The following is a 72,089-nucleotide window of genomic DNA, read 5'->3' as shown; positions in this document are numbered from 1 at the left end:
AGTTAAAACCTATTCCAAACGCTCTCTATAGTAAGTAAATATGTACACACGTAAAATTAGTGCATTTAATTGTATATAATTTATAATAATTTTCCATTTAACATTCACTGGCTATTTAGACATATTTTTTGATATTTTATCGTCGCAACAAGTATGGTATAGTGAAGACAAAATACACACAGGTATAACAATATCTGAATGTAAAGGGCGCTCAGGGGGCTCACATTGCAACAAAGAGCAAGTTCAACCGCTATTTAAAGTTGGATAGGTTATTTAGTTACCTTTTGCCCCTCAGAGCGAAAAATAGAAGCCCCGCGAAGCAGAGCCGCGTCGACTTCCCACCAAGTCGTAATTGCTATAGGTATTTGTAAGATAAATATACAAAAATAATATAATCTGTAAATAAGCAAAGCTCATAAAGCTCATTTTATGGAATACTGCACCTAATATAAATTCACACGTATAAACAAAAAGGTAAATTTTTCAGTTATTTACAAATAATTAATATTTTATACAAAACTCTATTTGATTTGTTTTATAAACTGGAGCTATATAAACTAATTACAGACCTAGATATACCTCATGTAATTGTATGTGCAAAGTTTCATTACAGTCCAATACAGCAATTTTCATAATTATTTTTAGCTTTTGTGCATAATTTAGTACAAATATTTTATAAGTGCATTTTAGTTACTGTATGTCCTATGTTCGTGATTTTTTTTCTATCGAGCCAAAGTCAAAAACTCAGTATTCGAATTGATACAGTGGTCCTTCGAGAAAGGCTTCAAGATTGCTAATTAAACTTATAGCAGCCGTATTGTGATTCAAAAAACGCTGCGGCTTTTTAAAAACTTCGTTTTCTAGACCAAGTGCATCTTAAGATATCGTATTCGTTCAGTAATATTTAAATTTAGATTACAAAAATAACTTCAAATAACTGTATATAATTAATTGACACTGTAATGTTGCCTTAACTTAATTCAACCCATTTTTTTTCAGCAATAAGAAGCCAGATAGAAGTATCAGCGCAGATATCGATGCATACTATTACAGTACCCAAGGCACTCAGCAAGAAAAAATTCAACTCTACCACATATTCAAATATAGAAGACCTACCATTAACCTGTTTTGTATGGCTTACATGTACCTCGTTTGCGGCATGGGATACTACGGCGTTTCACAGTATATATCCAAGATGAGTGGTAAAATCCATGCTAATATAGCAATTTCTGCTGCCCTAGTGATGCCAGGTTCTTTTTTGAGCGTATACCTGCTCAACAAAATTGGTAGGAAACCTTTTCTTTTTTCGACTAATTTATTGGCTGGCGCATTTATGTTAATTACTGTTATAGTGCCTAGTAACTTCGATCCAACTTGGCTAAGAGTGCTCTTTGCATGCATTTCAAATTGTTTCTTTTTCATGTCCTTTATTGTGGTCTTCCTTTATGGGGTGGAACTATTCCCGACTCAGATACGCAATTCGGCGCTGGGTGTTTTGTCTCTATTGTCCAGGGCAGGTATGATGATTGCTCCGCAGATCAATATCCTGAATCCGATTGTAGCGGGTTATGTGTTTGCCGTCCTGGCTCTAATAGGCGGCCTCTTAACTATTTTCTTACCTGAGACAAAGAACCGGGAGCTGCCATCCACTTTGAAATAAGCTGGATCAAGAGGGTAGGTAGGTACCAAAGACTTTTTTTTTGTAAGTATATTGCGTCCATAATCTTGACGCATTTGCAGTTACATAGCAGATATTTAATTATTTTCTCAAGGGTGCGTGCGTAGTGAGGAATATGTTAAAAAACCGCGATTAGATGAGATTAACCATACTAATCGCGGTTTTTTTTCTTGTTGGCTTTCACAAGTTTGGCCAAGTTTGGCAATAATAAGAAATTCTACAAACTTTAATGCTGAATGTAATGCTATTCAAATGTTTATAAAGCAGACATAATTTTTCTTGGCAAAATTGAAGGAAATGAAACAGATAAATTTGTTATCGATACAGTCATAGATTAATAAATAAAAGCTTCTACTTGCTCTAAATTACCGAGAAGTGTCATGCAAATGCAAATCAATTACAAAAATGAGCACATAATTTCCTTAGTACATATATAGGTATTTGTTGATGCTGATGATGGTATCCTGTTATCCCTCATAAGGGCCATAGGTCAAATTGTACTGGTAGCCATGGTAACTCCAGGTTTAACCGGTTAATCCCGGGTTAGTGGATTGGTGTAAGTGGCCCTAAGTATTTCAAGATCAAGACGAAATTATTTAAATTAAGTACTTACTTTGTTAAAAATAAAACCATATATTGTTAAAAACTAACTGAATTTAATTTTTTATAGTAAATTATAAATCAAAACACACACACAAAACATGTCGCGCGAGTGACTAAAAATACGTGAGTGAAACCGCAAAATTAGCTAAGTTAGTACCTATGACTCACAATAGTTTAAATTCGATCAATTATAAATCATATTTTTTTCTATGTTGCATTGTTGCACATACAAACCTCTCCAAAACCACAGGGCGGACACGCTATACATAGAAAATCACTCGCGTTTCTGACGCGTCATGCGTCATAGTGTGAGTAAGTTGCTTAAAAATAGTACTGAGAGCACGCCAGAAGTCCGCCAGATTTCTGTCGCGGGGCGAGGTAATTAGAGTCGGGGCGGGGCGGTGCGTGGCCGTTCTGTATGATAATACTATTACTTATTCTGTGCCAAAACCACGACTAGATATTATGAAGTCGTGGCGTGTGGGGCTCGAAATGTACCTTCTAACTGTATATCAAGTAAATGGCGGCGAAAAGGTTAATTACATTAACTAAAATGTCTAATTGTGATTGTAATCCAAAATATGTCGTAAACGTGATTCATTATGGGTAAGGTTCTCATACCATTTAGCAGCACTTATTAATTGCCAGTCTTTATTGAAGCCAGCACGAGAAAAGCCTATTAGCGGGTTAAGTGGATCGTGAAATAATACTTTTGTAACCAGGGGAGCGGTTAGACATCTCTGGCAGTAATTTCGGGCCACTGCAGACCCAAATCGACTGAAAATTACTCTTGCCTTATGATTACATATACTTTTATTACTTTCCAAACAGGTAAAGCCAAGTATTCACTAAAAACATTTTTGTATATAAACCCGGTTTATAAACAATGTTTCGTAATGAGTACCACACATTTTCTAAGAAACTTTGTTTACCAACATTGTTTAGGAACAAAATTGTTTATATAGGTATTAAAATTATTTTAAAACGGGTCACTCACGTATTATTAAGTCGAATAGCTCGACACACACAGCACACACACACGCACACACACACAGCGCGCCCTCGACCAGTGAAGACGTGTCGTTGCTCCGTGAAGAGGATCCTCGTAAATTGGATCGAAACATGTCGAGCTATTCGACTTAATAATACAGTACCGGCCAATTATATTCTTGTATGAGCTTGTATAGACTATAGAGTACAAACAATATAGGTTAGTTTGTAGATTGCATATTTTGCTAGTCATTTTATACAAATATATGATAAAAATTGCAATGAAATACTTTTAATTACAATAGGATACTCAGCATATTACTAAAAAACCTCTAGTAAAAAAATGAAGTTAACAATACATTTAAAAAAAACCTCTATGAACAAAACCATTACATGAAACCAACTTTTCTCATCGCCCGTACAAAGGAATACTACTAGACTACCTAAAGCAGTGAGGTAGAAGTTACTCACAAATAAAAATAAAAAGTTTTACTGTAAAAACATATTATTGGCCGGTACTGTACGTGAGTGACCCGTTTTAAAATAATTTTAATATGTTTGAGTCTCACGGGAGTTTGTTTAATAGTTAAAATTGTTTATAGTGAATAATGAAAATGTGCTTAGGGCATATTTGCGTCAAGGTTTCCTACTTAAATAAATAGTACATTACGATATTAGAGCGAAAAGTAGGCAATTAGAAACGAGTGGCGATGTACGATACACTTAAAGTGTCATATATGTACTGTAATACCACACAATAAGTAATAAGAACTATTATATAATCTGTGGTAATAGTATTATCCCACCAAAACCATTTTTTCATGCAAAATGTTGCCAAGACGAAACCATAAGGCTCGCACGGTCAAAAAGTTATCAGATCTCTTGTAGAGCCAAGCTTCTAACTTCTAACTCTATAGGCCCTAACTTCACAAACTCGACATCTTAGTCAAATTATGTGGCTTGGCCGTTTCTCTACCGTCACATGGACGTAAGGTGAAATGTATTCACTATTTATTGTATTTTATTATACAATAGTTCTTATAGTAACGTAATTATGGCCAGAGTATGTGAAGTTAGGGCTTGTAGAGTTAGAAGCTTGGCTCTACAAGAGATCTGATAACTTTTTGACAGTGCGAGCCTTATGGTTTCGTCTTGGCAACATTTTACACGAAAATGTTTTTGCGGGATTTCACTTCTTTTTACACGACTGCCCAAAAAAAGGAGTGTATTGTTTTCAGCGTTCATGTTTGTATGTATGTGAGTTTCTTTATTCCACCATAACTTCTGAATGCCTTAACCGATTTAGATGTATGATATATCATTAGAATCCTTACGTCATTCCGGGTGACATAGGCTGTGTGACGTCATTATAAAAACAACATGGCGGACGTAATACACAATAACGCGCGACATTTGAAAAAAAAAATCTTGCAAACTTATCGAGTGGGGTATCAAAATGAAGAGCTTTGAGAGACGATTCGAAATATATATGCAACATATGCGTTTGATTCTTACTTTAGTACAATAAGGATTTTTAAAATATGTTAAGAAATTAAATCCTTATTTAGTGACGTCTTAAATTTAAAAGAATTCTACCGCTGATCATAAAAATATACGTACATAAAAAGATAATATGGTATAATGTAAATTTTGAAACTAAACACTAAGATTTTAAAATCGCGCTATTGAAATATTTAAAATCTAAAATTTGTGTGAACTTCGATTTAAACAATGATATTCGTATTGCTTATAAATTTGTACTTGTCTACTGATTTAACCCGGTTGTAAAGGAAAAAAAAAACAGATTTTGTATCCATTTCATATTAGCTTTAGTACTAACCGAATTTTCATGATTGTGAAAAGTGTTTAAGTCACAATGTTTATACTATGTGTATGTTGATTTAACATGTATTTTAGAAAGCTCGCGATATGAAGTCGACTGTGTAATAATCTAAGGACTTAATAAAAGAAGGCCCGAAGCGTCCGAGAGAGGTGCGCCTTTAATAATTTGATGTTCAGACACAGAACGATATTAAGTACAAATGTTTAAATTCAAAGGCCGAAGTTTGAATTCCCCGTAGCAACTTGCCCCTAGGGGGCAGATACTAGTATCTGAATTGCAAAGGCCGAAGACCAAGTGTAGTGCTCAAACACAACAATAGTAAAATTGTCTAAATGCGAAAGCCGAGCTCCACGTAGAGCCGAAAGCCTGGAGCGTCCGACAGGTACCGTCAAGTAGGGTAACTGAGGACAGATGGGGTAACTATTGTAGTTTTTTTTTATATATGATATAATCCGTTTTCATAATTTTATTTCATGAGTAACCATCGCGGTAACCGAAGACAATATGAATATGTTCTAATTGAATTAGATAAAAAAATCTACCCTGAGACTGTTAAAACATGACTCAAAGAATGTAAGAGTAAACTATAATTGGGACATATTTCCTTTCTCTAATGTTATAGCTCGGCGTCAGTGAAAGCTGGCGTGAATCCGCACAGGACAGGGCAAAAATAGCTTGCTCTTGTGTCGGAGGCCAAGACTCATTTTGGGTCATCGCGCCAACCAAGCAAGTAGTAAGTAAGTTAGTAATGTTATCCCACCTGTCCCCAGTTAACCCACTTGACTATGCGAGCTTCCTGTAATTTATCCTACGCACATAGCCGAACGCCCGAAGAGTCTGAGAAAGACGCGCCTTTCTTTTATTTAGTATTCAGACATAGAACATTATTATAGTACAAGTATCTAAATGCGAAGGCCGCAGGCCCGAAGCGTTCGTGTTCGAGAGTAGCGCACTTTTAGTATTCAAACACAGAACAATGTTACAAGTGTCTAAATGCGAGGGCCGTAGGCCGCGCTCCACCTAGGGCCGAAGGCCCGGAGTGTCCAAGAGGTACACGCTTCCTGCAATTTCCCCTAGTATCTTAATAACGAAGGCGCGCTTAAAGACCGAGCTGCGGGACTCGTGGAGCTCGGCCTTCGGCCTTTGCATAGTTATAAATCTTACGCATTTCGATACTTGTACAATGGTTTTGTGTTTCAGCACTAACCTCCTGCAGCTTGGCCTTAGGCTTTTCATAGAAGCGCGTCTCTCTTGGAAGTTTTGGGCCTTCGGCACTACGCTGAGCTTCTGGCTTGTGCAAATGTGCAAGTGTTAATTATACGTCATAATTTCATAGAAATTTCCCATTTAAAATAATACTTGCACAGTCTGGACAATCAAAATCGCTGCATACTTATCTTTGTCTAACTCTATCAACCTATTCTATATATATTTTGCCGAAGGCCATGCGTGGGCCGTACCAAAGTCGCGTCAAAGCGGTCAAAGATAATTTAATAAAAATCTTTTTTAAGTAAAAATTAAATTTATGAGACTATGAGTCTTTCCTGATCCTGAGCCTCTAACATTCAAAACTACTACTACTTCTTAAAAGCTGTACTTATGTAAAGATAAAGACGTGAAATGTCTCAAACCGTGAACATATTGCCCACAGAAAAGATGACCGTATATATTTCGATTCCGGAACGTTAAGCTAATTAAAAGGTCAAATTTTATATCCACATTTAAAAATTGCCTGGAAATTTTTATAAATCATAGTTTTAGTTCGTTTTGTCACTAAAATTAATAAAATAAAATAAATTAATTAAAAAATTAAAAACACGACTGCGTAATTTTAAGCGAACTGAAAAGCTAAAAATAATTTTGATGTTACTTACATAACTTTATAAATTTAAATTGGAATATAAATGTACACTTACGGTCATTTATAGTTAATACAAAGGTTTATGCACATTTATGACGTGACTGTCCCTGTGTATTTTATTTCGATTGCAGTCGGGGGACCTTGATGTAGTGCATTTTCCCATTCAAAAGGTCCCCCGAGTGCAATCGAAATAAAATACACAGGGACAGTCACGTCATAAATGTGCATAAACCTTTGTATTAACTATAAATGACCGTAAGTGTACATTTATATTCCAATTTAAATTTATAAAGTTATGTAAGTAACATCAAAATTATTTTTAGCTTTTCAGTTCGCTTAAAATTACGCAGTCGTGTTTTTAATTTTTTAATTTATTTATTTTTTGTAAGTTGTTTATGACAATCATCCATCCCCTAATTTAAAGGGTTGGGGGTAATTTACTATTAAAAATCCTGAAATACGTATCTGGAGGCATCTTTTACATAATCTGCTTTGTACTGATTCCACATACGAACTTCAACCCCCTTTTTCCACCTAACGCTCTTTTCCACCCCCTTACGGGGTGATTTTCGAGTTGAAAACGATTCTATATCCTTTCCCATAACAAAAACTATCTACATACCAAATTTGAACTAAATCGGTTTCAGCAAAATTCCAATTAGGGGCAAATTTTTTAAAGTTTTTGAATATTTCTGTTGTTTGTGTACTACGACTATCTTATATACCAAATTTCAGCTGCCTTGGATTTCTCTTAGGAGTCTCGCAACGTGTCTTCTACTCCAAAAAAGTTTTAAGATATAATACGTAACCGAGTCGGTTATTTTAGACGTAAAGAGGCCCACAGACTATCAGTCCGCCGGACGATATCGGCCTGTCAGTTGTTCGGAACTGTCAAATTTTTGTTCTAACTGACAGGCCGATATCGTCTGGCGAACTGATAGTCAGTGGGGCCCTTAAGTGTTAATGTAATGTTTTTGATGGGATATATTATAAGCAAATAGGCTTAATGATTAGTGTCATAATGAAAAAAATAATCTTTTACCTATTGTTATTTTGCTTTTACTTCCGCTAAACCTGCATGTAATATCACCCGTTATGAGCAAATGTGATGAAAATTTTATTGAGTATTTATGCATTGTCATTGCAATTCTGTAATTTTAGCCTATAGCATTTTTCAAACTGGAAGGGTACGATGATAGATATAAATTCAATACAATTTGCGTCATTTGGCATTTTTAGGTTCCAGTACACTTCCAGATTGAAAAATACCATAGATGTTTCTTGCCTTTTGTTTTTTTAATAATCTCATAATTCCTATATATTTAGGCAAAACCAGCCCTGAAATTCAGCCATTACACCTTCAGTATTAACAACAAATACCTTCCCAATTTGCCCGCACATAACACCTTACAATGGAATTCTCTTAGGGACCCGGACCCATAAGCCTGTGGTACATTACGACTTATGCTGTAAATTACCGACCCGCGTAATAGATGGCGCCACGCCCCTAAGACAATGGCGTTAACGGTCATAAAACACGTGGGATTCCAAGTTTGAAAATGTTTTTGGAAGGTTTTAGTGAGATCTGGAACTCTCTTATGAGTTAGGATTTATCTATCTCAATATTGAGAGGTTAAAGGGAGAGAAAAATAGGAGTTCGAAAAACTCCAAAGTTGACGACTATGACCTGCCAATAAGGTAGGGGTGAGGTGCTGGTTATCCAAAAGTCACGGAAGATTTACCATTTCTTTTTTCCGCAGATTTTTATTGCGACAAATAAAAAAACATCCTAGATGGAACTGCTGGAAGGCGCGCTAAGTAACTTTCAAACCGGAGGACACTCCTAGCTCTTAGGAGTTTTACGGAACTTATCCACAAATTTGTCGTTTCCAAGCAAAAAGTCCCACTTTGTCGCTTGCCATAAGGACGCTCTGACAGGTTATTCGTTTTTAAGATACAAGCAAGTCTCGTCCTTATGGTAAGCAACAAAGAGGGACCTTTAGACTTCGACACAAATTATCATTGGAAAGTTATCAATCCTGTTGAAGAAAAAGTCCGTAATGAAAACTTTGGGTGTATCCATAGGAGATGTGAAACTTAGTGCCGCTGCCGACCCATTCTCATACTACAAAAGGTTCGTTCGTTTTACGGTATTTTTCCGAGTACTGGTAATTTCCAAAAAAAAATTGAAGTAGATTGTTTTTTTTAACCTTAAAATCGATGTTCACCATTAGGTGTTAAATTTCGAAAAATCTTTTCTTAGTCTAAAATACACTCATGAACAATTGTAGAGGAACACAAAAAAAGTTGAATTACTAATTTCGAAATTATTTATTTGAAATGATTTTATTTGAAATAATTATCTAGATAAGAAATTATCTAGATAACGCCCAACTCTGCTCTATAATCATGTCATTAAATTAATAACGGTGACATTACCACGAGGTTTACAATATTATAATCATCATTGTCAGCTTGTGGCATTTGTGGTAGAGTATGCGACAGAAAAGGGTAATTTCTGATTGTTGCTGATTTTAGTATTATTTACTTATGAACCAACGTTCCTCTATAAATATTTGGTAACCTTTTAATAAAACAATTATCTACTTGTTGTAAGTTTATTGTACAAAATACAATCACAATCCCATATATGATTAGAACCGACAGAAATTTTAAATACTTATTGTAAATAAATATGAACCTTTACTTAAGAAGGTATGTTTGTTTGTACTTAAACCTGAAAGATATATAAAGATATATATTATAATGCTTGTTCTTAAATGTTGCGAGATTGCTGAATAATTAACACGTTGGCTGTCATGAGTATCACCGATGGGTTCACGTAATCTTCTCTGTGTGACCATGAGCATCACCAGTGGGATCACGTAATCTTCTCTGTGTTGCCATGAGCATCACCGGTGAGATCAAAAGCTCATTACCTCTTTATTAACCTCAGTAATAGTCCGATGCGAGCATCAGCATCACCGGTGAGATCACTAAATTTGTATGGGGCGTGGGCGTGGACCTTTGGTGAATTATGGTGGGCAGCCAACGTGTTATGGCTGACATTATAACTCAAATGGGATGAAGGTCGAAATCTCTAGAATAGTCCTTTTGGTATGTATGTCGAATTAAAGGTCTTGTTTTCATGACCAATGGCTAATTAAATTTCTATACCTACTCGTTTTTCCAAAATGGGGTGGTTTCTCGAGGTCCCCAAACGTAAGGTGGTCTGGTCTGGGCATGAAAACATGACCTTTTATTAAAATAAGTACCAATTTTCAGGACTGTTATAGAGATTTCGACCTATTTCGATTGTGCTACTACTTTAATTAAAATTATTGTCGGCCCTATCAGTTCAAGGTAGCACTTGGCCCCAGAACCAGAGCCAATTCTTCCTCTCCTCTAGTACAGCCAATAGTTGTATAATAAGGACTGGACGTACGCGACCGGCGGCGCGGCAAACGGGGCGGCAGGCGTGACCACCGCCGCTGCCGTTGTTGTCCAAAACAGATTCACTCAAGTCTATTATACTATACATTTTGATCGTGCTGCGCGAACCACCGCTCGGGCCTCCCGGCGCCGTCGAGTCCGCGGCCTTATGGCTCCTCTACACGATGTGCCATCATACTGGCCCACTAAGATGTGCTATTTTACTGGCCCACTAAGATGGGTCAGTGTGTAGAGAGGGTAGTGGTGTCGGATGGCTTAAGAGGCCGTAGTCGATTTTGGAGCAAAAATGTAAAATTGATAGATTTAGTCGTTGAAATTATACACGTTTTGTTACGTAATATCTAAATAACAAGTATTGATTTCTATTAGCACGTCTTCTCATCTTGCCTTTTAATAATGAGGTCGCGAGCGTGCGTCACCGGTAATGCATGAAGAGAAGGGGCAGTTTTTAAAAATTCATCAAAAAATCATGGTGGTAAATTATACAAATTGATGTATAAGAATAGTTTCAGCAAATGTTGTAGATTGTTTTAAGTATCAAAATTACGTTGAAATTAATTCGATTTTTAGAGAAATTGTCACTTGTTTTGAAGTAATTTCTGGAGAAAATTGATTTCGTCTAACTTTCATTTACACTACTTCAAAGTCATAATAATAAAAATGTAGTCTGATAACCGTCAAGTACAGGATATGTGTAATACAAAATTACCATGGTTAGCAGTTCAAACATTACGAAATTTACAAATAAGAGCGACAAAATCAGTGCTTTACGCGCGTTTACCTAAACGTCCATCAGAAAAGCAAACATTACTAATTTAGTGAGTCTGTTTTCAAAAAATTGATCTGATAAAAGGTAAGATAAGAAGACGTGCTAATAGAAACCAGTACTTGTTATTTGAATTAGGTAACAAAAGGTGTAAAATTTCACGGACTAAATCTATCAATTTTACATTTTTGCGACTAAAATCGACACCGGCCTCTTAATGGCGCGGCGGGATGGGGATGGCATGGCCACGGTGTCGGTTTTTCGTCCGCACATCAAAGGTAGTGGGCCAGCGATGGTGCATACGCATCTACACGGAGCCCATTCCATAGTGCGTGCTCTCAACCATCGCATGGCCACCTCGTTGGTCCAGCGCTGGGCCATCGTGTAGAGGAGCCATAACCATCGCATCAACATCTCGCTGGTCCAGCGCTGGGCCATCATGTAGAGGAACCATTAGAGACGACAAAATATCATCTTTTTTTTTGGTTTGAACGCAAATCACAATTCTGTGTACAGTCAGAATCAAATGGATAGTGACGGCCAAAGTGGCCAAATACATCGTAACAAGGGTTGTTACCATAGAAATAATAAGGGTGTGTACCGATGTGATCACTATCTATTTGATGCTGACTATACAACTACAGTACAAAAATGAACGACAGTAAACAGAACAGTATTTCTTAAGCCGTATAAGCGGGTAAATGGACCTGCGAAGTACGTCAAGAACTTACAATCCTTTGTGTTTTGTTGTTTGTTTGTTGTACTGCCATTAAAAAATGTTGATATACTAATTCTAAATTAGGTTTGCAATAATCTAAATATTTAGTAGTTGGCAGTTCACCCTTTTACTTGCCAAAGTGCTTACACGTTCACGGACAGTCCGTCGAGAGACGTAAAAGGACACCCTCGTGATATGGCACCACGGCTGAAGCAGATGATTTTGACTTTGACAAAACCGCCATCCCGCCCACAGACGTCGAGTTTTCATAGGATTATAATGAAGTCGACATTTTAGGTACAGCACAAGGCTCTCCTGTGCCACATCACGCAGTTTCGAGAATGGCGCTGTGCCCGTGAACGTGTAAAGGGGTTATTGGATTCTGTCCGGTCCCCTTATAACTTTCTGCTATCCTGTTGCTTAAAGCGACAGGGAAATAACATACAGCTTTCTCTATCCTTTTAGCAGAAAGTTTCCAGCGATCAGATAGATCTAATAATAATAACCCCTTATATATTAGTTACTTAAACTATGTTTTCTTAACCATAGGACTAGTTTCAATGGACTAGAATTATAGAATGTTTCAGAAAATTTGACTTTGTAACATACAAACTTTGTTGTATATTTTCTATAAGAGTTGGCGTAATATTAAACAATTATTATATCTACTACTCTTAGAGGCCAAGTGAAAATCCAACTTTATCCATTATTGATACATGTTATTGATATCTGTGCATCTCGATTTTAAATTCCAATGCATAGTATAACAGAATAGAAGAATTCTTTTAAAGTTCCAATAGGCCTCCTAATTTATATAAAAAAAAAAACATTATTTTTCATACGTATGATACTATCCTAAATTGACACAGTTGTAAAAACTTCAGATATAGTTTCGTTTATATGTCCTGCATAAATTATTTGATTCTTATTTTCTTTCATACCTTGATGGCTCAACGACGCAAAATGAGACTTAGCGTCCGACATAAGACTACGCCACTGTTCTGGGTTCTGAGCTACTTTTCACCATGTCGCTCCAACGATAGCTCTGCGGCCCATGTAGGTATGCTCTTTTCACTTTTCGATCTTCTTCCATTCTTTTAATATGGCCAACAAGCCAATGAAGTCTGTAAACTTTAAATTAATCTCCCCTATGATATTAGGTTCGGCCACTAGGTCTTCGATTTCACGGTTCTTAGGCTGCGGTCTGCTTGTCCAGACGCCACCTGCGACCAACGACGTCTGACATACAACAGGCAGATACATAGGTACCTAATGTCATTACTTTATGTGGCTGCGTCGGTATTTTTGAAAAACATTAATTTAGCTTTTGTCACTTTTATCGTATAAAACTCGCAGGCATTAGGTATGTTGTTCTATTTGGTTTAATAAATACCTACGAGTACCATTATACGACACTGGAGTTTTACTGTGGCGTTCAGTTGTGGTTTACGCAGGATTGAATCCATTAGTCTACAGTGATGAGTCCACACTCGCGAACTACCTGTTCCGTCGACACTGGGTTCAGAAACACTGAAAAAAAAAAGAAATTACCTTTATACTAAATCGCTCACCTTTTTTAATATTTAAAATATTGATGCACCTACCTACAACCTATAGTTTGTTTTGCAAAAAGAACCTTTCTTAGGATGACTGGAAGAGGTAAAATCTTGATATAGGTCTACATCATAATAAAATTACGTATAATATAATAAAATTCGAGGTAGACGGGCTGATTATTATGCATTATGTTGACGAGTATATTTATTTGGGCCAGCTAGCCAGCTCTTTCAGCAACAGGCCAAGAGGTCGAACGCCGGGTCGATAACGCCTGGAAGAGCTACTGGTTCATGAAAGAGCTAATGAAGGGAAATCTTCCACTGTCACTTAAGCGAAAACTCGTTGACATGTGTATACTGCCCGTCCTAACCTACGGTGCCCAAACTTGGTCACTCACAGAGAGTCAGAAGTCCAAACTGAAGGTTTGCCAACGTGCTATATAGAGCGCAGCATTTTAGGTGTTAAAAGTTAAAAGGACCGATCGCGTCCGGAACACCACGCTGCGCTCTAAAACTCGTATTGCTGACTTTGGCGAAAACATCGCCAGGCTCAAATGGAACTGGGCCGGCCACGTCTATCGTATGCATCCGGATAGGTGGTAGCCACCAAGTGGATGCCGACGAAGAAGCGTGGGAGGGGTGGGGGGCGGGGGGCAGGCCTAGGCGGAGATGGCGGGACGACTTTGACGCCTTCCTTAACAACTGCCCTGAAGAAGCGCTTAATCGGGAGTTATGGAGAACCAGGGGCCTTTGCCCAGCAGTGGGACACTCAAGTAGGCTAAGAAAAAAAATAGGTACAACATGTTTCTTATTAAATAATATTGCAGCAGTAGTTAAACGTATTGAGTAAGAAAATTACTTCATTCAAACTGTTATGTTCAAAGCGGATTTTAGTTGCGTTTACTGCATAGGATTTCTAATGCATTGGCGATGATTCTTAGATAGTCTTTAATTCGGAAATTTGCTATAGATTTTCTATTAATTTTTGGTAACTGGGGAGATATAAGGAACATGCATTTTAACATGAACATGAACTTGTCCATTTGCGCCAAAGCAAATTCGAAATTTCAAGTATAGGCATTAAAATTTTGATTTTTTGATCAAATTCTCATAAAACTCATTTTCAATAATGTCCCTTGCCGCCGCAAATGCGTGACAACAGTCAGTGAACGACAAGTTGCCTTTTGGGTTAAAAGATTTATTAAAATGCCAAATACAGGCCACAGGATTTCTTAGCTGTCGGGGACTGTAGCAATTTTTGACTGTCGAGTTTACGCTCTATAGATACGGAAAACATGAAAACGTAAATAAACATCTATTTCCTCCATCTTGAAACCGCCCAATTACGCTCGCAATTTTTAAATTAAATATGCCGGCCAGGTACATCTGCCGCGACGAGACTGGATATTGATGGGGCCAATAAATAAGCCTTAAAAATAACTCACTCGTACTGCCTGAGAATAAATCTTGATCAGCAATAATGCTGGCCGCTGCTATCGCCGCCTCGTCCAGGACGATAACCTGAAAAATAAAAACTTTATTCTAATTTCCATTCAGTTTACATCCACTAGATGGTTCATATTACCAAGATTTGATTTATTTATTTCACAGACTACAGATACACCGCATTATGAAACCTTTACAAAGAGTACGAGGTCAGCACACGTAGGTGTACAATTTTACTTATATATTGCTGCGATTGGAACAACTCAACTCTACAGACCATTTTATACAGTAATTTATTACATCTATGTCTACCCTAAGGACTGTACCGTTTTTTTGTATAACATTTTTTATTTAAAATTACACAAACATGATTGAGTAGGAAAATGCCAGATTTAAGAAGAGAAGAAGAATAATAAGCGTTCATATCAGCTGTATTGCCTGCTTAATATTTACCAACGGCTGCTAATAATAATATTCCTGGTAATGTAGAATCTAGTGGGAGGCAGTCTATTTTTTCATCGAATAGCGTTTAAAAATGTACGATTGTCATAGCGCTATTTACAGAGGACGTCGGTTTACCTAATCGTTTAACTTTAAAAGGTTCGGAATCGAACGTATTTGGTAAATAAATAGAAGCAGATAAAATGGTTATTTGGTTTGCAAAGAGCAGTTACAAAGAACAGTAAATAAGTGCCCTATGCCGGATTGCCGGAATTATAATAGATTCAAATCAGTTTAAAATGCTTCTAAAATTTGCTATAATAAGTAGGTATATAATACCTAAACCCGATGTGTTATAAATTCAATATACGCGATATAATCCGTTTTCATAGTTTTATTATTTCATGAGTAACTATCGCGGTAACCGAAGACAATATTAGGTATATAATATATTATTTGTTAATTATTATCAATTTAAAAGCAAAGCATAGCGGCCACGTAGAACCTTAGTTTTTTTTCTACATAGCCACAAAGAAACAATGGTATTTAATAATTTCATATGGCGATGTTATTATCAATATTATCATCACTACATCACTACACAGTATAAAACAAAGTCGCCTCCTGCTGCCTGTCTGTCCCTACCCTATGTATGCTTAGATCTTTAAAAGTACGCAACGGATTTTGATGCGGTTGTTTTTAATAGATAGAGTGATTTAAGAGGAAGGTTTATATGTATAATACATCAGCATTGCACGCGTGCGAAGCCGGGGCGGGTCGCTAGTGGAATATAAATACCAGTTGGCTATCGAACATTAATAAATATATTTAAAAAAATTGCAGATAGCAGAGACGCCGTTTGGGGTTTTATAATAAGTACCTATACCAACCTTGGGGCATTCAATTATGTGCGCTTCATGGACTTCCTCGTCCACCCGCTGGTTTCTTAAAGGTAGGAGGTCAATGGCGTTGGCGGCGAGGGACCAGAGGTGCCCCGCGCCGTGGGGAGCTCGCGCTCCCTTCCTGAAGTGGGGGTTGATGGACAGGTTGTGGCGCACTGAGTTCTTCCAACGCTCGTCGTTCGTCTTGTAGTAGGGGAAGCGATCGCTGCGGAAAAGGGAGTCAATATTATTCCAATAAAAACAAAAAATGTGAAATGTTAGCCAACGTTGTTGACTCGCCAACAAAAGAATTGAGATCTTATATGGGTGCCAAGTTCTGTGCTGTATAGAAAACCCTGAGGAAGGATAAAGGATTTGTACATACAATAAATAAATAAACCGGTCAAGTACGAGTTCGTTTAACTCGCGCACCGAGGGTTCCGTACAAACTTTCAATTATCTTGTGTAACTATAAACACAAAAGACTTTTGACCAGAAGTATACTCAGCGTAATATTGTACAGCGCCATATATTGGCAAATTGGATACCTAATTGCGAGACTGTTATGTATGTTGGTTTTTCAGGAATAAATCGATAATAATCGATTTCAACTATTTCTATTTTATTCATTTATTATTTATTCGTATGGCATAATAATTATTGTTCAGACGTTTATAAAGATATTCTAAGGTTCTGTATCCATTGTATTACGTCACTGTCAAGGGTAAACAAGTCTGCAGGGTTTCCGTCGCATTTGCTAAGTGGACAGTACTGAATGATGTGCTTGATGTCCTGCACAGGAGCCCCGCAATCGCACTTTGGAGACTCTATCCATCCACATTTGTGCAGGAATGCTCGTGAGCGACTGCAGCCGGTTCTCAACCTATCCATACTAATATTATAAATGCGAATGTCTGTCTGTCTGTCTGTGTGTTACCTCTTCACGTTTAAACCGCTGAACCAATTTAGTTGAAATTTGGTATACAGATACTCGTAGTTTGAGTCCCGGGGAAGGACATAGGATACTTTTTATCCCAGAACTCACCCCTCAAGGGGGTGAAAATGGGGGTGGAAATTTGTATGGGGAATCAATAACCGCTGAACCGATTTAGATGAAACTTGGTATGGGGATAGTTTGAGCTGTGGGAAATGATATAGAATAACCTTTATCCCCGAAATCATCCCTTAAGGGTGTAAAAAATGGGGTGGAAATGTATAGTGTGAAAAAGGATGGATTAAAAAAAAGCAGATTTGTTTAAGAATTAAGGTACCCAAATTACTAATTCCACGCAGACGAAGTCGCGGGCAAAAGCTAGTTTTATTTATAAGAAGGTGTTTTAATTGTAATCTCATAGAAATTTCAAGTGTGTATGATAAAAATTAATAAATTATTAATAAACACTCGAAATGGTGGCAAAATTGCAAATTCAATTAGACGTGATTATATTTTTCCTGTAAGGGTTATGATAATGTAAATAATATGTAAAAAAAAAATTACAATAAAAAAACATTTTCTTTTGTAATGTACAATTTGAGCTCTTTCAAACAATACCCCACTTGACCTAGTAACTAAACTTTAAAAAGCCCATATAAAGAGGGGGAAACCCTCTTTATATGCGGCATTATAATATTTAAAAAGTAATAAATAACACTTTCAATATGTTGGGTTAGCGTTGTTTAATGACTATTCCCAAATCGATAGTTTTAGTAGTTCTCGAGATATTTAGCGATGTGAGACAGACAGACGGACGGACGGACAGAGTCGCACCATAAGGGTTCATTTTGTACCTTTTTGGTACTTACGGAACCGTAAAAAGATTGCCGATTGACCCGCTGCTTATTGTTGGCGCACTATCCCCATAAAAACAAACTGTCAAATGACTAAGTGTCTAATGCTAAAAACGCAATCTCCTTTCGCGTTTACCCAAAATGTTATTATATAACGTCCCATCGTTAACACGGTTAACTAACCCTTCGTTTGGAGATCTTATTACAACGAGATACGGACTACCAACAGTCAGTGAAATGTGTCGACGTCAGTACCTTACGTATCACGGACCCTTTACGCGTCGGTGGCACATACACCTGCGCGAGCTTACTAATCGCCCCAATTTACCATCGTTTGTCCCCTCTCACCGATCACGCGGACCAGCTGGTCTTACTAACTAAACTGGAATGTTTAACACACGCAATTAATGTAAGCAAAAGTCTGGCCGGTGACAAAAAACTTTTGCAGCATTCAAGGTAGTCTGTTCGGAAAGTGAAGCGTCGTGGGATTTGAGGGCGTTCCGGTGCTATTTTGTGGTTTTTGCTATGCTGACAACTTTGTTAGGTGTGACTTATATTGACCGGGATATAGACCGTGATTACCTTTTGTATTATTTGTGAGCTCCCGAACACTGCCTCACTACAAATTACTTTCTGTTTCGCGGGCAATATTATATACAGGCAGAGGGAGTAGCGATGGGCAGTCCGGTGGCTCCAGTGGTGGCTAACATTTGGATGGAACACTTTGAGCACCTAGCCCTTTCTGCGCCCCCAGTTCCCGTTAAAATTTGGAAGAGGTACGTGGATGATGTGTTCTGCATAATTAAGGGTGGTAAACAGGAAGCTGAACTGATGCTAGGACACCTTAATAGCATGCACCGATCTATGTCGTTTACATTGGAAATGGAACAAGAAAGGAGTATTGCGTTTCTGGATGTGAGACTGAATGTTACAGGTTGTGGCATGCTGGGACACTCAGTCTATAGGAAACCGACTCACACGGACCGCTATTTACACGCGAGCTCGCACCATCATCCCAGACAGTTAAACTCGGTTGTGGCATCACTGACTAATCGAGCACACGCTCTGTGTGACTCGCTACATCTAAACCAGGAGCTGAACCATGTTCAGAGTGTCCTGAGGATGAATGGCTACAGAGTTAACATGGACAAGCGGGACACAAAAACCAAGCGCCTTACTCATCGCGTTGAGAGACAGCCAGCGTTTATGCCGTACGTCAAGGGTGTGACAGACAAGATATCAAAAATACTAAATAACTACTCTGTAAAAACTATCTTCACCCCGCACAGGAAAATTGCACAATTTCTGCGGTCGCCCAAAGACAATGTTCCCCTGGAAAAACCTGGTGTATACAAAGTTGAGTGCAGCTGCGGTAGTTCGTACATTGGGCAGACCAAACGCACTATTGCCTGCAGAATTAAAGAACACATTGCTGCGGTCAAGAACAATGACGTTCGCAAGTCAGCTATTGCTCAGCATCTCCTTGAGTCGGGTACAAATCACTGGATCGAGTTGCATAGTCCCAAGGTCATTTCGACAGAACGCCACTATATACCAAGATTGGTAAGAGAAGCCGTTGAAATTCACAAATACAAAAATTTTAATCGTGAAGATGGGTTTAAACTGTCAAATGTGTGGAATCCTGTGATTTGTTTGTGTAAAAAACCAGTGATATCCGAATCAAACACGCGTAGTGACACCGTGAGTGTAGTGTGTTTGGACAGACCAACGAGTGTGAACGCGACCGGACCAACAAGTGTGAATGCGACCGTTGGTAACGTTGAAAGTGAACGCAGCCGACGCGCAAGAATGAGGGTAGACAGAGCGCTGTCTACACAACTTTGACACCCACCCGCTATCTTCAGTCACCCGTGAACATGATGCATGTAATTGCGTCGAAATATCGGGAGCTCACAAATAATACAAAAGGTAATCACGGTCTATATCCCGGTCAATATAAGTCTAGTGAAACTAACCGTGAATCATTCAAAACTCTAATTGTTAGGTGTGTTACGTAAATAGTACGACACTTATCATCTTGATACTTGAATTGCGTTGTCCCGACGTTATTGGCACGGCCGCTGTTGGATAGGCAACCAAATCCTATTAATTATCACAGGTACTAATTCTCACGGAAGTTAATAATTTGCGTAATCTAACTGTCATTGTAGTACAAAACCAAATAATCTAATTTAGGTACAACCAGATAAGTTACACTGCGGTGTCAGCATGGTTGCATTTTTATGACCTGTCACTATGCCTGTCACTTTCGCACTTACATACTTGTTAGAACGTGACAGGCATGGTGACAGGCGATAAAAATGCTACCGTGCTAAGCCGGCAGGAGTTACACCAAGATAAGTCTATCAGACAAGCTCAGAGCAAGCTTACATTCAAAAGCAAGTTGCGTAAGCATTTATTTGAGAACATTCGCGACTAAATGTCTACATGATGTCTTACACTAGGTACTATATATATATTAAATTTGTATATATGTAGGTATATTATTATTTTCTTTATGGATATTTGTGTAAATATAGTATCATAGTAGTCTGACTTGGATCTTTTTCATATTTACTCTTTACAATCCTGCACCAAACTAACTGTCTCTGTTTAGCCCAATGGTTGACTGGTAGAGAATGCCTCAAGGCGTTAAGTCCGCCATTTGTACTCTTTTTGTGTAAATTTGTGCAATAAAGTTTAAATAAATAAATAAATAAGTCTGCAACAGTTTTGATAGCACACGCAGTGCAAGTGTTATTGAATAGAAGTCTTGATTTGATAGAAGTTTGACGTTAAAATAACACTTGCACTGCGTGTGCTTATATGCTATCAAAATTGTTGCAGACTTATCATGATCTAACTACCTAATCTGCTCAGTACAACAGTCATTTTATTATAAATCCAGATGGGTACATTAGGTAGGAATTTGGCAACATGTCATTTTTGTATTTGGGATATAAAAAGTTAAAAACAGTACACAAGTAGACATTATTGGGATCAGTCCGGTTCCCTTCCCTTACGACACTTTGCTTCGCCGAAAAATTATAAGTAAAACTAAGGAAAGGACACCAAACATGATTGTAGTACATTGACCCGCCATTTCCAATCTCTATCGCAAGCGCGTACATTGTATAATATTCTTCGTGCTTACTAATTGCGGCACTGTAACTAGCACTGCAAATATACAAGTATACAAACTTAAAAAGAAATATTTTAATTAAAACCGTATATTTACTCACTCCTAAAAACAATCGCGTTTGTTGTATGGGAGCCCCACTTAAATATTTATTTTGTTCTGTTTTTAGTATTTGTTGTTATAGCGGCACCAGAAATACATCATCTGTGATAATTTCAACTGTCTAGCTATCACGGTTTATGAGATACAGCCTGGTGACAGACGGACAGACAGACAGACAGACAGCGGAGTCTTAGTAATAGGGTCCCGTTTTTACACTTTGGGTTCGGAACCCTGAAAATTACATAACTGTACTGTCTGACGTCATAATTTTATAGATAACGACTTATAAATTTCACTTGTCCTCGCACTTTTCAATCGTCATACCAAATTGCACCGGGTCAAAACGGGGTATGTTGCACTTGCTGCAGTATGTGCCGCTCTAAGTAGGTACTCAACAGAGGTTGAGTAAACATTTACAAAATCTCAATGAGAATGAACCCGCTTGTTGTTTGTCCTATCTTGTATCTGGTGCGAGCGTGGCACGCTCCGATACGTGCCGGCGAATCGATGCCGTACCTGGCACGGGAGGTATTGCACGTCATGTTGTCATTCCCGGTATTGTGACGTGGCTTCAAGTCTAATTTCTTTGTTTATAAAACGGTTTATCTAGTCCTCGATCCTCGATATTCTTCCGGAAATGTAAAATCCAAATTCTGACCTGTTTATTTCAAGATCTACAATGACTAAACCTGTACAGTCCGAAAATCAATTGTAGAAATATTTAGAGCGCCATATTAGTTTCCGAAATATAAACGAAAAACCGAAAAATGGAACCTTCAAACCCCCCTCTCTCCCTCGGCACCAGGGTTACGGGCGGGGACTTTTGATATGTTCACCTCTCCTAACATAGTCCAATCCAAACAAAGCTACGAAGTAAAAAATTGTGTTCTAAGCATTTCATGACTTTTTTTGAGCATTCATTTCCTGGCCTATATGAAATATCAATGCAAACAGTCTACTAACTACTAAAGCCGCATCCACACGGCCCTGTACAGCTGTCATTTCAACTATAGCATAGAGCGAGATAGAGAGACAAATAAATTACCTTATTTGTCTCGTTTTTGCAATTAAATACCGTTGAGTAAGATCGTGAGAATACTGTTTAATAATTATGAAATCAGAGACGTGTAGTTATATTATATTTTCTAAGGTGTGTAAATATGTTTCACTTTTCGATAGGCATTTGTCGATGAACTATTTCAGTCATTCTGGCTAGGCATCCAATTCCTTCAATATCAAATTTTCACAGCAGTATTCGGGAAAGCTACTAATTGCACTGCTGCACTGTACACCAATTAATTTACAGGCACGGACACCCTACAGCTTCAACAATATTTCGCTCATTAATGCTCATTAATACAGTCAAGGTATGAAGTATTGAAATATCGAAACAATAACACATCGTATAATATTTTCGCGCTTTGTCCATGTCGATATAATATCTTGACTGTACGCATCATTAAGTAAAATTTTACTGCAGGTGACTATTAATAGTTATAAATATATATCGCACCCGTCGATATTAATAAAAGTCCCCTTTTTCACGGCTCGGTAGCTTCTGAATCCAAGTATCGAATCAGCCTGATATGAAGCTTATCGACCTATACCGTGATTACAATTCTAATTTCACGTAATCACCGTGCCGATGACGAATATGTGTGAAGGAGATTGGATATCATACTGTCCACATCGAAAGTGTTTATTGGGGATTCGTATTATTGGTGTATTTTGTATCTTTTGATGTCAAGAAGGAGAACAATTAGTGTCGGTGGTCGCTGGAGCCTCTTCGCTAAGATTACCTATTAAGTCTAAGCCTACCTACCTATTAAGCCTAGGGTCGGCACACTATTAGGCTAGCATATATATCTTAGTGCTTTCCTGGTTGAGTAAAAAGCTTTTAGGAAAACTGGCGTCTTACCTGTAGACAATACGAAAGTTAACGATTTGGGTCAATTTTAATGAGACTTTAATCATACAGGTTTTAAGAAGTTAAATGTTGGAACATGACTTCTTCTTCTACCTAGCGTTATCCCGGCCTTTGCCAAGGTCCGCTTTCCTACTTGCCTTTTCTCCACTTTGAACATGACTATAATTATAATATAATAATATTACATACAAGAACAATTTAGACTTATTGCAATCCTTAATATCTAAACAATATATCTATCTACATAAAAAATATATTTCGCAAGTAGCAAATTAAAAGTTGAATATATTATTTGCTACTCCATCAAGTGGACGAAAATTAGAGCATGGACGGAAACGAGCGCATTGACCCTATTTCGGTTTACAAACATCAAGTTTGTTAACACAATATTACCAAACAGTCATCTCAGTTGTAGGTCAAATAGGTAAGTACTTTAATTTATTCAATCCATTTGGATAACCACGGCCATATAGTTGACGGAGGTTGTTAAACTATTAAACATGTAGGTCACGCTCTATTCCTTTCTAATAATAATAGACGACGAGAAAATTTAATTTAAAGGAGACCCGTTGGTTCTAGACCTAATAATAATATTGTATGTCTAGACAGATCGTGACAAATGCCATTCCAACCTACTTTATTTGGTTACTTGGGAATACCAAAATATTTCAATTTTTTCTGGATGAATGTATCATGAGTGGCAGAAGGATTGACACTGATTCTATTTCCAATATAAAGTAAAAAAAAAAAAATTATATTATATGAGCATTATGAGCAGGTATCGTTGTGAATCTCAATGTAGTCCTACATGAAAGAGGGCACTAGGTATTTTTTTACCTATAATTTCACCTGTGTGGAATTCATTCAATTCCTCATTGACACTCTATTTAAGCTCTATTCAAACTTCTACCAACTTTTTTATCCGCTTTTTGGGATGGAATCATTTCCCGTGTAGCACGTAGGTATATTTTAACTCGGTTAACAACCTGTGTTCTGTATTCCATTCAAATCCGTTAAGCCGTATAAACTTGTTTGAATACGTAATATTTAAAAAATACAAACTTTCGCATTCATCGTGTGTATATCTTATACAATAGTTACACGGCAGAAAAAAACAGTAAGTAACTTATATTTTTCTGATTTTCATCAACTACCTAATAAAAAGTGGGAGGTTTATTATGTATGAGTATCTAAAAGTGCTGGTATGCCATTACACTATTAACTTCCTCCACATTGCATACATGCCAGCATGCCACACATGACTTGACTTGAGAAAGGAGTGGTTTTTTACCAAACAGCTGTCTATATCTCACTTATAATAATGGTTTCCTTTTCCCAGTACCTATTAGTAATTACACCTAGTAGATAGCTTGTTGGCATACAATACAATGTTTGCAAATAAGCAAAGAAAGTATTAGGTAGTTTCTATAAAACACTTACGAGATCCATTGGTATATAGCAGACACCGTCAACTCTCCTTTCTCTCTTAACGCCCGTTCAATCAGCTCCGGGTACGTATAGGGAGGCTTCCTCACCACCGTTGGTTCAGGATCCACATCAGGCTCATCATCAGGCACTTTTACGTTCACAAACTCATCTAGTCTAAAGTTAAGAAGCCACGCAAGACTGGCGCAATCATTGTCGTCGTCTGGAGGTGGTTTTATAAATTTTCTTCGCCGCCATTTCGATCTGTCAACAGGACGAGCCATGTTTGTCAAAAGTCGTGGTTGCACTGAACGCCGTCGGGCTTGAAATCGCGGCGTTCCAACGTGCCAGGTCGCGCTATCGCGAGTTCGAGTTCGACCTCTTTCGATGCAATGGTGCAGAAAGAAGTTTTTTTTAATAAATGTGCGCTATGTTTACGTTTTGGGGGAGTGATAATATGTTTATTGATTTAGTCACTGTTGACTTGCTTAATAATTTTAATAAATGTAATGATTTATGGCGTTATTCATAAATGCGCATTGTTTGTCTTAATCTGTCATTTTGACTTATGTATTTTTAAGAAAGTGATAAAAGGACTTGTAAATATTCATATTAATTTATTAGTATTAAGCATACATTATCAAAAATATTACAGCTATTTATATAATAATCATTACACTAGATTAATACAACGTAGGCACAGATTTGAAAAATATTCACAGTTAAAAACGAGTTAAAAACAATAAATAGTCATATAATTAATTACACATTAGGATAGGGGTAAAGAATAAAACATCTGTAGAAATATGAAATAAAATATCGATTTATAAATAATATAAAAATTCATTAGATTGTTTTTTAAAGCTATTCAGTCAGGAATTCATTTACGAAATATAGGCCTTCTGGATTAGGAAAGATTTAAATTTTGAGACAAATTCGAGACAGCTAGGGGTGTTTTTTTTTAAATGCTGCAATTTTGTTGTAGATTTTTGGTCCCAATACGTGTACACATTATACACAATGGCCAGTTTTTTTTTAAACCTGTGTTTAGACGTATCTAGAATCTCTAGATCGTGCTCCCTTTGTTCCTGAAAGCGTTTACTGGTTCAGTGTTTTTTTGGAAACTGGTCTAGAAGTAAAGAAGTAGTGTTAATATATGAAAGGCGGTTAATTTTGTACTGTGTTTTAATGTGTAAAGGTTTTATGTGATCACCTGTGTAACACTTGGTAACACTAACAACTGTGTATTAGATTTTATTTGACCAAATAGTAATAAAGACGCATCAAAGCAAAAAAGTATCATATCAAGAAAAAAAAGGCGCATGGCCTGATGAAGGGCGATAGAGTTTGACATGCCATCAGTGCAGTAAACCGGTAGTTGGGTGGTTGACTGATAGAGAATGTCATTAGATCAAGTCCTCCACTTAAACATTATTTTTATATTTTGTGCAATAAAGTTTAAATACATAAAGAGGAAGATATGTAGCGGAAGGGGGTGATTTGCATAAACAAAACAGATCTATAAAATAAAATACTAGTACGTGTACTTACTTCCCTACCCTGTTAAATGAAGGCCTGTACCCGTACCATGAGTCACTGACAGTGTCAAAAGTGTCAAAACTGACATATACTCTAACGTCTACGTAATTTACTTTCTATACATCTCGCTCACACTAATATGTCAGTACGAGCGAGATGCATAGAAAGTAAGTTACGTTCACGCTGGCATTTATGTCAGTGCCAAACTAATGGTAGCCGTACTGGCCCGTTAAGTCTTTTTACAAGAACTAATGCTGACTTTGATAGGTAATACAAAGGTGTCCGTTAATAAAAATTACATATTCAATAAGATTTATAAGTGAGATGATAAGTAAAACGTTATTTTTAGTGAATAATCTAATAAAGCGCTTACTCTTATTTATTTTTTATCATTTGGTATGTTATCAAAGTACCTACACCTTAATCTCGTAAGGCCCACCATAAAAATTTCCCTATTTTTAATTTGAACCTTGTTGTATTAGGGTGACTTTAGTTTGTTTTAGAAAACAATGAAACAAAAGAATTGCTACTTAATTCAGTTAGTGTAAGGTTCAAATTAGATTGAAACAGAGTGTACATTGTGATGCCCATTGGGCCTTACGAGGTTAAAAAGATATATAACTTAAAAAGTACTGAAACGATTTTAGATTTTACGGGCTTTTAGCGGGTTTACTTTAAATTGTCAGTAAAATAAGTAATGGTTTCAAAGTAACTAATATAACTTAATATAACTTTGATCGCGTTGTTTTTATTTATTTTTGAAAAAAATATGTCCTAATTTTTTTATATTAGCAGGCTAAAAGAAGAGAAAAAAACCGATTATTATATTATTTTATTAAACGACTTCAAGATTTCAAAAGGAGGAGGTTCTCAATTCGGTTGTTTTTTTTAAATGTTTGTTACTCCATAGCTCCGTCATTTCTGGACCGATTTAGAAAATTCTTTTAAGTATATATAGGTACATACAGATTGGTCCCGTTTTTGTCAAAACGCAGTTCTGATGATGGGATCCATGAGGAATCGAGGGATCTCCTCGAATATTAAAGGCATACATATAGTGATTTTAGTATTTTCATCAACAAATCAAGCATTTACATTTAAAAAAGTGGCATTTGATGAAGTGGAACTGCTGATGATGATCAGAACGGAACTCTTCAATGACGCATAATTCACGTTTGGCAATTTGTCCTCTTCGTTATGTTTGTTAAGCAAGTTAGGTTTTCAAGACACATTTTTGTCAAGCTCGAGTTCTGATGATGGGATCCATGAGGAATCGAGGGAACTCCTCAAACGTGAAAGGCATACATATAGTGTTTTTTTTTTCATCAACGAATCCAGCATTTCCATTTAAAAAAGTGACATTTGATGAAGTGGAGCTGCTGATGATGATCAGAATGGAACTCTTCAACGACACATAGTTCACGTTTGGCGATTTATTCTTTTCGTTATGGACCCTGACCCAAACTTGGATCTGGACTTTTTTTTGAACTGCGATCCTCACAGAACCGAACTGCTATCAGAAAAGTGGGTTAGGTTAGGTTAGAACTGTGACCCTTAAAGAACCGAACTGCTATCAGAACATTGGGTTAGGTTAGAACTGTGACCCTTACAGAAATGAAATGCCATTAGAAAAGTGGGTGGTTTTACCTCCTTTTAGTTAGGCAAAAAATGCTGTCTTTTTCATTTTATTGTCTCGAGTTTACCATCAACAATAAGTAACCTTTCAACGGCATCCCCCATTAAAGTCGGTTTTTTTTTCTTCAAAATTATTTTCATACATTTTACGTATATTAGGATCGTCAAAAAATAGTGCCAATCTTTAAAATTCATCAAAGGTTTACGGTATTTTTGGATTTATATAGCCTGGATGTTAGATGCCCTTTAAGCCAAATCCCAACAGAAGAAAACTATAAAATGGGAAACCTATGCTGGCGCCATCTATAGAAACCTTTAACAATTGCCAACCCCATCAAAGTAAAATGATAGACATGACATGACATATGAAAGACGTTGATAAGATATGTGGTATAAAATGAGGTTGTACCTAACATTCGTCCGCCATAAAATATTCAAACCTCCATTTCATTAATTAGTTGAAGAGTCTTAAGGTAAGGTTATTTCGCAGTGTCATAGGTGTAGCTGTTGCTATGCCACTCTCATTCGGAGGTGAGCAAGCTGGGGAAACCTCTGAAACTGGTTCCGCTACAGCTCCTGGCCCTGAACATGGCATAGCGATTAATTTTATTTTAATACTACGTCGGTGTCAAACCAGCATACGTCCCGTCCGATGGCAAGCCGTCTCCGTAGCCTATGGACGCCTGCAACTCCAGAGGTGTTACATGCGCGTTGCTGACCCTAACACTCCGCACCCTCGCTGAGCTCTGGCAACCTTACTCACCGGCAGGAACACAACACTATGAGTAGGTACGTAGCAATGATACTAATGATAATGTTTTCACATATCCCTACTACGAGCATATCGTTATCAGCGCTAAACCAAAATATTATGTACCACCTATATAGCTGTGTATATTTTATTTTCTTTTGTAAGTTCGTTCGTCCATTGTACTCTGTAGTGACAACCAAATGGGTATCACTGCATAGAAGTATAATGGTGCTTAGGCCTTTTATGATTGCATTGTTAATTTAAAAAGGATTTATTTTACTAGGGAATGTAAGTTACTTAAGATCTTATATATTGTGATGGGATCACGTTCGCCGGGGCGGGCGTGGCCTCATACACCTCCCTTGTTCCAGACGGGAGCAAGGGTTTCCTAGTTAGCTCAGAGGAGAGAGAGGGTGCAGAGTGAGACAAGGAAACACAGGTTTAATGCTGTAATACAAATCGGCGGGCTTTTATGCCGGTTTATTATAAATTAAGATTCCTTAGGTCTAGGTATCCTAAACTAGGTACGACGCGGGGTGGCTTCTAATTATCGCAACGGTACGGCGCGGACCCTAAGCTACTCGCGGATTTGGGAACGGTATCCCCTAAGAGTGAAGGGGGATGGCGAGACGGGCGTTGTGACGGGCTAGGCGCGCCATTACAATATTTTAAACGCAGGGAATTGTATAATAGACACCTCAGACACCTTCACATTCCCGTTAAGGAAACGCTCGGTTGTAAGTACTGGAATGTGTAAAGTTAAAGTATTAAAAATCAAATTAAAATTTTAAAACAAATAATACCTACGACTTCTCCTATTCGTGGGTTATTTTCAAAAATATTTGCGGTCTAATTGCCGCGACCCATACAAAATGTAGGTATGAAAAGAATAGAGTCGTGGCAATTAGACGCAACCGCAGACATATTCTCAGAGAATGACCCTCGTACGAGTTTCTGAACGATTAGTACTGATTTTTTTCGGGAGTTTATTAAGAACCCTTCTCTCTTTTTACGGGAAAGGGAAAGATCGAATTGAATAAAAAATTAGTATTAACCCGGCTTGTTTACATTACATTATATTCTTATGGTCATTTTGTCTCGGTCTCATAGCAAAATCAAATTTTGCTTACTGTTTTTAATCTGCAAACTACCCCTGTTCGAGTTGCTGAGGTGCGAGTCGGACTCGCCCACCGAGGGTTCTGTGCTTTTTAGTATTTGTTGTTATAGCGGCAACAGAAATAAATCATCTGTGAAAATTTAAACTGTCTAGCTATCACGCTTCATGCGATACATCCTGGTGAAAGACAGACAGACAGACGGACAGAGGAGTCTTAGTAATAGGGTCCCGTTTTTACCCTTTGGGTACGGAACCCTAAAAACGGTTATTTTAGAGTATTTTATTTAGAAGGCAAAATCGCATGGTATATGTATCGGTGTCACATTGTTAAATTTTAATATTATTTAACAATTGGTTGTACTTGACATAATTATGTACAAATAAAAATGCACCTTGATGTAACTGGTGCATTGACGCATGGCTTAAGGCATGGTTACTTAATCTAAAATGATCGAATGATCGATGATGAAATGATTCTTTATTCTTTATTCTTTATTCAAACAAACACAAGTATAAGTTTACAGCGACCTACGCCAAGACACTTATACTGTTAATACATAGTCAGTATCATAAACATGTATACATTTTTCGAACTACGAGTATCTCTAGGAACTTAAATTAAACATACATACTACAAAGTTACATAGGTAGAGTTTAAAAAAATCCTGACACTACTTTGTAAGGACGGCCACTTGTCTGCGAATATGTCTGCGTTTTGGATTGAAGCTAAGAAGTTATTTAGTAATTCTATTGCTCGGTACGTGGGTGCGTTTGAACCGTGATAGGTGCGGACATTTGGATATGCGAAAAGGTTTCTGGCTCTACGTGCGCTACGCCCTACTGCAGCTATGTAGTTGTCTGGGGTAAAAATACGCATACGCTCCAGAACAGATGGGTTGTCAATTTGATTTCTTAGAAGTAGACAGTAGTGTAAGGCAAGCGTTTGCTTACGCCTTAGCTCGAGAGACTCCAACCCTACCATTCCCAGTACAAAGGATGACGGAAATAAGTACGGGTAGTATCCATAATACCTTTTGTAAAGATGTCTAGTAAATTTACGTTGGACGCGCTCGACCATGATGTTATACTTTGCTTCCCGAGGGTCCCATGCGATGGAACTGTACTCAAGCTTGCTACGGACATAGGCATTATATAGAATTATTGCAATTTTTGGGTCACAAAACTCTGAAGTCGTTCTTATAATGAACCCTAAAATTTTGTAGGCACTTTTGCAGATATTTATAATGTGAGAGTGCATGTTTAGCTTAGTGTCGAGTGTTAACCCTAGATCTTTTATTTCTGTTACTCGGTCAAGGGGAATGTTTGTAAGAGTATATGTCTGGAGGATAGGATCTAGAGACCGGCTAAAACTTATTACTTTGCACTTAGATTCATTTAGGTACAAGCGGTTTGTTTTACTCCAGCTGTCGACCTCGTTGATTGTTTGCTGTAGTACCGTACAGTCGGATGCATTTACGACCGGTTGAATTATTTTAAGATCATCCGCATAGAATAGTGATTCCACACCTGATATATTACTTGGTAGATCATTAACCATTATTAAGAAAAGAGTAGGCCCCAGAGTGCTACCTTGACTAACCCCGGAACGTGTGTAATACCTTTCAGATTGGTAACAGTTTAATTGGACATATTGTTTGCGGTTCCTGAGGTAGTCAGAGAAGAAAATAAGAAGTTGAGGGGTGAAACCTAAAGCTGATAGTTTGCATAGGAGAGTATCATTGTCAACTAAGTCGAAGGCTTTCTTAAAGTCAAAATAAACAACATCAACTTGTCGTGCAGTATCCATTTCGCGTAAAACGCTATCGAAGAAGCAGATGTGGTTGGTGGTAGTTGATCGGGAAGCGCGATCCATGTTGACAATCTACTAATTTACGATTTATCTGATTGAGTAAACAGTGGTTTAGAATGGTCTCAAACATTTTACCAAACACGGACAATACAGCAATGGGCCTGAAGTTTGTGATATCAGAAGACTTGCTTATCTTAGGAATTGGGGTCACTCTTGAGACCTTCCATTGGGATGGGTATACGCCCAGCTTAAGCGATAGGTTGTATATGTGAAGTAGCGAGTGTTCTAACACATATACACAGTCCTTGACTAGAAACGGGGGTATACCATCAGGCCCAGCTGACGACTTAGGTTTGAGTTTCCGAATAGCGGCTCTAATTTCTGAAATACTGATCGTTGGGATAGCAATTATAGATTCATTGTTATTACCAGCCTCCCGTTCCGCCTTTTTGGGATCTAGTTGTGGAGCTTCAGGTTGGAATACTGAGCTGAAGAAGGACGCAAAAGCATCGACTGCTTCTTGATCAACGACTGTTTTACCTTTATATGTATTCAGATATTTGATTTCTATTCTGTTGTTTACTTTTGACGTATTTCCAAAATTCTTGAGGGTTTTTACTTATATTACATTCAATATCGTGAAGATATTTTTTATAATATTTGTTAATTAGCTCCTTTACTTGAGACCTGTAATATTTAAACATTTCGAGGTTAAATTGTAGGCCTAATGATTTAAATTTTTTTAAGTGATAGTATTTTAGTTCGATATATTTTTTCATTTCCGGAGTGTACCACGATGGATATGTATATACTTTAGTTTTGGGTAGACGTTTGGGCACAGTAACATTGAAAACGCCGTAGAGTTTTTTGTAAAAAACGTCCACTGCAGAATCAATGTTGTCTGTATTAAGAACATCAGACCAGTCAATAGACTCTAGCTCTGTATACAAGACAGGGAAATCAGCTTTAAAAAAATTCCATCCGGTCGGAGCATCACTATGTTCAACACTACGCGGTAAAGGTAGGGCCCGCCTTGCCTGTCCTCTTGGCAGGGTGACAGTCACTCCTAAAGGTGGATGATATGGATCTATAGGTATCAACGGCTCTACATCACTACCCACGCACACATCACTGAGACTAGTTAAAACTAAATCCAAAATGCCACCATATTCGTTACAAATTTTGTTTAATTGCCTAAGTTTGCAAAATTCAGTGAAACAATTAAATTGGTCAACTACAGTTTTTGTGCAGGATGAGAGGTTGAAGTCACCAATAATTATGGATTTTATAGCAGAAAAAGTGCAAATTGCATTTTCGATACAAGTCAGTACTGCAAGAAATTGATTACTATTATAATTTGGCGGTATGTATGCCACACATATAAGTATTTTATTATTTTTAATATGAAGTGTAACAAATAATAGTTCCATGTCTGATGACCAGCCATCAATTTGCGTTACTAACTGAGGTTTGTATTTATCTTTCGCTGCTAGAAGTACTCCTCCCCACCCCGCGTCACCTGACCTATCCTTACGGAACACGGTGTAGCCTGGTGGGAAGAGCTCAGCATCTTGTATCGAGCTCGTTAGAAATGTTTCCGTGAGCGCAAAAATGTCACAGGCACTTGCGAGGGCATTTCTATAAAAGAGCGAGGTTCGGCTACGTAGTCCCCTAACATTTTGGTATATTAATTGTATTCTTGTAAAGCGGCTATTGCTATGTATTGTTTTGGTCTGCGTAATTTTGTCGAAAGGGCTGATTCCAAGGTTTTACACATACGTCTTTTGGCCAGTTATCAGGGATCATAATTCTATCAACCATACTCGATGGCACAGTGAGCTTAAATGAAGCATATTGACCGCGGGATTTAAGACACTCAACTTTGAATGTGTCACAATCATAACCTGTGATAACTTTTAAGTGATCTTTAACTACATCTTCAGGGGTTCCCAACTTTACATAATATAGGTGAATTTGTCTCATCCATTCAGACGCTTGGAGTTGAGAAATGCAAGTGGTAGCACAGCCCCGTGTGATTCCCTTTAGTGACTTTCTATGGTCGTTAATTTCTGACAGGCCATTTTGGGTTGGATTTGTTTTGCTAGATGTTGATGGCGGTACCTTAAGCGGTGCGGCAGGAGTGGTAGACACTTGTTTGTCTTTATTTTTGTTAGGTTTGGAATTGTTGGTTGTTCTTGCCTTAGGACTGGAGCGAATAATAATGGGCTGGACTGGTAGTAGGACAGGAGAAGCTGGCGTGGTGGTGGTGGTCATAGCGGCGGCAGCAGCGGCGTACGATGGATAAGTATTGGTAGTGGCGGTGGTGGTAGCAGAAGCTGCTACGGGAGCAGCGGGGGAGAAGGTGAAGGCAGGGACAGGTTTAGCGACGGGACCGGTAGCTGCAATGGGACCATTGTGCTCACTTATTCCTGTAACATTATTATGCAGTAAGGCAGTAATCTTATTAATAAGTGTCGGGATTAATTCTTCTGACACCCTCTTGCAAATTTTATCGACTAGGCGTTCACTGAATGATTCTTTAATCTCCTGGCGTACAATTGATCGAATACTTTCAAAGTAGAGAATATCGTCGCGGAAAGTCTCATTGCAATACTGCACACTAGTATTTAGTACATTTGGGGACCGCTCTCGTCGTCTTGTTATGTTTCCAGAACTATCTGCTACGTCGATAGGAACAGAAGGAGCGTTGGAAGTACTGGGTTTGGGTAAAGGAGTAATCGACTTCTTTGTTTTATTTACGATATTCGTCTTTACAGAAGTTTGGTTACATTGACGGCATTTCCAGTTACTTTTATTTTGTATGGTCATAAGAGTAAACCGTTTAAAACTTACGCCCATTTCTTCAAAACAATTTAGGCAGTACCTGGAGTGGCAGGAACAACAATCCAAAAAATTTTTGTGGGTCACTGTGCTACATTTACTACACGATTTAGGCATTGTCGAATGGTATTTCTGTAAATTTAAAAATATTTATCAAAAAATACGTATATAATCAAATCAAAATAATGAAAATTATTTTATTGACGTTGACGTTTATGATGATGTTTATTCAGAAGCTTTAGGTACTTCTAATACATACACCCAGATCCTTAACCATTTTCAATTTCAATGAGATAAAATTAATTAATCTAAGTAGGTTAAGTTCAAATTATTTCAATGATGAAAAATAGTCTTTGATCATGTAGCATGAAAAACAGGAATATGTTCTATAAGACAGAAACAATTGTAAATATTAAAACATTGTACTATTATTACCTAAATATCGTTATTTACGATTATTTAAGTAGGTATCGTATATTGTTTTTATAAACAATATCGAATGTTGCCTTTGGAAAACATTCTTGCAGTAAGAAAATACGCCTCTTCTTTGACAGGTGTTCCGTTCCATTCAGACAACTTATTAAAAACGGTTTTTCAACATTAAAAAATAAACGTGTTATAATACTTATAATGATGAAGAGGTAAGTAATAAAATAGGAAATGTGCATATTTTTCGTATTCTTACATTAACAGTAGGTTTTTATGTTGATTACGACGTTTAAAGGAAACTAATATTAACACTCATCAATAAGTAGTCATGAATTGGAACAAGTATAAATTTAAAAAAATTCGCGGAAACCAACTTTCCGCAAGCTAAACAGCCACGAAAAGTAGCACTTTTTGAGCAACTGTATTAAAAAGATTTTTTATTGTTCACGTAAGCAAAATGGATCATGAAAATTTAAAAAAATATTAACAACGCCTAGTATAATTATGTACCAATTATTCAACATAATTTTTGGTTTTAACACAATTTATATTCTTATGGAATTCTTTGACTCAGCGGGCAACAAACCAAGTTAACTGATGTGATTAATGATTATGTATTGATATCTCTAAATTTTAAACTATTTAAAAAACCTAGCCTTAAGAAAACAATGGCAGAGCTCTTGCAATCATCGTATACGACACAGTTCGAATTTAAACTTAATTTATACCGACATTAGGTTGCTATTGCAACTTCGCGGTTGAGTGATACACGAACTAGCAAAGGTTGATGGTTTGTCAATGGAATCATGAGATCCATCTGTCACTTGTTTATTTTTATGCAGTGAGTGGCAATGGCTGGAGTCAGACAGCCGTGCAAACATAAAAAGTAAATCAAGCGGTAATATAAAATAAATAATTCGTTTTTAAATCATATAAGTACGCATTAAATTTGTGCTGTTACAGTGAACATGGATCATGATTAAAGTGTATAAGTGAAACTAATTTTGCGAAAATATGTATTACCATTAATATAATCAACCAATGCTACTAAAGAATCAAAGATGACAATAATATCTAACAAGGTACATTTAGACGATATTTTGGAGAAATTCGGCGTATGGGACCGATACCACACTGCAGCGACGGTATGGTTGACGCTGATAAACGTGTTTAACTCCATAGCGTACACCAATTATGTGTTTATCACCGAGGAGGTCAAATACAGGTAAACATTGTCTTATTTTACTTGTACTAACTACCCGGCAGCTAAAGGCCAAGTCACACTGAGAGACATTAGTAGTACAGGTCATAAATCAGTATCAGTATCAGGTCATAATAAAATATGCAACAATAAATTAAAACTATCTGCTGCGAAAGAAGTCGGCTGCCGTGCCGTGCTGCATTGCACATGATGTGTCCAGTCAAGGGCATAAATATATATACATTCCCAAAGTTTCAAAAATATGTGTACGCTCTTACACCTTGGACAATAAAGTCGTGTTCACATATTTTTGAGCCATTTGTCTGGATCGATATTTTTGCCTTCGACTGTCCATCGGCCTAAAAAAGTCAATCGTGTCACTTGTTGTTTTTTTTTTTTTTAATAAATAAATATTATAGGACATTCTTACACAGATTGACTAAGTCCCACAGTAAGCTCAAGAAGGCTTGTGTTGTGGGTAATTAGACAACGATATATATAATATACAAATACATAAATACATATAAAACACCCAAGACTCAGGAACAAATATCTGTGCTCATCACACAAATAAATGCCCTTACCGGGATTCGAACCCAGGACCATCGGCTTCACAGGCAAGGTCACTACCCTCTAGGCCAGACCGGTCGGCTAAATGAAGTGTTGTTACTTCCTCAAACTCGTCATATAGAATGTTACACATTACACATACATACATATAAAATATATCTTAAAGCTTATAATAAAGAAAACAAGCGTAAATGAATCGTAAGTATCGTAACGAAATAACTTAAATATAAACAGCTTAATTGTCGTAACACAATGGAATCAATTAACTTAAGACTAATTACTGGTCCTTAATTGTGTAAAATAGGCAATTCAGTCGATGGTTCCGAACCGAACCCTCGGAGAGCACTATTGATTTGCACTTGTCGAGTTTTATCTTTATTTATGTCCCGCAAACAAGAAAAAAAAATTCAATGTGGATCCCTGCTCAGAGTGCTCAGCTTGTAGTTTCATACTTTTTACAAGCTTTTTATTAACTTGCAGTGTCTATGTACTGTGTATGTACATTATGTATGTATGTACGGGTAAAATCTTGCAAGTTATATTTTACCCACTTCTCGACTTCCAATGAAGCTGAAAATTTGCATACATATGTAAGTCGAATGACGATGCTCTCCGGTTACGTTAGTTATTCATGAAATAAAGCTATTTGAACGGATTATATCGCGTGTAATGAATTTCAAATATATTTGAAATTCATTATAAAGGTTTGGTTGTGTTTAAAATTTAAAACGTCTTTCCGGGTTTATAATCTATCTTTTTACCTGTAGACATTTGTCTTTACATTGCAGATGCAAACATTATTCTGATGATGGGATGAACATAAGTCAACTCAACACATCTGAGTTTGGAGATTGCCGAGTCGATTCATTTTGCACCGAGTGGGTCTATGAAGACCCGCGAAGCTTTGTGGCAGAGGTAAGTTTTAAGTTAAAATATCAATTTGACTAAACTGGAATAACATCATACATTTCATACATTTCTGTGAAACAGTCAATGTTTTCTATGGAACAGCGTTTTTTTCGCGATTTCGGGGTTGGTTCCATTGTAAAACTTGTTCCGTATGACATACATATCCACCCCTCAGAGTATAATCAGAGAGTCTGATAACAATTTCACCCAGTATGCGTCCCACTGCTAGTATAGGCAGTATAGGCCCCCTCTTAGGCGCGAGAGGGGGTTATAGTGCCCATGCTGGCTCAAAGCGAGTTGGAGACTACACATAAGTCCGACAAGAAATTGTACAAAATAAATGAGGACGCCACTTCCTACGTAACTGTCACATTTTTTGAATTTTTAAGGATTTTTTTTAGATGCATTTTATTTTATTTAATTTCCATTCTACTATTTTATGTCGCGAATGTAGGTACACCTTTGAATTTCTTAGAATATATATGCAGGTTTCCTCACGACGTTTATTATTATTATTATGGTAAATGTCAAATGATATTCCGTACATAAGTTTCGAAAAAATCCGGATTGTAAGGCGGACATCAGATCCATTTGGCCACCACCGCTTTCACCAATATATACCTATGCGCATAATAATATTACGAGTATTATAACTAAGCAAATTTCATTATTTAAGACGATAGTGGATGAGCACTTTTTTTCCACACAAACCTACTTCCCATTTTCCTTCCTGGATATTGATATAATGAAAAATAATTTTACTCAATTTATAGTATATTAACGATAGCTAATTTTTTGTGTTTTTTGTTATTATCATAATTAGGAGCGCAAAAACAAGTCCCATAAAAATGTTTGAATCGTATACATCAAACATATATTACAGAATTTAATAAACATCAAATATTTTCTGTAACGCTAATATCTAGAGAAGCAAAGGGGACTACGTTTGTATGGAAAAGCCGTCACGTGACGTCGTCCCCTTTCCTTAAAATCGTTCTACTTTAATTTTGTATTATTACCTATTTTGTTTGTTAGTTCGACTTGGCGTGTCAAGAATGGAAACGGACTCTAGTAGGCACCATGCACAGCTTTGGATACATGGTGGGATTGCTCATCGTGGGACCTCTTTCGGATAGGTAGGTCATTATATAATTATTTTACAGATTAAGACCCACTTACACCATTCCACTAATCCGTTTAAGCGGTTAAACCGTTAACCCAGTGTCAGGTTGTACTGGCAACCATGATAACTCCAGGTTTAAGAGCCACACACTACCGTCTCCCGAGCGTCGGCGTCTAGTCAACTCTATGGTAACTGCTCAAGGGCCTGACACTCTTTGATAGAGAAAGATAGTCTTATTGCGATTCCTATAAGAGGAAAGAGAAAATAGTGCCATGCTTTGTCCTTATCACCGACCGGGTTTTTTTTTCATGGTCGGGTTATGGCAGCATAGGTAGGAGGCGATGGCGAAATACCGAAAGAGAAAAAGGATTATGCTGCCATACATGAAACTGTCAATACATGAATATGTCTTTCTCTTACCCCTGGTCGCTCGGTTTCATGTCTATAACTACTATACTATGTCTATGTAACTGCTCTACGCAACGTTGGCGCAACTCCGCAGCGACGCCATTTTCCATAGCGCTTACTAGATGCCGACGCTCGGGAGACGCTAGTGTGGGGTGGCTCTAACCGGTTAACCCCGGGTTAGTGGAATAGTGCAAGTGGGCTTAAGAGAGTAACAAACAAAACTTTAAAGTGAAGAAACGAATTAAATTATTAGTATTAAAAATCTTAATTATTTCAAGAACCCTGAATACCTATTAAGATTAGGAATATAGAACCCTAAATACTTGAAATTAGGAATATATTTAATTCAGTGTGGCTACCATCAGTTTGGTACTGACATAAACGCTAGCGAGAACATAACTGACTCTATGCATCTCGCTCGTACTGACATACTAGTACGTATGTAATTACGTAGACGTTGGCGTATGTTACGTAAATTACGTAGTGTTGACACTGTCAGTGACTATCTAGACCTAGTAAGTACCTAGACTTGGCTCACGAGATAACCGCCATGTCAACATCTAGAGAGACTCGCTAGGTGGTTGGATCAAGGGTCAGATGCACAAGGCGGTGATCTTGGACACGGCGCGGATAGTCCGCCGGTTCCTCTCTCTGCGGCCCTGACCACCGGCAGCTTGAGCCCTGCCCCGCTGTACGGTTACAGATATTCTTACTTTACTCTTTGGGGTACAGGTTACTTGTTGTGTGTTAACGAGCGTATCATTTATGGTAGTTAACATTTTTTTGCTGAAAATTGAAATGAAAACTGTTCAACCATGTTTATGATTATGACCGTGACTGAATAAAACATCAAAGCGATAATGCATACAAAAAAGAACAATGTACTTTGGATTTCACAGTTTTTACAATTTACAAAAACTTTATAGACAGTGATATTTTTATTTGTGTAATGACACATTCTGAAAGGTACCTAAAATCTCTTTGTTAGTAGATCGTTTGAATATAAATAATACTGAATGAGCTCCGTATTTGTGACGACTGACGACGCCCATTACTTATAAGTATGGCCCATGCATTGCTACTTATAACTGGTTTAGATTATTGTCATTTGGGTGGATCAACTTTTTTGTGTTGTCGGCAGTTTTTAGTTAGAAGAAAAATCGGACGTGCGAATCGGACTTGCCCACCGAGGGTTCCGTACAAATTTAACATATATATATTTTTATTATAGTTTATTATTTTATCCTTTAGGTACTTGTATTGTAAGACGATATTACTTGCCACATTTCATAGTTCTAGGTTAACGGGAAATACCGTATCAATTTTGATTCCCTTGAGAGTGTCGAAATACAGGTTTTTCGCGGCATAAACGGCCGTATCTTTTTTTACGTTAACTTTGAAATTTCAGTTTTGCACATAAAGGGACTGCAGACCTATACGGCTACCATCAGTTTGGCACTGACATAAACGCCATCGACAACGTAATTTACTTTATATGCATCTCGCTCGCACCAATATGTGAGTACGAGCGAGATGCATAGAAAGTAAATTACGTTCTCGATGGCGTTTATGTCAGTGCCAAACTGATGGTAGCCGTACTGAGTATATGGTTTTAATTTCAACATAAAGGGCCTTAACAGACGGACGAAGAACAAAATGATCCCATAAGGGTTCCGTTTCCTGTACGGAACCCTAGAAAGTACTATTATTTATTTATTATTAAAAAAAACAGCAAAATTATATTTCAGACAGAAATCCCGCAAATTTGAACTGTATCACAAAGTTCGTGTCTAAAATAAAAGAGCCGTCAATTTGATGCTATAAAAACAGGCTAAGAGCATGTCGGGCCATGCTCAGTATAGGGTTCCGTAGTTACCCTTCCGTCACAATAGGCTAAACTGGAGCTATTAGTATAGAAGATTGTTAACAAAGGGATGAAATGATCTTTCACCCGAGTTTTATTTTTTATTTTATTTTATTTTATTTTAAGGTTCACCGACAGTTATTACATTGAGGCTTACATCTATTCAAACATTAATTACATGCTAAATGTATAACTAATTACTGGTAAACACCACATGCGAATAATTTAAAAGCAAAGTCAACGACAAAGCCGACACATTTGAACACCTTATTATTGTAGAATAAGGAGCAAAGCGCAACCATGATGTCGACTGTTTAAGTTGTATTATTAAATATGGAATTAAAACTAAATATACTAACTACTAGTGAATAAATTTCTAATTTTGGACAAGGAGTCAAAGTGAATGTCGAACTTGTCACTATATTTATTTATTAAAATGCTCAAGCGTGGTACCGGGGAGTTTGACCCTAAAACAGTTCGGCGCTGGGGGCGAGACAGTGGCTTGATAGCAAAACGCGGTGTTCTTCTAGGCACTGAGAATCGAAAGCTACTCAGGAGTTGTGGACAATCTATACTATTTCTTATAAGCTTAGTGAGAAATTTGAGATCGAGTAGATCTCTACGATTCTCAAGAGATATCATTTTAAAACGTTTTAACCTATCCTTGTAAGAGAAAGATCTTTTAGCAAGACCTACCGATCGAGCCAAGTGCCACATAAATCTTTTTTGCAATCTTTCAATCCGAAGACAATGAGTTGCATAATGTGGTCGCCAGACGATACTACCATACTCTAAGTGACTGCGTACTAGACTGTAATAGAGAAGTTTTTTGGTTTGTGTCCTACGAAATACCTTTCCGTTTCTTATGACAAATCCTAACATACTTGAAGCTTTTTTTACTATTGCATCGATGTGAGGAACGAATGTAAGTTTTGTGTCAAAGATAATTCCTAGATCGCGTATAGTCTGCACTTTAGGAAGACATTCGCCAGCAATATGATAGGATGAAGAAACTGCATTGATCTTACGTGTAAAACTAATAGAGGAGCATTTTTTGGCATTGAGAGACATACCGTTTTCTGAACACCATTTATTAAGTCTGTCAATGTCATCCTGGAGGAGAGCGATATCGGAAGGACAAGTTATCATTCTAGCGAATTTGAGGTCATCTGCATACATGAACGGGATAGAGTGATGAAGTTGGGCGGGCAAATCGTTTATAAATATATTGAATAATATTGGACCAAGGTGGGAGCCTTGTGGAACACCTGAAGGGATATTATAAGTCTGAGAAGAAAAACCATTAATAACTACATAAAATGAACGGTTATGGAGATATGACTCAATCCATTTTAGTAGGGGATCCATGACGCCGTAGGAAGAAAGCTTCTGAATCAAGACCATATGAGAAACTCGGTCAAATGCCTTACTAAAGTCGGTGTAGATAACGTCGATCTGTTTATTAATATCAACAGCCGTAGTGACAAGCTCAGAGAAGGAGGCAAGATTGGTAGAAGTTGACCGTGCAGGAACGAAACCATGTTGATGATCGGTTATATACTGTTTGAAGTGACATTGAATAAAAGGACAGATAAGGGATTCGAATATCTTGGCAAAAGTGCAAAGTATAGATATCGGTCTATAGTTCTTCACTACGCTAATATCATCGGCCTTGTGTATTGGAACAACTTTAGCTCTTTTCCATACATCTGGAAAAATACCAGTTTCAAGCGATTCACGGTAAATAATATGTAGCGGATAAGATAATGTTTTTGAACAATTAGATATAAAAAATGGGGGGATACCGTCAGGGCCAGCTCCTTTAGCAGCATCAAGGTGTTTCAGTTTTTTATTAATCGAGTCAAGGTTTAATGTTACGTTATTAAGACATTCAGATGATTTTATGACACTGGCCATATTAAAGTTATTGGTGTCATCCTCCCTGTAAACTGATGAAAAATATTGAGCAAATAAATTACAAATCTCTAATCCTTCCGAGCTTACAGTAACCCCGTCTGTCATCGAAGCAGGAAAGCTACTCGCACCTCCTCGTTTTGCTTTTATGAAGGACCAGAAATATTTTGGATTATTATGTATATTATTTTCAACGTGAGAAATATAGGAGTTATAGCAAGAGATTGCGTATGCGTCACATCTTTTTCTTAGTAATTTTAATTCAATTAGGTCTCGCGGATTTTTAAACTTTTTGTACCGTTTTCTTGCATTATTTTTTTCTTTTAATAGTTTTATAAGAGTACGATTAAACCAAATTGGATATGTGTTCGAATGGGTTTTTTTATAAAAAGGGACCAGTAACATAATTGCATCCATAAGAACCTCATAGAACGTTGATACCATTTCATTAACATCGTCACAGTTTCCAAATAATTCATCCCAGTTTTGACGATCTAAGTGTTTATTTATGCTGTCATAATCAGCTTTACGAAAGTTTGGGATCAAGGGAAGGTTGTTGCTCTTTAAACTATTGGTCTCGATTAAAGGAATAGTGATAACAATGGGCGGATGATGAGAGCCTGGGTTAGAAAGAATCTCACAAGCATTGGAAACAGATGTAGATATAATATCTGTCAAAACTAGATCGAGTGTTCTGCCGAGATTATTAAGAATGCCATTACGCTGAACAAGGTTATTTAAATTCGCAAAATCAATTAGCATCTCTTCTGTCAGCGACAATTTAACGTTAAGTGATTGCTGATTATTCGGTTGTGCCCAGTTTATGCGTCCCAGATTAAAGTCTCCTATAAGAATTGTCGAGCTATCAATTGACTCCATGACCTCATTACAGTTTGAGAGGAAATAATCTAAGGTAGTTTTCACAACAGGTGGGGGTAAGTATACGGCACATAAAGCAATTTTGGCACATGAGTTATGCGAGTTAAACAATCTACTTTTCATATCGAATACGAGGAAACCAAAAAGACAACGCAATTTTGCATAATCAGTACTTAATTAAAGTACCTAATAGACGTATGGTCATGATTATTTCCTTAGAACTTACTTTTAATCGGAGACTGAATGTCTGGTCATAATAATCTAAATAATCCATATCGAAAAACATTAAATTGCAATATTTATGAAAAAACACATATTTTAGGAAACTGCAGTAATTTCAAAATGATTTGTTAATTAAAGTAAAAACCCACCGGGAAAATCACCGGGATTGCCTCTTACTTTTGATTATTTTACTTTTTCGTTCTATAACTGCCAATTGTCAACGGCATTACTCATTCAGCCAATGAAACTAGAGAAAATAAATATTTAATAACAATTGAATAAGTAAAATAAGCAATTTTTATCTTACACTTTACTTTATCTACATGACTTAACAACCCATTTAATGTTGTAATAATGTACTGTAACTGTGGCTGTATGTCTTTTTACTATGAAGGGGAGACTTTATGCGATAACTCAAAAACGGCTGAACTGATCATGTTCGCTATAGTTTTCAAATAATGTATTTCTTAAGCTCTTACACTTCTCTGTGAGAGCTTGTCACAACTGTTCTATTTAAGTTTATTTTGCTAATTTATAGGTGTTTTTTTTTTCGTTTTTTGGTGTATTGTCGAATTCTAGATAATTAATTATAAATTAAAGTTAATTTATTATTAACTTTAATTTTAGAAATAAACGAACAATTGAAAAAAAAGCCATAAGTAATATACTTACCGACAGTACCTAACGGGCACAGTCGGCCATGATACAATTTTACTAAATTAATGTCGACAAGTGAAATGGACAATTTTGTGTTAACTTTTTTTAGAAGTTGTAATTTTTCACTGCCTATTCCAACCTTATGGAACTCTAGACGAGATTTCAACACACGTATGCAGTTTACAGTATCTAAGCAAGGTCACCACGCTTGGCTTGTCACGTAGCTCTCTATTGGTAGGTAATTCAATAATTATTATTCAGATATGTTCGTTGCGTCACGGTACGTGCCATAATGCCTGACAGAAAAAAAACTCAGTTAATGACAGTAATATTACTCCCAGTTACTTTCAAAGATGGGTGGTCTTAAGATATTTCATAATACATATGTGAAAATATTATGGCTGCTGTTAAACAGTAAATCCTCGAATTACCTTTCATTATAGACCAATAATACACTTGTATTTTCGAATTTAACCAATAAATCCCACCATCTTATTGAGGTTTTCCATGCCTTCTGGTATGGTCGTCACTGAATTTTTTATTGATGTAATTCCAGGTTAGGAAGGAAAACTCTTACAGTCGTGACATGTATACTAGGGAGTTCACTCGGGCTGTTGCGGAGCTTCACAACAAACTACTGGCTGTATGTGACTCTCGAGTTTCTGGAGGCTGTGGTTGGAGATCCTTGCTCTTCCTCCTTTATGATGTGTATGTATACAATTATAACTTCACTGTATTGTAACTTTATGATGTGTATACAGGAGATAGAGGAGACTGTAATAACTACTTTCTACTTTCGTTTCGGACACACTGACATGCATCCTCCAAAATGTCACATTCGTCACAGTTTGGCGACGGCACCTTTTTTATTTAATGGGATGTGTCCGGAACGTAGTCTTAATGCTAAAACTAGTTTACGTCGACCCATGCGTCCAACTCTACGGTTTAAGGACTGCTGTAAGGGGGACATGAACAGTTTTGGCATTCGGACCGACGGTTGGGAGAAACGTGCCGAAATGAGACCGGAATGGCGTCACGACATTAAAGTCGGAACATCAAAGCGACGATGACTGGCTGGAGAACCTTAAGCAGGAAAGTCTTCGTCGTGCTCTACCACCTCCTGCGGACTCGCGTTTTGTGTGCGATCGATGTGGCAAGAAATGCCGCGCTGCAATAATAGGACTTTATGGCCATCAACGGCGATGTGGGACGCCATAAACCCACAAGCGCCGCAACAAGCATCTACAACAGATGAAGTGGCCAATGATGATGATGATGATGTATACAATTTTAACTTCACTGTATTGTAACTTTATGATGTTTAAGTTCATATATATATTTGAATTTATCACATTTATTTAAGAGCGTCCCAAGAGACGACACGACATTTTTATAAATTCCTCATCTATGCCATCATTTTAACTCTAAAATATTTCTTTGAGACATGTGACTACCTACTATCTATAAATCAACTAGTTAGGTACCTAAAATATCAAATCCTAAATCGTACATTTTGTTTATTTCAGCTATAGAAATGGTCGCCACGGACAAGCGTGTCTTGTACACCACGATCAGCGGTTTTGGCTACACAATTGGGGGCATTCTATACCCTCTATTGTACTGGCTCGTTCCTTATTGGAGACACTTTCTTCAGGCAGTCTACGCGCCTGGTCTGCTGTTCATTTTCTACATATACCTGATTGATGAGAGCCCCCGATGGCTCCTAACTAAAGGGAAGAAAAACGAAGCAGTGATCATCATAGATGCAGCTGCTAAAAAGAACAACTTGCAGTTAGAAATGGATATAAATCAGATTTCTTACCAAGAAGAAAAAGAAGAAAAATTTTCGAGAGCTCTACTAGAAACATTCAAATCCAAGTCAATGTTAAAGAGATTTTTCGTTTGCTCGGTGTGGTGGATAGCTTCTACGTTTGTCAACCATGGACTAACAATTAACTCTATCTCTCTGCAAGGAAACAAGTATGTGAACTATGCACTGACGTCCATAGTAGATGTTCCTGGACGATTCGTTGTGGTGTACATACTGAATAAGTTCAAGAGAAAGATTCCTTTGATATTCACTTTCTTGGCATGCGCCGTTCTGTGTGTTGCTCAACCATTTGTTCCGAGCGGTAAGAATTTTTCTTCTTGTCATTAAACTTTACTTAGTCTCCAGAAACATAAATATAGAATATAATGTAGATACTAATATTAGGAAACCATGAAGACATTTTGTCTTCTTTGTACACGACCGCAGCACTCTTACAGAATGTATTTTTAGGGTTCCGTACCCGAAGGGTTAAAACGGGAGCCCATTACTAAATACGACTCCTCTGTCCGTCTGTCTGTCCGTCTGTCTGTCTGTCTGTCTGTCACCAGGCTGTATCTCATGAACCGTGTGATAGCTAGACAGTTAAAATTTTCACAAATAATGTATTTCTGTTGCCACTATAACAACAAATACTAAAAACAGAATAAAATAAATATTTAAGTGGGCCTCCCATACAACGTGTTTCTTTGCCGTTTTTTGCGTTATGGTACGGAACCCTTCGTGCGCGAATCCGACTCGCACTTGGCCGTTTTTTTTAACGACATCTCTTTTAACAGGACTACCCTGGCTCTCCATAACTTTGTACATGTCGGGCAAGTTCATGTCTTCGTTCTACTTCTCCATCACGTACATCTTCACATCGGAGCTGTTCCCCACGAACACCAGGAACTCTATGCACGCTCTGTGCTCCTCTGTGGGTAGGATAGGCTCGATAGTTGCTCCGCAAATGCCTCTGCTGGTATGTATGAAATATGGTTAAGCGATTATAATCCACAAAATATTTTTTTCACCACACCAGCTGACACGAAAGTTGCATTTTATTCACATGTGAGGCAAAGTCTTGCAAATTTTGAGTTGTTTTCTTAAGTTTGCTGATATAATTGACTTTTAAATGATGATTATGAATAATAAATATTGAATAACGTGATTTTGAATCGATTTGCTTTGATTTCGTTTCATATTTTACAGTTAGTATTTTCCTTGTGTCGGTGTGGTGAAAGTTTTGTTTCACTCGGTGGCAAAATTTGATTAAGACGATTCTCGCTGATTTGGCCTTGAGCGTCTCAGCGTCTCTGTACCCGCACCCCGCTAACTGCGATCGTACGTGAATTTCGTCTCGGTGCGGCGACTGCGGCGGAATGAGGTTCAAAGAATAACCTACAGCCCAGAGGCGCGCGGCATTTGGCGCTATACCTCGTATTTGTGTATCTTTTGCAGATATTTTGTTGTTTGAGTATGAGTAGATCATGCGTGTAGTGGGAGGTCGTAAATTATAATAAAAATATATTCCCTTATGCATTATACTTTACAAGCCTCAGTTAGTTAATTTGTGTTTTATCTGTTTCTTACAAATAAATACCTAAGTCAAATCGACGGATTAAGATTTATAGCTAAAGCTTGATATGTACTAAATTGAGGCGTACAGTGCGTTTATTTTATACAGTTTTTTTTTATCCGTAATAAATAAATATAAATAATGCCATTAATAGTTAACTTATAAAATTAAAGTACCTACTAGCTTCATATACTACTACAAATTTGTTATTTTTCGAAGTTCGAAGTTTTCTCAATCATTACGTGGGAATATCATCATTATTAGGGTTCCGTACCTCAAAAGGAAAAAACGGAACCCTTATAGGATCACTCGTGCGTCTGTCTGTCTGTCTGTCTGTCCGTCTGTCACAGCCTATTTTCTCGGAAACGACTGAACCAATTAAGTTGAAATTTGGTGTATATATGTAAGTTTGTGACCCAAAGACGGACATGTAACGTAAACAAATTAATTTTAAACACGGGGGCCACTTTTGGGGGGTAAAAGAGAAAATAAAAAAAAAAGTTTTTCAAACTATATCGTGTTACATATCAAATGAAAGAGCTCATTGTGAGAATCTCAAATGTATATTTTTTATAATTTTAGGATAAACAGTCAATTCAATTCAATTAAATATATTCTTTATTCAAATAGGCCTAGCAACAAGCACTTTTAAATTGTTTAGAAGTTATTCACGAAAATAGGCAAAAAATGAGCATTTTATCTCCCTTTATCTCCGAAACTACTGGGTATAAAATTTTGAAAAAAATCCACATAATAGATCTTTACCTATAGATCACAGGAAAACTTATTAGAAATGAGCAGTCAAGCGTGAGTCGGACTTAATAATTTACTTTTTGGTCCAACCCCTACGGGTTTATTAAAGACATTTCACGCAAGTTTCACATAAAAAATTAATTGTTTAATTTGAGTAATGTACGGAACCCTTGGAACGCGACTCCGACTCGCACTTGGCCGGTTTTTATTACAAGCGCGCCACAACCAAATCAGCGCTTTGCAGTCATTTATTTTTTTAGTGGTTAACATTATAATATGTCGGTTAGAAAACATTTATTTATTTATTTCAAATGAAGTTTTCTCAAACATACGTATATTATAGTATAATATATACGGATATTATCATTACATTCATTGTAATAGACCGCAAAATACCGTGTTGCGCTCGCTAATGCGCGTCGCAACCAAATCAGCGCTCTGCAGTTATTTATTCTTTGGCCACAATAACTCCGATATTATAGCACTTTGCTTGTGCATAAGCGAACATAGTGCAAGGAAGGCACGGAGCGACGAGCGACACAGCCTCCTCGTCTCAAAGCTGGCACACGACTGCCGGCCACGCCATTTTCAGGCTGCATACGCATGAAATGTGGAAAAACGTTCGATTTCTTAAGAAAATATTTTTTGATTAAGAAAAGCTATGTTGCATTTGTAGAACCTGTTAAAACATTTTTGTTAGTTTAAAAATAATTTTAATCGATTAAGCCGTTTAGAAGTTATAAGCAAAGTTAGCCGCAAAACGGCCTGTCGTGTTATTTTTTTTTCGGTGAAACTACAAATTTCAAGAAAAAAGTCAAATGTTGCGATTATTGTCCATAGAGTGAAGATGTATATATATTTTTTTGATAATTTTTGGTTGACTCATTTAGAAGTTATAAGCTCTAAAAAGTAACAGTTTTTGGCCAAATACTGCGCGAAGCGCCTTAACCCTCGTGCCTTGAAACCCTCGCATCGCTCAAAATTCCATTTATCAAACCACTCGCTACGCTCGTGGTATAAATACTCTTTATTGCACATGTTTTTTTTATTAACGTGTTTATGTAATAAACTGAAAAATTTAATATACATACATACACACATACAAGTAAAAAAACCTAAAGTATATTTAATAATTTTATTATTCAACTTATTTCCAGTTCACAAAAAAAGATCCCGTCGAATTGAGAACCTCCTCCTTTTTATCGTGGCCCACAAATGGACTCGCCGGAAGATCAGCGCTGACACTTGGGTCGGCATTATGCTGAGGCGAGCCCATTTTCGTGGTAAACAATGCAAATATGTTTTAATTTAATTTTCCTTGTAATGTTACTTTTTGTATGTATGTAAGTTTATGACGAAATAAATGATTTATTATTTATAAAGTTGGTTAAAAATAGATATTCCTTTGGGTATATACATTTTAGGTGCGTCTTGGATACAGGCTGGGTAGGTATATACATTTTAGGTGCGTCTTGGATAGCCCTTAAGCTTACGGCCCCTAACCTAGCAAGAGAATACGCTATTGTCCAATACTTGGGCGTACAAAAAGTCTGTTGTAAAATTCAAAGCGCTCCCAACTGATAACCAAAGTCATAAAACTGTAAGATAGCTAATTTAGTTAGACACGTGAGAAACACAATAGCCATGTCTATAACGTGAATAACGTGATTAATCTGTATTATATTACATTATATCCGATAAGGCTTTGCACGAGGCTCTAAAGTGGCCTTCTCATTAGGTGTGAATCCGCACGCTGCTCCGGTGTGCGAGCAGGACATCACTATACATAAGTGCATATCGCTGTCTCACTCACACCCCTACCGGAGCGGCGTGCGTGAGTAAGAGGTTAAAATGTTCAAAGTCAAATCATGAAATGAATACCAGCGTTATTTATGTGACGTCTGTCAAATCTAGGGAGCGATTGATAACCGTTTGTTAGACACATAGACATATAGAGTGTATACAAGTAGTTATAGATGCGCTACCGAGCGACCGGGTGTAAGAGAAAGAATATTTATATAAAATGTATACTACGCAATTTATCCGGTTTGCATGTCCAATGTCTTTTCTCTTTCAGCTAGCTAGCTCCCTTGCTATGATGCCCAAATGATGCCATAACCCGACCATGAAAAAATGCCCGGTCGGTAATAAAGAAAAAGCATGGCCCTATTTTCTCTTTCCTCTTATAGGAATCGCAATACGACTACTCGTATCTTTCTCTATTAAAGAGTGTCAGGCCCTTGGTTAGACAGAATTTTGCTAAGTTTTATTTAAAATTTAAAGGGTTGTCTCCAACCGGTAGCTTGGTTATATTTTGACCCTATGACCTCACTTCAGTCGGGCAATAAACGAGATAAATTCCATTGGACACACTACTTACAGTACTTACCTACTTTACTTATTTTTAGATCTGACAACTAACCAATAGGGGATATTACGCAAACTCTGCGTAGGGTGTGCCACTAAGCACATACTGAGGGCCTACCGCGAAACACGAAATCGAAATTTCGTTATCAATTCTGTCTCTATCACTCTTGCATATTCGAGCGATAAAGAGGCAGGTAACGAAATTTCGATTTTTGCTTTTCGCGATAGGTCGTAGGCCTCTGTAAGCAACCCGCCTTGATGCATCAATGTCATAGTAAAAACCTCATAAAACTGTTTAAGGCATAGTATGTATAAGTTACTCTATGGTTTACAATATGTGCCAGTGCTGCTCTCTGGCGGCAGAGATTGCAGTAATACGCCCTATTGCCTTTACAGATGGTGTACTGGTCCGGCCTTCCATCAGTCATCTTCGGCCTCGTTTCTCTGACAGCAGGGCTACTCACACTGTTGGTGCCCGACACCGCAGAGAACGCATTGCCTGACACCGTACACCAAGCAGAGAAAATCGGCAAGTTTGAGGAGAACGAACTGAAACGCTCTTCCTGACAGCGGTAAACTTGTGTATTTATATTAATTTATTATTAGTTTCTGTTATGCAAACAAAATGATTATTTCATTTTAACCCTGTAACTGCCATTAGTAGAAAAAATATTAAATCGCTTGCTTTTTGGTGACGAAAAATACCTACCATGAGTTCTGAGAAAAAATGTAGTGTGTAAAGTCCCTAATCGTCGTTAGCGTGGGAACTTTACCACAAACCCTCTTTTATGTAGATATGCTGCAAGAATACTTACTCGTGATCGTGCATATAATAATCGCAAATAAAAAGATCCCGTCGAATTGAGAACCTCCTCCTTTTCAAAGTTGGTTAAAAATAGAAACATTCCTTTGTAATTGAAATGATTTGCAATTATTTTACATTTAAGTGCATCTTGGATACGGGTCCTTAAAGTTATGGCCCCTCTGTTTATTTTTCAAACACTGATGAGAAAGTTGTATTTTATGCATAAGAGAGTGGCAAAGTGACTAAATGCAAATTTTGAGTTGTTTCCTCGTGTTGGACGGTAAGATAAAGATTTAATAGCGTTCATTTCGATTTGATTTGTAATGTTTTACAGTGAGTATAATATACTCGCGTTTGTGTGGTGAAACATTTAGTGTTTCACTCGGGAGCAAACTTTTTGTTTAACTCTCGTGCTTTGAAATCCTCACAACGTTCAAGACAACTTCACAAGTTTTCGAATTTTGGAATCTTTCTGTTGTTCGGATATCAATATTAGCACGAGAAGTTAAACAACAAGTTTGCCCTTGTAAAACAAATAACTACGAGTATTTTAGTAAAATTTAAAGCGTTCCAACTGATAACCAAAGTCATAAAGCTGTAAGATAAAAAATTTCACCACACCAGCTTGTAAAGTCACTCTTCATTCGAAAACTGATAAGAAAGTTGCATTTTATTTACATTTGAGGCAAAGTAATGAAATGCAAAGTTTGCTGGTAGAATTGACATTTAAATTAGAGATGTACCGGATATTCGATTACTATCCGGTATACGACCTATCCGGCCCTTATATTAATATCTGGTCGGATACCGGATAGTAGATTTGCTTGATTTCGTACAATTGATTTAAACAAAAATAAATAGCGCAGAACAAGCGCGAAAAATAAACTCGCCCATCGCTGACTACTGAATATACCTGGATCGATATCGTGTTCAATTTATTTGTACAAGCACCGATCTCCAATTATTTCAATACTAACGGCTTACTACATTCAGTCAGCGCCCACGTAAACTAATGCCTCATTAAATGCAACGGTTTCACTCGCAGGTTATAATTTGCAGGGATGTTATTCTTGCCATATGTAAGCGAGCGTTCGTCTCAGTAGATTAAAGGTGATATTCGAATATCAACTGCAGTTGCATTACTATTGCGACATTACTGCGGCGGTGTTGATGTCGCCTCTGTATCTGTCGATTTCCTTGATATTATGACTTTTTTTATGTAATAGGAAGCAAACGAGCAGACGAGCCGCCTGGTGGGAAGCAGTCATCGCCGCCCATGGACATAAGCAACATCAGAGGAGCCACTTTGGCAACAACCTTTGACTTCAATCCGTCACTCATTTTATCAAGGAAATCCGGGCGAAGAATTGATGTTCCTTCTTGTTTAGGGTATACGCCATACAGATTTTCTAAAAACAGACTGTGAAAGATTTATGAATATGAATGATATTCATTATGAATTATACTTGATAGTGAATCTTTCAATTCTTATAAACGGTACTTCTGTGCTCTCCTACAGTTCATACTTGCTCTATTAATACTTATGTAGCCGCCTCATGACTGTCTCTACTAATGTGAAAATGTGTTGCTTAAGTATGTAGCTACAGTTATATAAGAGTCGGAAGAACTTGCGCTAGAAGCGTACAATCAAACCTGCGCTCTCATTTTTAGGGTTCCGTACCCAAAGGGTAAAAACGGGACCCTATTACTAAGACTTCGCTGTCCGTCTATCCGTCTGTCTGTCACCAGGCTGTATCTCACGAAGCGTGATAGCTAGACAATTGAAATTTTCACAGATGATGTATTCCTGTTGCCGCTATAACAACAAATACTATAAAGTACGGAACCCTCGGTGCGCGAGACCGACTCGCACTTGGCCGGTTTTTTAAACGACATGATACTTAGCATTATTATTAAAGTAACATATTACCTGTCTGTGCCAATTCTTGGATATAGGTTTGACCTCAAGTTGCCTAAGTGAGTTGTGAGTTCGTGACACATAGGTATGCCAGTTCAGCGCCAGGAAGTGATGACTGGTTTCACGTTTGACTGAGTCGAACGCTCGCCTGCGTTCCGTAGCCGTTGGAATATGGGGGAGCACTCTAGTCTGAAGCGTAGCTCGACGAGAGTCTATTAACAACAGATGGACTGACTGCAGTGAACGACCTGTATAGGTACGAGTAATATTGACATGCTCAAATATTATAACCTCGTTATAATTATATGAGACTTTCCAGAAAATTATTATATTTTGAAAAACTTACATATTTACTTTAATCATTATTGATTTAAAAGAAGAAAAATAAGTATCCCAGTTTTCCATACAATATTTTAGAGTCAGTTTAGTAACCCGCGACCTCCGGATTGAATGTCGGACGTTAAATCCACTCGGCCACCACCGCTTTATAGTTTATATTACTGTTCCTTTTAGCTATCTACGTTAAACAGTCTCAGAGAAAAACGCATTTAACCTATTTGCAAGACGAAAGTGATCCCATATGTGCTTTGTGAACAAAGTTTTGTACACAACACTTAAAACTAACATGTTAATTTCAAGGACGAGTTACATTTGTTATTATGATTAAGCAAATTGCTTGCTATCGATATATATATAAAAAAAAAAAAAAGTCATTTATTGTCGCAGTATATTATAAAAAAAACAGTAGTAAGTTTAAATTACATCGATATATATCGATGATGTACTATAATTACCAGAGTCCACAATACATACATACATGTCATACAAAATAAAACATTACAAAAATCTTAACCTAAACTAGAACCTAACAACCACAAAAACTATTCACAAAATGCGCCCCGCGCCCCTCCAGATGCAAAGGAGCCCATCACGCTCGCCGCGTTGCCACGTTGAACAGCGATGGACAACCTTTGCAAAAGGAACGACCCGGAGCGAGGGTCATGACCACTCTCCTGCAACCGTCTGCCCACTTCCCCAATAAAAGTCTTGGCCTCAGCACACCAACAGCCAGTGGTTTCCACGGCAAGAGGGACAAATAGGTAGTGCGTCAACACCGCATACTTTTCCCGCTTCCGAGCCGCCGCTAGCTCAGCGGCTGCCCCCGCCGAACGCACGGTGCGGCTAATATGCGAAGCAGCAAAAGTGTTGACGCACGTGGCGTCCCACAACAGACATTTGCCCCTCTCCCACGGGACCAAGGTCAACACGTCGGGCCTATTTCCATTTGATCTGCTATGACCCGGTGGCTCCAGCACACACGGATTATATGTATTGTGGACTCTGGTAATTATAGTACATCAGATAACAGATATATATCGATATATATTATATGATATCGATAACACTTGAGTCGATATTTAATTAATTAGCACTGGCACGTTTTTGTCCTCGAAAAACCGGGCTATGGTTATGAGACGCATTAATTCGCTCCATATCCGATATACGAGCCCCGATGCAAATTAGTTCGTCTAGTTCCACACAACAATTATGTTTATTCTAATAAATTTAACACATGAAGATAAAATGACCCAGTAATGGGAACCGTAATAGTAATGTTTAATCTAGTTTATTTTGATCGTATAATAAAATTGCATGAGACTTATTGTTAAAAAAAATTACTTTTCAAAAACGTTCTCCAAATCATATTGTCCTCTCCTATAGCACTGCTGCATGCATGGACTCGAAACAAAATTGTCAGTAAATTGGTAGAGCCGTATTGCTTTCCCTAGTAATAGCCCTTTTGACATCTGTTATATTCAACCCGTTAAATAAAAAATAAAAAATCGGTTTTTTTTTCTTTCAGTACAAACGGTATTTCTTATATTTGGATTCAGTTATTGGCAAATATTATTAAGGTATTTAATTAGTGTTAGATTATTTAATTTTAGTTTAGTCTTAGAATAGTTAAATTTAATATAGATTAGCATGTATAAATTTAATGTAATGGGTTGATACCTAAATAAATGACGTTTTTATTTATTATTACCATATAAAATTAATCTACATTAGCATTAGCATTAAATGTCAGTGATTTTTAAACTTAAATATTATTTTTGTACAAACGCGAGACCCTCAAAAAATGGTCTGACTAGACGAAAACATATGCATCTGGGCTTGTAAGAGTATGCTTCAGTAGGGAGTTCTATTAAACTCTGTTGTGGAAATAACTCAATGTTTCGCTGGATTTCTTCGAAATGGGAATTCACCGTTTTGTAAAATATCAAAAAAAAAAGGTCCCGAATTAAAGCCAACCCTAAGGTAAATGGCGTCTGATATTACTTATATACATGTACCCTACATATAAGCTAAGAACCATAATACATCTTATCTCTCACGATTAGCTTTCATTTTTCACGTTGAACTTAAATTATTTAAGGCGGAGAAAATTATAAATTAGTTTAATCAGATAATTATGTATTAAGGAAAAAATGTTGAATAGTAAAACTATCTGACAAAAGAACTGCGCGCACGCACAGCCTTGGAAGTTGGAACTTGGAAGTAATATCTAAGTAATCACGCAGATAGTAACGCTAGTCACAATCTGTAAGCATAGCATATCTGCCATTTTTTGGGGTTCCGTATTCAACTTTTAGTTTCGCCATATCCGTCTTGTAGTAATTAAAATAATTTTCAAGGAAATTGACGTACCTACCTACACGTAAAGTAGGATAAATATAGTCTTTCGATAGGTCTTTAAAAACGAATATAGGGTCTTGATTACCTTTTTTCGATATAAACTTAATATTATCGAATAAAAATCGCTCCGAAAGCATAAAAGATATGTCCTAATATTTGAATCGTATGTCCGTTTTTTTTTACAAAAATTTGAAAAAAAAAACATGAAAGTAAGAGTTTCCTACTAAATAGTCGTTTAACCCATTTTTAAGTTTTCCCCAAAAGTTATCTCTTCTTCGTCAATGGACTTAAGTTCTGCGAAGGTACTACCACTACTACTACTACCTTTGGTAATTGTCCATATGATATATTGTGACGGACGACCCTACACTGAGCATGACCCATGCTCTCGGCGGGTCCTTGTCTCAGGCGACTCACGCGAGGTAGCGCATTAGCCCATAACATTAGCGTGAGGATCATTGCAGTATTTGCAGTGAAGTGTTTTGAAGCGCATGAAACGTGGCACACTGATGTATGGACATTTCGAGATGAAGCAGCTATAGTTGTAATAGAGCAGCAGCCAAAGTTACACTAGGTTCTCTAGAACACTGTCGTATATGCATAACTATTAGAACGCAGTTTGACTTCTGATCCTTGTAGTGCTGTTCTTAGGCTTCAAGAAACCCGATGTTGCCAGGCTGAAAAGTGGTGTCATTACAGCACGTTTCTGCATTAGCTCCTTGAATTTACCCCTTACAATTCTGCTACATTCACCGTCGAAAATATTACACCTTTGGTCCACCACCACAACTTGGCAAAACCACGCTTAGTCTGTGAACTTTAGTAGATTCTATTGTGAATTATGTCGAATCCTTTTAATTTATTCCCACTTTTTTTACTTTAACTTTTGAAAATGGCGCTCACTAAAGAAAAAGGGAGGGGGGTTTGTTTTTTTTTCTTACTATAGCAATACGGGTACCGAATGAAAGCTAGTGAAAAGACCATTTCAATAATATATATGTAAAAAGTCAGGTTTTTTTGTTTGTTTTCCACCACAAACACAACAAAAACAAGGCGGCCCGTATGCTTGTTTGCCACCGACGTGGTATAAAACCACCCGGTCGGTGATAAGGACAAAGCATGGCACTATTTTCTCTTGCCTCTTATAGGAACCTCAATAAAACTATCTTTCTCTATCAAAGAGTGTCAGTCCCTTGATCACCAATGACAGATGACGATAACAATGAAACATTGTAGTAGTGGTGGTTCAGATGCTAATGTTACAGCTATTGCCTACTTTCCAGCTTGGTTTTAGACCATCTATTGCCACATTTCCGAACAGTGGCGTGAAATAGATTTTAGTAGAGATCTATTAAAATTTCGTTCACCGTTCATTGTCCTATAGATAATGGCATCTAAAATCAATTTACACCTAGGGTTCCCTATTCTAATTGCTTGCAGAGGCCAGTTGAAGTCAAAACAATGCAAATGTGATCCTGGAGGCCTAGCCAAGATGTCAGTCGTTTACTCCGTAGCGAACGAAACGCAAATGTCCCTCTGTGGTTCTGTGGCACTTAGAGTAATAGAGAGACATTACCGTTTCGTTCGCTACGGAGCTAACGATTGGCATCTCGGCTAGGCCCTCTAGTCCATGTTTATTGATAATGTATATTGGTTCTTGTGCTGCGGCGCCCATCTGGTGGCTGTAAACCATTTTAGTTATCTGACAGTTAACATACATATCACATAGTAATGTAGGTATACGATATTTCTTTTGATTGCCCCACCAATCCCTTTGCACATAGTCAATAGAGCAGAGCTCGCTGTTCAAATTCATTTGTCCTTATCCATCTTTGAATTTCTCATTACATAAAGCAACCATTAAGGCTGTTCCATCGGTTTGGCGCTGTCTTTGTCACATTTCGCAAGAAAGAACGGGAAAGAACATACGCGCCAAGTGTCAATTTTGATCGAATTTTGTCGGTTTTTATTTATTTTAAAAACGTTACCTTACAATAACGAAAATCTAAAGCTATGAAATTACTATTTATGTTAAGATTGTTTTTTCTTCTTTTTTTGTTTATAGCATCACATAATAAGTAACCGAGTAAAGTAGGATTAAAAGTCCGAGTTAGAGGTTACTTTGGGAATTAATTGTATCGAGCGAAGTGTCATAATTCGTGTATCGGAAGCTATGTTGTTAAAGATAATATAGTCAAGAACTACGTATATTTTTTCCACGTCTACGAATATCAAAGCCTCTTAGAAAAACATGATCATATAAGAAGATTTTTCGCCTTCTGGCTCAGGGAACCGCCTTAAACATAAAGCAACCATTCTACCATTCTACCAACTCGGTCCAGGTCCAAGTCTACCATTTATCTCTGGCGGTTAGTAAATATGTTGCGCAGTGATATCCCAGTAGAAGGTGACTTAGTTCTGAGACTAAAACTTATATATAACATCTTTACTTACAACAACATAATACATTCAGCTTCATGCCGCAAAAGTTTCAAACAGTCCGTAGCTGACCATAATGTTAAATGGTAGACCTACAGCGCGCCTGAATTTTCGACTCGATAACATTCAGGAACAGTGGGTTCAATAATTTAGTTAGCCCCTCCATTCTCTCTATCACACCACTGCAAATAATTGAATCCATGGGTGATGGCTCGTATCAGCCTTAGAATCACTTACCAGATACCTAATTCACAAATCACAGTCTTATCTATGACCAATATAACTTGACTTTATAATAACGGGTAAGTGTAACAGGGGACCTTTATTTTAAGTCTGTGCTTACTTACTATATAGTAAATATAAATGCGAAAGAAACTATCTGTTACTTCTTCACGTTAAAACAGCTGAAGTGGTTTAGATGTCATTTGACACGGAGATAGTTTGAATCCCGAGGAATGAAATAGGATATTTGTTTGTTGTCAAGATAATCATCATTCTATGTAGACGAAGGCGTAGCAGAAAGTAGTTTAGATAGATATAAGCACACTGTTATCTAACTATTAAGATACTTTGTTGTTGTTATAAGGCAGGTGCAGAGGGCCGGGCCTATCGCTTCCTATATCTGGCAACATCTTTGGCCACGCTCCAGCTCTGGCCAACTGTTTGCACACATACTCAAAACAGGTTTATTCGGATAGTAATTTCTTGTTCTGTCGCGGGAAACCGTTAGTTGAGGGCAGCGAATGACCGTTCGTTGTGGAGATCCTTGGAATTTCTTGTTATCAAACTGTTATAAATGTATGATCTGTCATCTGTCAACGGTGAACATTTCTTAAATCACAAAGGCTGGGAGCCACGCCTTCTCTCGGGCGGTTTCCATCTGAAAACGATGATTGCATTTTTCGCTTCTCCTCAGCCTATGGAATGATGAAATTTAAGGTGGTTATTTAGAAAACTTTTTATACTGTGGCCTTCTTAAGTACCTCTAATTTGAACTCAAGATTAATAATTAGTGTCCTTAATTGAAGGTTAAGCTTTATTGGTCAGGTTGTTGCGTAGTGATTCGTGAATAGCGGCGTAGAAGCTAGGAGGTATGTAACGTAAGTGCACACACTTAAATCGTAGTCATAATAGGAAATAAAATAACACACAGTATTAGAATTCAAAGGTACGAAATAAAAGCAAAACGTTTTTTTATTAGCATGTAAAAGTATTCTACTGTTGGGCAATGACCTCCCCATTAGGTCCAGATGATTTGATTCAGAATCCGGCATTATGTATTATATAACTTTTTTTTATATATTTAAAGCGCATGTTTAGGTTAGGAAATATGACATAATGACTTTGACATTTTTATGTCAACTGTCAAAGAAATATCACACATCAAAGAGTAAAGTAAGTATAATAGGTAATGAGAGCCTTCTTGAAGCATTTTATGGGAACTCATTTGAAAGCACCATCTCTGATTTTCTCCCGAAACTATGTATGTGTGCGTGCACATATGCATCCGTACGTGTTCTTTCGTTCTACATAATATTAGGTCTACTTTGGCGGTTTACAAGTAAATTTTTTGTTAGATTTCTTGTAACTTATATAAGATTTTTGATTACAAGATATCAAACAAAAAGAATAACTCGTAAACCGTCCAAGTAGACCTAATATTATGCAGAAAAGGTTATAAAGAGTGGGATTAATTTAACAAAAACTAAGCACTATTAAAATTTCAAGCCTTCACGTGTTGTAATATTGGGATGCTAATAATTTCCCTTATTTAATACTTGCTTGGTCCATTTTACTCGGTTACACTTTAAAATTAATACTCGTACTCAATGAGTTTCTCGGAAATTATGTACGAAATTAATAATTATGTACGATGAACGAAAACATCGTGAGGAAACCGGACATCCTATTAAGGCCTAATTTCCCCTCTGGGTTGGAAGGTCAGATGGCAGTCGCTTTCGTTAGAACTAGTGCCTACGTCAGTTCTTGGGATGAGTTGTCAATCGGACCCCAGGCTCCCATGAGCCGTGGCTAAAAATGCCGGGATTACGCGAGGAAGATGATGTGATGAAGACACTTTAAAATTAATATTTAGAGAAATAATAAGCTTTATGTCTGTTTACGATATTTATTTTTGTCTGACAGTAAACAACAGTTGCTAGGTCACAACACTATACTTAAATAAAGAAAGGTCTTGACAACTTGGTATATTATGCAACCTTCTCAATGTTCGAATTTAAACTGTTGTGAGACATACTAACATTAAATCATTTTACGGTTTAGACTCACTTGTTTTATTCACTCGCGCGACATGTTTCGGAGAGCCTAGGTCTCCTTTCTCGAGCACTAATAGTGCGAGCAGCGTTCATGACGACCGTGTATTGCGTACTGCCGCTGCCGCGCGCCGAGAAAACCGGTTGGGGGAGGTCTTGCGCTATCGTTGTAGGCGGGCACAGTGGTGTGTTTGGGTTTGGGTCACCTAACACTTGTAGCGCCACACAGCACGAACTCACTATGTCCACTACACTGTCACAACACTCACCGGCATTCTGCTGAGGAATCACAGGCTTCCATGCTGGCGGCACAGCCCAACCGCTATCCCGATTGAAATTAGGGCGCCGCCCAATCTCGATCGCTTCACGTATTTTACGTGGTACGTAGCATTTTTCTCAATGTTGTATTCATGCCTTAAAATTGTATCAATTTTATAGTGTTGGCGTAGTTTCCATAATCGGAAGTCTCCTTTACGAAATTTTTCTTTCTTTCTTCAAATTGCCGCCATCATCCTCAATCTTTACTGGCGATAACTATATTCCTAGTGTCCCCCCTCCCCCTGACACTCATGCTGATGTCACAATTTGCACATGAAGCAAGTTTATGCGAGAGCATCATGCACAAATAAAATTATACTCACCAAGAGAAGAACGTTACGATACAGTGCAACAAGAAATTATACTGCTGTTTAATCTTATATTGTGTTTTGATCATGGTAGTGGTTGTGCTATCTTCCTTCAATTAGATATTGTGCATTCGAGTGGCAGCGCTGCTTCCGTTTATTTGTTTGTGGCGGACAGGTCCTTGGTATTTGATTATTTGCCCACTTCAATTATCAGAGAGTGAATACCAGGTGAAGGGTACACGGAAAGAACATGTCTAGTCCCTTGAGTAACATTTTGAGTAATCGCAGTTTTAAAATTTTGAACCATGTAAACATGTGTGGTAATTCCGTGACCAGGTCTTTTTCAACTAAAAAAAAGTTGTGTTATATATATTATACAGTGGTAGCAAAAGATAATAGTTCTTTAAGAGCTCTACATTTTGAAATGAAAATCTCATTTTCCGAAAAAAGTGACTACACATTCCGTGTATCCTTTAGGTAACATCAATTTTATTTAGGCGTATGCAGAACTTCCATACAAAGAAACCCGTTTTGATTACTTTTGAGTGTGGTAAAAGAAACAATAATATAAAAATAATCGTTGTATGGGTGATATTACTCACATTTGATAAAACATCCCTCCCGTATTCATCCGTAAAATATCTCGACATTTTAACACTCATCATAACTCAATCACCTATGAACACAATCAAAATAAACAAAAATTCAGTAACACAAAGTGCTTTCGTGAATGACATTACCTATCAAGCTATCACTCTTTGACATCCCTTGACAAAATCGCAATAAAAGAAGTAACACGACACGAGATGTCAAACTCGTGTGACAACCCTACAGATGTTTCCCCTCCGCGAGCTCCGCGGCCAGACACCAAAAAAGCCTAAGGTTGTGGCTAAATCAGGGTTGTTTACATCCTTATGTACTTATGTCAGGATAATGTTCCGCGCCTGCCATATCTTCAATATCGTCACGTAAAAAACGTTCTTAATGAGTTTTATGCTACTATAATAAGGTATACAATTGAATGTTTCTTCCCATGTAGTTATTACACAAATCTTAAGCACAAAATACATAGGGGGCTATTAAGGATACTGCGACAATTTACGATATAGTCGATTTATGAATTATCTAGTAGGTTAATATTTGTAATGGCGGTTAAGCGACTTTTTTTATCGATAAGAGGTAAGTGCCTTGTTGCGATGATTTAATTACATAGAGGGACAAATAATAAATAGTACGTCTTATTTAAACGCATTTTTAAAGTTACATTCGGTAGTTACGCGTAGTTAAAGTTACATTCGGATTGCGTCTGCAGCAGCGTTTATAACTAACCTGAAGTAAGCGGGCTATAACTGTCCTGAAGTACGGGACACAAGTACATAAAGGTGTCCACTTGTCCAGCCATTACATTTTAATACTGGCTGATTAGTTTATTCGGCGTTCTCGAAACGACTGCGAGTAGCAACAGCGTTTTGTCAGATTTCAATAAGGCAAAGCCATATTATTTTAACTATACTCTCGTTTGCAATATTTAACTTACGCCCCATGTTGCACAGTGTACTATTATAAAATATAAAAATGGCATACTTCCATTTGCCTTCCATTTTGCTTTGAGCGAGCGCCGCATCTCGACCGCTGCTTGGCACTGTTAGTGCTTAAAAATGGAGACGTAGGCTCTCCAAAACAAGTCCCGCGAATGACTAAAAATACGTAAGTTAAATTAGTTTAATGATTAGGTACTTTACATAACAAATACAAAAAAAAAATACCATTAAATTAACAACTATAAAAAAACATATTTGAGGATAGCCTCCATCCGTCTTTTCCAGCTCACGTCAATGTGAGTAACATTAGGTGGTCTGCAGGGACTTATTACGAGGTTCCTTCGACAAATAAAACGAATTTAAGGAGTCCCGATATCGACACGCCCTTATAAAACCTTATAAAAAAACATATTTGAGGTAAATCGAATATCTGAGAAATCTCAGAATATTGTAAGATTTTATGAGATAGAGATAACATAGCTGTTACAGAACGCATTAAATCGCTGTATGACAAGAATACCATTCTGTAGGGCTAAGATGGTCAGTTTTTTATCATGCTTGTTACGTTCTAACAAGTGTATATGTAAGTGCGAAAGTGACGCACGACATGACAAGTGATAAAAATGCGACCATGATACCGCCGCTGAACATCATATAATAGATCAAATGTTTAATTGAGGCAGTAGGTAAGAAGTAAGAATGGTCGGCTATTGAAGGCTTGGCTGCATGAAGCTGATTAAGTTTGTATTCTGTTTAAACTAAAAATGTAACGTATTAAACCTAAAAAAAGATACGGCCGTTTATGCCGCAAGAAACGTGTATTATCCATCCATATCTTTTGTTTACGTCAGCTTAGAAGTTTAATTTTTCACAGCTTAAAAGGACTGCAGACAGTATATGGTTTTAATTTCAACTCGATACCTTTACGCGTTCCCGATATAAAGGGTCTTGACACAGACGGACGGCCGGAAGGACGGACAACACGGTGATCCTATAAGCTTAAGGGTTCCGGTTTTTTCCTTTTGAGGTGCGAAACCCTAAAATTTTCAACAATTACCTGGTAAGTAATCTAGGATTATACTGATTTAAATTTTCACGATTTTGACGCATTATTATTTACGAAAATAGACCACGACGCCGCGATGGTCTCCGAGACCACGGGGCCAATGCCGTCCTCGAAATGTCGAAGGTAATTTTAAAACTTGTTTTTACTATGCACGATTAAGTCCCGTTTTCGTAAATAATAATTTAAGATTCTCATAAACTTGTAGGGAACTACAGAGTGGTCCAAAAACACGTTTAGTGTAAGAATGTCCTATACCTATTTATTTATTTATTATGTAAATTATTTGTGAATAAGAAAAATATTCCTAAAAAATATTTGTCATCGTATTTTTGGTCCAAACTGTATTCGCTACGTCCTTTACTGCATAAAACATGGTAGTATTAGTAATACGAGTACATGTCGCTATGTGTTCTAAGTAAAATTCAAAATTGAATCTGAAATTGGTCGTAAAAATTGGAAATACTGTCGTTCTAACAGTCGAAACAGGTAGTGGGAGCCATAGAAATTAGCACACATCTACTGGAAAATGGAAACACATTTTCCATTCAGCAAATGTTCCAGTTTTCTTGCCGCCTTTGTCTGGCTTGCAGAGCTGCGGAACCCAATCAGGGGCCTGTCCAAACGTCGGCCCAATGGACGATCTGCGTAGGCAACCTTTTCTTTTTCGCGTCAATCGTTCTTTCTGGCCGGCGGCAGACTGAAAATTGGGGAGAGATGAAGTGGTGCAAAACGCACCAGGTCGATTTGCCAAAACTGACGTCAAAAACAAGTATTTAAGTGTCTGTATATATTTTTATCACTGATTCTAAATCTCTGAGTAAAACCACAAGAGATGTTGTCAAGTTAATCTCAAATGTGGTAGTGACAAAAAGTCATAACAGTTATGATAACATTTTAAGTACCTATCTATATAGCCTATGTCTGATGATTAACTACGAGTTAATTCACTTAATGAGCCTGTATACCTGTTTGCTCCACACGTCGTCCCATTCCCGCTGTACGGCAGAGTTGTGAGGCCGCAAATCGCCCGGGACTGTGACCGACCATCTTGCCTGCGCTTCGGCAACGAATGGGACCGGGGAATTGCCACCATTCAAACAAAAAATGCGAGTGACAAGACCCTTAGCTCCATACGAAGACGCAAGAAACGCCACTAGTCCTACATCCTCCACGCGACGAATCCCCAAACCACCGTACCGAACAGAGAGTGCAGCCTGAACCCACTGTGCCTTAGTGAGCTCTACGTTCAGAACTAGCTCCAAGGTCAACTTCAGCTGTCCGTCTAACTCCCTCGCGTCGTGGATAAAAAACCACGTTGGCGACGTCCGTAAAATATAAGTCATCCGCGAAGTGGCAAAACAATTTCGCAACAATGTCAAAGCGACATGGGACGACAGATTCCCCAAGTGACCCCGCACTGCCTGCACTGCTTTTTTTGTCTGCAGAGCCGCATTGACCCTTTCAGGAAACATTGGCGCCTCCAATAAAGAAAGAGAAGCTTTGTTGACCTTCTTAATACCTGGTAGCAACTCTTCCAGAGACCTTGACGAGGCATCCGGTACGAAACCACAAGCGTAGAGCTCACATTTTGTTGGGTTCACATCCAAACCAATCTCCCTCAAAGCTGGTATAAGCTTCTTTAGGTCCTCGATTACCGCATCAGGCGATCCACCAATGGTACCATCGTCGAGGTACCACACATTAAGAGGCAAGTCTAATTATAAATGTGTGTCAATTTACTCAGCACCTGTTTCAAGTTACCTCGGTATTCGTAAATCTAGCTTCTTATCCAACACCGAAAAAGTAAAATTTGTTTCAACTCTCCTAGGTCTCCCCTACGGAAGAATTGATTACCGAGAGCTTATTGAATATGCCCCGATTGGCGTAGCGCGAGACGTGCGGCAGGATAATGGAACTATGGATGAGCTAAAAAAGACTGCATATTGCTGGCATATTGAAAATCGTGTTTAAACGGAAATTTTAAGGCTTATCTACGCCGGCGCGACTGCGTTGATAAAATTGTGAGTTAGGTACTTGGTGGGGTTTGCCTACCCCACTACTATACTGCACATAAACAGTACTAGTGACTCTGTGAGCTGTAGACCTCACCCCCATGGCTCTGTCATTACGAATAAAAAATTCGAAGAACTTAGATAAAACTTTCTTCGAACTTTCATAAAACATCGGACTTTCACAAGAATCTATTGAGAAATGCAACCTATAGGCGAAAAAGCCGGACATACGAATGCATTTTTACCCAAACTGAAACGGAGAAGCTTTATTCCCTCACTCGCTCGGTCTTAACCAATTCCATAAGATTCGATTCACAGGAATATTAATTTATATCAAAAGGCTAGTGACCAGTCCCGGCTTCAAAAATCACTCTATTGATATGTGAAAACCGCATGAAAATCCGTTCAGTAGTTTTCAAGTTTATCGCGAACATACATACCCACCCAAAGTATCCCGAGTTTACTGTGCTAATCTCTCGTCTCAATAGTCGTCAACATACATAGACATAGTATATACAAGTAGTTATAGACATGAAACCGAGCGACCAGGGGTAAGAGAAAGACATTATTCATGTATTGACAGTTTCATGTATGGCAGCATAATCCTTTTTCTCTTTCACTTATAAATTTCGGTATTTCGCCATCGCCTCCTTGCTATGATGCCATAACCCGACCATGAAAAAATGCCCGGTCGGTGATAAAGACAAAAGCATGGCACTATTTTCTCTTTCCTCTTATAGGAATCGCAATAAGACTATCTTTCTCTATCAAAGAGTGTCAGGCCCTTGTCAACATACGAGGATGTTGTCAAAAATGTTGATGATCATATTATAGTAAACGTCTGTAGTTCTGCATGTACTTTATTACTCTGTTAGTTCACACAGGGCTAGCATTAGTAAACGTGAAATAGAAATGGTCGCAAACTTTTCTACTATCTCACAATACATGGCACTCACGGAACGGAAGGCATATAACCGCGCGTAAAACTGGGCAAAGAATTCCCAATACTTTTGTGAACTAGACTGCATAGAAATAAAGACAATTAATTAACAAAGACTGGTAACCTCTTTGCAAGCCCCGTTCTTCATCGTTGTAAAGCCATTTCTGTAGTGTTTGTCAAATCTTGTTTCACAAATCATTGGGTCTATCCTAGAAACACACTGCGAATTTTGCGTATCAAACTCAGTGTCAAAGCGACCCGCTAAGCGATTACCTGCAACGATAAGGAACCTAAATTTTTTATGGATATTAACTGTCTAAATATTTACTCGTCTTTGGTGGTAGCTGAATATTGCTTCTTGGTAGCCTGAAGAAAAATGCAGTAAGGATCAATGAAGTTCATAATTTCGTATTACGTTATAATTTTGAGAAGGACTAGTCAAGCGAGTAACTTTCGCGTTTTATGCCTTCCGCAAAGCGTTATTTTCAATTTTCGATATCAATATGCTCAATTTTATGGCTTGGTATGCTTATCGAACAGTTTTTTATCTAGTGTATGTGTGAAGATAAAGTATTAGCAAAGATAGATATAACTCCGTAATAGATGGATACAGTCTAAGGAAAAAACGTGCCTCGATGATCACGAAAATTTGAGTCTCGATCAGATGGCGCCACTAGTTTTGGCTTACTCTCGTATAGAGGGCGTTGACGGTTTCGTTTGTTATTTATAATTTTAACGCATATCAGTGAAAGAACATGGGTCAAAATCATACTAAAATAATTAATGCAAATAAAATTTTTTTTTATCCATATTTAAATACATTTTAACGTATTTTAATAAATCTTTATTTTTAGTTTTAAAGTATGTCGATAGATGGCAGTGAATTTACAGTGGTTACAAAATTTAATATGACAGTACCGCTCTATCTTATTATATCCTCTTTGGTATTTGAAAAAAAAAAACTACTTACGAAACGTGTGTTACTATTCCAATATTAGAAAAGAAATGTAGTATTTTTTTATAAAACATGAAAGTTAATTCATATCGGCCTATACTACTTACCTACCCTTAGTATTCTAAGGGTAGGTAAGTAGTATAGGCCCATGGTTGTATCAAAAATACAAGCTTAGCTGTATTAGAATAGAATAGAATAGAATAGAATAGTTTAGGTGTTGGCTTAGGTGGTGTACACCACAGGCCTTATTGAGCATACCGTGGAACTCTAAGAACAAATAAAATTATTTTCTATGAAAATTGTGTGTGAAAGTGTTTTTCAAGTAGTATTATTTAAACTATAAACTGAAATAAATGTCATATACGAAGGAAAAAATGACCAAAGCCTCCAGTCTCTCTCTTCGCTAGCCCGTAATCACCCGAGTAGATTCAGTTAGAAGGTCGAACCATGTTTTACCTCCGGGATGGCCAGGGGGCGCCACAAGCCTTCGGAAAATGGTCATATACTTGGAAATTTCGACCCATGCCACCGTGACCGGATAGCCGAGCGGTTCAGGCACCTGTCCGGTAAACGGGGTACGCTGGTTCGATTCCAGCTCTGGACACTGCTTTGGTAATTTTTTCCTTCGTATATGACATTTATTTCAGTCTTACCGTGGAACTTAGTCAATTTGTGTAAGAATGTCACTAAACAAATATTTATTTAAATATTAAATTTTTATTTATTTAGGTACTGTAATCCAGTAATTAAACCCTTTTTTGCGTTCCTCTAAATTTGTCCATGAGTATATAATTATCATCTGCGATGTAAAAATCCTACAGGAAAGTGCCGAAATTAATTAAGTTGAATTCCGTTTTTCGCTCCACAGCCATCTTAATTAATAGTCCCCGAATCTTTTGAACCGGGATACAATGACCACTCATTATCGTGGACCATTGTCCCGCCCTGTCCAGTACTTATCCCGATAATTAATTAATAATTAAGGGCCACTCTATTATCCTTTAATTTCCGTCCTTCATTTCTTTAATGCGTACCTATTGTGCTCATAACATGTGGAATACGAGTACAGAGGTTTTTGAAAGCATACCTACTTAACCTAATTTTGGGTAATAGGAAATTCGAGTGAAGTAATTTTTTTCTCAATAATAGGCTTTGTGGTTAGCTTTAGTCGTTAATACTTCAGGGAGCGTCCTTGCGGCGCTGCTCTATTAGGTAAGTTTATTATATGAAGCTCTGCTAGTGACATGGCAAATATTGTGAAGCAGCTGCTATGCCTCAAAACTTACCTACTTACACAGGTACAATAGTTATTTTCCACATTGATGCATGTGGAAAAGAATAAATACAGTTGCAAGAAAATGTATGTATGTACTATGAACAGTATGGCACCAGTTTATTTTAAAATAGACTGAAATTGATGAAACGTCACACTTTTTAAGCAACTCTGTGACTTGTTTGTGGTATAACGTTACCAGTGTTTAATAACTGATGTTACCTCATATTATACTACTCTTTGTGTTACCTACAGTGCGACATAAAATAGTAGAAATGAAATGAGGGCGCCACTTTCTACGTAACTGTCACATTTTTGACGTAAAATGCAAACATGGCAACAATTTAGTATGGAATTTTTAGTTCCATTTTATTTAATTTCTACTATTTTATGTCGCACTATAAGGCCCTGTAGGCCGAGCACATGATTGGCGCGACAGTATCTCGCCGCGAGATAGACTACCCGTCTTTTACTAACTGTATGAATTAAAGAGGGACGGGTAGTCTATGTAAAGATAGATAAAGATAAAAGATATTTATTCGTGACGATCACAACACAAGTACTAACATGTACAGACAACAACAGCAAGAAAAGAAGAAATCATCAAGTGTGCATCACGAAATGGACCCAACTCAGCATAATGCTAGCAGCTATAAAGCCAGCGCTGGTCTTCCGTAGGGCCCATTCGGTGATGCCACGACAGATAATACACAAAGATACATATTAAAACATATCAAAAATACACACAATAAAGGAATAATTACAAACATATTATTAACCAAACCAAAAAATACATTAAGAGCACAAACAAAAATAAAAAACAAGTATACAAGAAAAAAAGAAAAACATTTAAGAAACAAACAAATCCATAGACAATTAATAATTATGAATGCGACCATACCATGTGTCAAAAAACCAGCTTGCAGCTGCTAGCGCCAGCGGCTACTGGCGAAAGTGGCGAAACTAAAACTGCCTGCAACTGCAAGCACGGTATAACCTCAACTAAATGGTATTTTCGCAACATAAAGGACTATTATTTAATTGTAGGTAATTACCTATTATTCATAAACGCGTTACTGGCCTGAATTAGCTATAAATCGTTTGCCTTTATCTGTCATTTTGACTTATGTATTTGTAAGAAAGGGATAAAACATAATTTAACTAAATCAGGCCCGTAAAGTGTTATGAAAAAGGCGGCTAGAATATACTTAAAGGCCGGCAACGCACTTACAACCCCTCTGGTGTTGCGGGTGTCCCTGGGCGGCGGTAATCGCTTACCATCAGGTGATCCGTCTGCTCGTTTGCCTCCTATTTCATAAAAAAATAAAAAAAATGCAATAGACAAGATTTATAGAGAAAAGCAAAAAAGATCTTTTGATAGATATTTTCAAATCCGGAGACCGAATTTCAAGACCGAAGTGATCCCATAAGTGTTCCGTTTTTTAAAACATAGTTTTGCACAGAACACTAAAAAGAAGGTAGGTAAACAAAGGTCCAATATCAGTAACTAGTTAACTACCGCATCGTAAATAAGCTGGATCGCAGACAGGTGTGAATTACAAAAAAATATACGGATACCGGCATCCCTTGGGCGCCGTTAATGAATTGGACCAAAGTAAATACGTATATGTGCACTTAGGTATATCAGTGTTAAGGGTGGCTTACACAGCGCAAGTTGCTGCCTTGCCAGTTGACAAGTGTAACCTGTTGTTTGCAAGGGCCTGACACTCTTTGATAGAGAAAGATAGTCTTATTGCGATTCCTATAAGAAGGAAGAGAAAATAGTGCCATGCTTTGTCTTTATCACCGACCGGGCAATTTTTCATGGTCGGGTTATGGCATCATAGCAAGGAGGCTATGGCGAAATACCAAACTTTATAAGAGAGAAAGAGAAAAACGATTATGCTGCCATACATAAAACTGTCAACACTGTCAATACATGAATATGTCTTTCTCTTACAATCGTCGCTCGGTTTCATGTCTATAACTACTTGTATATACTATGTCTATGGTTGTTTGTTATTGTCAGTTACACTTGATTTGTTTACTTTATTGTAAAAAAAATCGGGGTGGAAAAACAAATGTATAAAATCACACTTATAAGTATTTATTTTGTACTAAGTTTAACAATAGGGTATTCTACATTTTTTTATGAATTTGTTTTGAGAATCAAATGTCTGTATGGGAACCCATTGTCTTAAAACAAAAGTCACAAATGATGGTCAAAGTCCACCAGCACCAGCACTTTACTGACAAAACGCTTCATACAAAATTACATTATATCGTGACGACAGCATGTAACGTCGCTATCGCTTAGAAGAGAGAAGCCGTCGTGGAAAACAAGGAAATTGCGATTTTGTCGGTGAAATATTGCATTCATTTATTGTTGCCGTACAATTTTTTTTAATAAAATGTAAGAAATCGAATGGTACAATTCTTTTTTCCCTATTTGGAAGTTTAAAAAAAATGTTTTTTAAACTTTGATGTCTTTTATTTATTTATTAAACCCATACATTTTTTAAGTTTCCAATTTATTGTGATAAATTGCTCAT

At 37.4% G+C, this 72,089-nt stretch overlaps 2 protein-coding genes and 1 pseudogene across 2 annotated transcripts; 2 read left to right on the top strand and 1 right to left on the bottom strand.

Annotated features, from left to right (window-relative positions):
• Window positions 1-1,678, top strand: part of LOC134741756 (solute carrier family 22 member 1-like) — a 3,813-nt pseudogene extending 2,135 nt beyond the window's left edge.
• Window positions 1,679-13,319: 11,641 nt separating this feature from the next.
• On the bottom strand, window positions 13,320-24,997 carry LOC134741386 (hepatocyte nuclear factor 3-beta-like). Its single transcript, XM_063674151.1, has 4 exons — window positions 24,633-24,997; window positions 16,246-16,462; window positions 14,914-14,989; window positions 13,320-13,442 (listed from the first exon to the last, which is right to left on the bottom strand). The coding sequence occupies exons 1-4, from the start codon at window positions 24,899-24,901 to the stop codon at window positions 13,378-13,380; spliced, it is 627 nt and encodes a 208-aa protein (XP_063530221.1). The 5' UTR covers window positions 24,902-24,997; the 3' UTR covers window positions 13,320-13,377.
• Window positions 24,998-35,753: 10,756 nt separating this feature from the next.
• Window positions 35,754-51,571, top strand: LOC134741374 (solute carrier family 22 member 1-like). The gene is made up of 7 exons (XM_063674134.1): window positions 35,754-35,964; window positions 37,299-37,425; window positions 38,455-38,555; window positions 45,043-45,194; window positions 46,013-46,618; window positions 47,094-47,275; window positions 51,389-51,571. Exons 1-7 carry the CDS (start codon window positions 35,801-35,803, stop codon window positions 51,557-51,559), a joined length of 1,503 nt encoding a protein of 500 aa, XP_063530204.1. The 5' UTR covers window positions 35,754-35,800; the 3' UTR covers window positions 51,560-51,571.
• The last annotated feature ends 20,518 nt before the right edge of the window (window positions 51,572-72,089 follow it).

Source organism: Cydia strobilella, chromosome 5 (genome assembly GCF_947568885.1).
Source record: "Cydia strobilella chromosome 5, ilCydStro3.1, whole genome shotgun sequence".
Taxonomy (NCBI): domain Eukaryota; kingdom Metazoa; phylum Arthropoda; class Insecta; order Lepidoptera; family Tortricidae; genus Cydia; species Cydia strobilella.
Note: the sequence above shows the minus strand (reverse complement) of the source record. Positions and strands in the feature narration are given on the sequence as shown.

Coding starts and splice junctions, on each gene's coding strand:
- LOC134741386 (XM_063674151.1), bottom strand. CDS start 24,901: ATGGCTCGTCCTGTTGACAGATCGAAATGGCGGCGAAGAAAATTTATA. Junction 16,463..24,632: donor GCTATATACCAATGGATCTC/GTAAGTGTTTTA, acceptor CCTTTTCCGCAG/CGATCGCTTCCCCTACTACA. Junction 14,990..16,245: donor ACATAATTGAATGCCCCAAG/GTTGGTATAGGT, acceptor TTTATTTTTCAG/GTTATCGTCCTGGACGAGGC.
- LOC134741374 (XM_063674134.1), top strand. CDS start 35,801: ATGACAATAATATCTAACAAGGTACATTTAGACGATATTTTGGAGAAA. Junction 35,965..37,298: donor ACCGAGGAGGTCAAATACAG/GTAAACATTGTC, acceptor TTTACATTGCAG/ATGCAAACATTATTCTGATG. Junction 46,619..47,093: donor TCAACCATTTGTTCCGAGCG/GTAAGAATTTTT, acceptor CTCTTTTAACAG/GACTACCCTGGCTCTCCATA.